The sequence below is a fragment of the Mesoplodon mirus genome (genome assembly GCF_964341445.2).
Source record: "Mesoplodon mirus genome assembly, chromosome: 13".
Lineage (NCBI taxonomy): Eukaryota > Metazoa > Chordata > Mammalia > Artiodactyla > Ziphiidae > Mesoplodon > Mesoplodon mirus.
The window spans coordinates 17,613,396-17,685,325 of NC_138989.1; the positions used below are offsets into that span (position 1 = coordinate 17,613,396).

At 48.7% G+C, this 71,930-nt stretch overlaps 1 protein-coding gene across 2 annotated transcripts; it reads left to right on the forward strand.

Moving 5' to 3' along the window:
• Positions 1 to 11,011: 11,011 nt before the first annotated feature.
• On the forward strand, positions 11,012 to 56,628 carry WSCD2 (WSC domain containing 2; the record flags this gene model as incomplete). 2 transcript variants are annotated; one of them, XM_082641335.1, is made up of 8 exons in its annotated part: positions 11,012 to 11,399; positions 21,642 to 21,756; positions 24,902 to 25,086; positions 38,223 to 38,344; positions 41,337 to 41,511; positions 45,935 to 46,099; positions 47,742 to 47,942; positions 54,371 to 56,628. In XM_082641335.1, the coding sequence occupies 8 exons, from the start codon at positions 11,012 to 11,014 to the stop codon at positions 54,721 to 54,723; spliced, it is 1,704 nt and encodes a 567-aa protein (XP_082497461.1). In that variant the 3' UTR covers positions 54,724 to 56,628. The 2 variants fall into 2 exon arrangements, with proteins under 2 accessions (XP_082497461.1, XP_082497460.1); XM_082641334.1 differs by having other exon boundaries at positions 11,012 to 11,390.
• Positions 56,629 to 71,930: the final 15,302 nt, after the last annotated feature.

The following is a 71,930-nucleotide window of genomic DNA, read 5'->3' on the forward strand; positions in this document are numbered from 1 at the left end:
GCCAGGAGGCTGCCGTGTTGGTCCATTTCTGGCAGTGGTTTCCTGCGTGGGATGGGACATCTTTCTGTTGGATGACAGAACTCCTTGGGCCACAGAAAGACATGGTGAAGATATCCCAGGGGTCTGGGGACCCCTATGCCTTCTACAAGGGGTTCACTTCTCTCATTCCCAGCTGAGGATCCCCAAGAAGGGTGCCAGCTTACCGAGCAGACTCCCTGGAGAAAGGCCCCTGGACGTGAGGGCTTCCGAATCCAACCACTCACCCTGCAGAGGTCAGAGGAGGGCACTGTTGTAGGTAATGATTAACATCCTGGAGTCACACAGGCCTGGGCTTGAGTCTCACTCTGCTGCTCCCCAGCTCTGCCTTCTGGTGAGTTGGCTGACCTTCCCTACCTCGACTGCCTCACCTGTACAGTGAGAATAAAACCAACCTACCGAGCAGAGTCACTGGGGACAGTCAATGACACAGTTTAGATGGAAGAGCCTGGCACATAGTAGGTGTGCAATAAATAGTGGTTCATCCACTTTCCTTCCTCCCCAGGTAAGGTGCCAAGGCTTAAGGTCTGGATCTGGGTAAGTCACTGGATGCCTGTGGGGAGTCCCTCCACCTTACCCTTTAAGCCTCAGTTTCCCGATCTGTCAGTAAAGAAGCTGGCCTGGGGACTGTGAAGGGTCCTCCCTCCGGCTCTCATGGGCTCTGAGCCTACCTGTTAGTCCTCCTCTGAGTCAGCTGCAGGGGGCCGGTGACCCCTCCAAGGGCACTGGGTGCTCCATGCTGGAAGAGAACTTGAACCCGTACAAGTGGGCTGTGGGCAGAGACCCCTCCCCCAACACACATATACACACACATACACACACGTACACACCTACGCACTGCCTTAGACAAAAACTAGGCTTGCTTGATTGGAGGGTGGGGACAGTGGTTCTTGCTGGTGAAACCCCTGGTGGAAAATTCCTCTCTGGGAAGAGTTGCTAATGAGAGCTGTCACTATTCCTAAATTAAAGCTTAAACCTCCATGGCCAGCATGGAGCCTGCAAGCAGCAAGTCACCCGTCCTGGTAGGGTGGGAGGTGATGGGGGCTGTCAGGGCGAGGCATGGGCAGTGGGAAGAAACCTGGAACCAACTCAGCCCTGGCCTGGCTGTGTGACCCTGGGCAACTCTCTCAGCCTCTCTGAGCCACAGAGGCATGGCCATAGCCCACTGGGGCAGGGAGGGTCCTTAGGGGACTCCTCCTCCACCCTCCACATTGTATACCAGAAGAAACAGGTGTGGGCCACACTGCAGTTCAGAAACAGTCCTGAGCAGAATCCATGGCCCCTGCAGGATGGGGTCCTGCTCCCCAGCCCCTACTCTCTCCACTCTGACCCCGCCCCTGATTCAGGTTCCTGGGATGTTTGGGGCCCTTTCCCACCTCGCAGTCTGCATTGCGTCTTCTCGACCTGCAAGAGTCTTGCCCCAGATCTTCCCATGGCTGTCTGTCTCTCATTTTTCAGGTCTCGGCTCAAAAGCCTTCTTCTCAGTAGGTCCTTCTGTGACCACTCTACCCAAAGTAGCTCTTCCCTACTATTCTCTCTCAAATGATTTTTATGGACCTACAGGGAGAAATGCACTTTACATTAGAATCCAGTATACACGCACACAACTAAAGCAAAAGGTTCACAAAATCATACTCCTTACTGCATGTGAGTCAGGAGTGATTCGCTCTGTTCATTCCCTTCCATCCCATTCCTTCCCCTCCCTCCTTCCTTCTTCTCTGTTCTCTGCCGCCCCCTGTAGGTCTGCCCCTGTGGGTAAACATTCTGCCCGGAACCAGCAGAGTCATCCATTATCTCCCCCAGACAATTAGCAGCCTATTAAGGACCTCTATGCAAATGTGCACTAATTGACCCACAAGACAGCATCTCCTGGAGGAGAAGGAGGACTCCGGATGGCTTAATGATAGGGATTTAAGGCCTTTCTTTAGAAGTCCCTGTTGGGGAGGAAAGTGATCTGGGCTCAGAGAAGGGCTGCCAGCTGCCTGACAGGGAAGACCAGTGGATCGGGTGACCCTTTCATCAAACCACTGGACAAGGGGAACTGTCATTTTATCATGACCTGTATCCCCTGCCCCACCCCTGTTCCTTCCTGCAACTCTTTCCCTTTTCCCCAGCTCAGAGTTTAGACGGCTCACTGACATCTACTCCAATGGGTCCATGCCTTTTCAAGTATATAATTGCCTCCCCTTTTTAAAAATTGACTTTACTTTTTAGAGCAGTTTTACGTTCACAGCAAAATTGATCAGCAAGTACAGAAATTTCCCACACATCCTGCTGCCCCCCACCACAGACAGCCTCCCCCGCTATCAGCATCCCCCAGCAGAGGGGACATTTGTACAATTGATGAACCTACACTGACACATCATTATCACACAAAGTTGATAGTTTACATTAGGGTTCATTCTTGGTGTTGTACATTCTATAGATTTTGACAAATATATAATATGTATCTACCATTGTAGTATCATATAGAAGAGTTTCCCGACCCTAAAAATCATCTGTGCTCCACCCATTCATCCCTCCCCTCCTAACTCCCGGCGACCACTGATCTTTTTTCTGTCTCCATAGTTTTGCCTTTTCCAGAATGTCATATATTTGGAATCACACAGCATGTAGCCTCTTCAGATTGGCTTCTTTCACTTAGGAATATGCATTGAAGTTTCCTTCATGTATTTTCATGGCTTGATAGCTCATTTCCTTCTAAAACTGAATAATATTCCATTGTCTGGATATACCACAGTTTATTTATCCATTCACCTACTGAAGGACATCTTGGTTGCTTGCAGGTTTTGTCAATTATGAGTAAAGCTGCTATAAACCGCTGTGTGCAGATTTCTGTGTGGGCATAAGTTTTCGACTCCTTTGGATAAATACCAAGAAGCATGATTGCTGGATCATCTGGTTAGACAATGTCTAGTTTTTGTGTAGTGTACCTTTGAGGACTAACTGTAGCTAACTCTTATTGAGTCCCCTTGGTTAAGAGTGCAGGTTCTGGAGCCAGATTGCCTGGGTTTGAACTCTGCTCCACCATTCCTAGCTGTGTGACCTTGCACAGGTGACTGAACCTCTCTGAACCTCAGTTTTCTCATCTGCAAAATGAGGCTAACCAATGAGACCTTTCGTATAGGATTGTTCTAAGGATTAAAGAAGCTAATATGTAGAACAGTGCCTGTCACATAGTAGGTGCTCAATAAACATTAGCACGTGCTATGTATTTTAAACACATTAGCTCATTTAACCCTTATACATTCCCAATGAGGCAGAGTAGATTGGTCCTGTTTTACAAGCGAGGAAACTGAGTCTCAGAGAGGCCACTTGCTGAAGATCACACAGCCACCATGTGGCTGAGGCAGGTTCAAGCCAGAAACGTCTGACACTAGATCTGACCTCTTTCCATGTTTCTCACTATGGCTCAGCCTGATTCCCTGTAACAAGCGATGATAGCCATAAAGTTTGCCCATGGAGCAAGAGGCACTGGAGTCATTACCCAGGGAAACAAAATTTTAATATTTATTTATAATGGGCACCATATGTTCCCTCTGATTTTTTTATTTAATTACATCATGGCAGATGGCTGGACGTTAAAGGACTTTAAGCTTATGGCACTTTGCCTTCTCATTTATTTTCTCGAGTTTTGGGAAAGGCAGATGAAAATGGACATGGAAGGTGAGCTGTGAGTGCTGGGCGGTGGCAGGTGAGTCTCTGCCCTGGAAACCAAGGGAAGGGAGTGTAGGGGTTCTGGAGACTCTTCCTGGGAGATGGGTGAGGATGCAGGAGACAACACATCCTGTGATCAGGAGCCCAGAGCAAGGTTCCCCCTGTGTGCACACACAAATATGTGGAATCTTGGATGAAAGCAATCCCCTTTTTTTGACCCAGGAAGTAAGTCTATACATACAGAAGTGCCCATTGCAGCTTCGCACAGAGTGGCCAAAAACTGGAGAAAAGAACACAATATGTCCATCCTGGGCACGATGGGCTCATTACACTATAGCGCACCCATGAGTGGGAGGGTGTGTCCTGGAGGGGGTTCACACACCAGGCAGGGGTGCGAAATTCTTCCCCAGGGTTAGTTGGGGTAATTAAATTCTGGATTCCTAAAGACCGTGAGTGAAAGCCACAAGACTGACAATTATAATGGTATTTCTCAGACTATTTCATTACCTCTTTCACTGGCCAAGTGACTGGTCCAGGAGCAGGAAGGATGAGAAGGAACTTTGATTTAAAGGAGTGGGAGGTTCATTTACCTGGAGAAGAAGTGTTTGAGGGATGTCTCCAAGCTCAGGAAGCTTCCTTCCTTTGAGGCTGGGATTCCACTGAGAGATGCAGAGTGTAAGAGAAAGGGCTAGCTCTCCCGGTGGTCTGCTCCATGCGTGCCATTACAGCATGACGTTAAGACTTAGTTCTGCACTTGAATTCATGCCCCACTTCTTGCTCTCTGTATGTGTGGGCAAGTAACTTAATCTCCGTGAGCCTTAGCTTCCTCATCTGTAAGATGGGTATAATCGTGCCTACACTTCACATTCATGAGAGGTCCTATATTGCCTTCCAGGAATCTGGGTAAAGATCTACATTTGGGAGGTTTAGCATAGCACGACTTATTTACAAGGGATGAAAACTGGAAATATTTTACACATCTAATGATAAGGAAAAGATTGGATAACTCAAGATATATTCCAAGTAATGGATTGCATGAGTAAGTAGTTTATTTAGGTGAAGAGCACGCTAACCCCTTTCCTCCCCTGAGTGGGCAAGGAGGACAGGGAAGGGAAAACACCAAATACAGTGTGGTGCAGTCAACTCATTTACCACTGAGGGTGACTGAGGCTGGGGAAACTCAAGGAGCCTGTGCAAACACAGCCTCAGAGTTACTCTGTCAGTGGGGTTAGGGAGCTGGGGCATTTATATACCAACTCCCATCAGTCACTCATTGAGGCTGCTTCCAAATGGCATTTGGAAGTCAACTCTACAGGTAGGGCACATACAGCATCTATTACAGATCCACCAGACTGGCAGAAGTGAAAAAGGGTGACAACATTAAGTGCTGACGGGAACTGTAGCCGTAGGCATGGTCCTACACTACCGGGGGGAGTTGTCACTACAGCCACGATAGAAAACAAATCAGCATTTCTCGGGGTAGTCGTAAGATGCTCTCACAGTAGGACCCAACCATTTCACTCCTAGGTATATACACACCCTACCTTAATTCTTGTACACATGTATCAGGAGACAAGGATGAGAGCGTTTGCAGCAACCAGGGAGGGGATTCCATTCTGCCCAAGCCATGTGAGCTGAGAATTAATGATGAGGAAGCCCTGTGAAGGAAAATGGGATCCTTATACCAGGAGAAAAGGGGCACTGGGAGGCAAGACCACATGTATTCTCTACAAATGATAATAAGAGGTAACACTTAGGTGACACTTGTACATATTAATTCAATTTAATATTTAGTCCTCACACCAACACTATGAGATAAGTACTATTATTTCCCTCATTTTATGGATGGGGAAAGTGAGGTTAATAGCCATCTCAAAGGGTTCTAGTGAGGCTCAAGTGGTGCAATGGAAATAAGATACTCAGCACAGTGCCTGGCACATAGTAAGTGCTTAACAAATACCAGTGATTTCTGATATTGTTACTATTTGGCCTGGGCTCTCAGTTTCTTGGAGAAAAACTGAAGAAACTGAACTGTCACAAACCTGGTTTCTCAGCAGCTATTTCTTGGCAAGTTTGGATGGTCAAGGGGTCAGCTGGTGCCTGGGCTTATGCCCTCAAGTCAAGTTCAGGGAGTTGTGGAGGGAGTGCTGGCCCCTGCCCAGCCTCCTGGGCTTCTAGCCAGACTTACCTGCTCCCCAGAATCTACGGCGCCTCCCAGGGAGGGAGCCACGGGGCAGGCTACACCTCCTGGTCTCCCTTCCCACAGGGCAGCTCTGCCCTGTCCATCATTCTCTTGGCAGCTCAGCACCCGAGGTTCATTCTGGTGCTAAAAATAGGCTGTATTTAGACACTCCAGGGCTCCGGCTGGAAATACGAACTACAGTAACCAAATACTGTCATGCCCGCAAAAGGGGGCCTCTCAGCCTCACCCTCGTGGCAGCTCACACTACCCTGGAGGCAGGGTAGGGGGCATCCACCACTTTCAACAGATGGGGAAACTGAGGCTCAGAGGGCGGTCTCACGTAAAACACAGAGAGATGAAACAATGACAGCCAGCTTTTAGCGAGCGTCAACTCCGCCGCTATGGGTTATCTCCTCAAGTCCTCCCTGGACCCCGGGAGGGAGATTGTATGGGCCACCCACTCTGCAGAGAGAAATCAGCAGCTCAGAGAGGTGAAGACGCCTTCCCGACTCGCACACCCGTAGGTGACGGGAGAGGATGTTAATGTGATTCTGGCTTCCAGCATGTAATGAACAAAGAGAACCTGAGAGGTGAAGGGACTTTCTGGAGGCCAAGCCACGCCCCCTGCCCAGGGTTGGACAGACACGAGCTGTGGAGTGCAGGGAGCCATCACACCTGCCTTGCAGGTTGCCAGGAGGGAGGAGTTTGTGAGAAGATGTTTGTAAAACCTTTAAACACAGTGTTCAGCCTATGGTAGGTTTTCAGCCGATGGCAGTCAGCTTCATTCCCCAGTTCTGTCTGGACAGGCAGAGGCAAAGAGAGGTTGAGAGAGACTTGGAGAGAGAGAGAGGGAGAGACAGGAGAGAAAGGATGATGGATGGGCATGAGAGACAGAGAAGGTTCCCTGGGGGAAGTGGGACTGTGACTCAGCGGGGGCCCCTGCACCCCAGGACCACGCAGAGCTGCCTCCACAGAGCCCTGAATTTATGGCTCCCTCAGGCTGTCACGCGGGGCATTTGGCACATGGCACGGACCCATTGGTGTAGGTTTAAGCCCCAGGGAGAGGTCAGTCCTCTGAGTCTTCTCACTCATTTTCTGCACCAGTGTTTCTTGGGGACCTGCTGTGTCCCAGAGGCTGGGGCTGACACTGTGAGAGCACAGGTCGGGTCCCACTTACATGGGGCTCAGATTCCAGGGTGTTCTCTGTCCAGGTGACCCTCCCCACCTCCCGGCACTGGCAGGATGGTGTGGGTGACTCAAGTCAGGACCCCCCTTCCCCCGCTCGCTCTTCCCACCACTGCTGCCTCGGTCTCTTTCTGTTCCCTGCCAGCTTCTAATGAGCTCATTATCCTCTTAAAACCCATTTGGCACCCACTTAGAGGAAAGATGTGTTGAAATATAAAGAACGAGAAGGGAACAACAAAAAAGAACTACACCCAGAAATATCCTCAGAAAGACAAAAAACCACAGGGAACAGAACAGCTGAAATCTTTGCTGTCTTCATGCCTGCAGCAAATGTGCTGCTGTAGCAAGTGGCTCTGATGGCAGCTCACATGTGCTCACGAGAGGGGCAGGTGGCCGGAGGCTTTTCTTGAGCACCTACTATGTGCCAGGCAGTCTTCCTACAATTTTTAATGCAATCCTGCCAGCAGTATTTGCGGGGCGGGGGGCGGTGTCAAGCTTCTTATTGTCCACTCCCCAGGAAAGGAACCTCAATCAGTGAGAAGAGGTGTCTTGCCCCAATCACATAGGTGGCGGGCGGAAGAGGCAGGGTTTGACCCCAGGTCGGTCTGCCTCCAGAGTCCGTGCTCTTGCTTGCCTGTCTCTGGAAGGTCTGGTGTCCCCTGCCCTTTCCCTTGAGGGCTGCTGGCCTTTTTTCATCCTGTCCCAGCTGCAGAAATCTCTGCCATGTGTGTGATCTACATGAAATACCGTGGGGCACAACCCACTGCCTGGAGGTTTTCTAGCTGATAAGAGACTGGTGAAACTTCAGTTAGAGCACAGTCCAGACTTCTGAGCTTGACATTCAAGGCTCCCCATGGTCTGACCCCACCCAGCGCTTCCCTGCATTCTCACCATGCCCTAAGCTCCTTGGCTGCCTCCACCCCAGTGCCCTGCCGGCGGTGTGTGCTGTTCCTCCTCCCTAAGGTGTCCTTCTGCTGTTCCTTCACACAGAAAGCTGACTCCCCTTGCAAGACCTGCCAGCTTAAAGACCCCTCCTGGAAGAAGCCCTTCAGGGCAGCTACAGTCCCTCACTTCTCTGGGCTCCTGCATTCCAGGGCTTCTTACCCTGGGGTCCAGAAACCCCTTGACATTGTAAGCCAAACTCTAGGAGCTTACGTGCAAGGCCTCTTTTCTGGGCATATGTCTGTAGTTTTCGCCATATTCTCAAAGGGATATAAGTCAGGAATAGGCGTGTGGTTAGGAATACAAGCTGTGAAATCAGATGGGCCTCGGTTCACAATCCAGCTGCAACTTCACAGCTGTGTGGCCCTGGACAAGTTGCTTAATAATTCTGAGCCTCATTCCTCGCCTCTGTAAAATAGATACAGATCTCCCTCATTGAATTGTTATGAGGATTAAATCAGAGTAGGTAAGCATTTAGAGCAGTATCTGGCACATAATAAGTGCTTGATAAACATTAGCTATTAATATTAATTGCTGCTCTATATCATATATACATCTACTATGGGATTTATCATTGTCTATGTAGTGTAGTGATTTAGTATAGTGATTGTTTAAATTGCTGGCTCCCTCAGTAGACTCTGAATTTTCTGAAAGCAGCAACTCTGAATTATTTATTTCTGCATTCCAAGCACATATACAGTAGGCAAGCAACACATGTTGTTAAATGAATGGAAGAATGGGTGGATGAATGGATGGGTGGAGAGTTGGATGGATGAGTGGGCTGCTGCAGTTCAGATGAATGGATAGATGGATGGATGGATGATGGATGGATGGGTGGGTGGATTAATGAATAGATTAATGATGAATGGATGGAGGGGTAGGTGAATTGATGGGTAGATTAAAGAATGGATGATGGATGGGTGAATAGATTGTGACTTGATGGATGGGTAGGTGGACTGCTGGATAGATTAAAGGATGATGGATGGATGGATGGATGGATGGATGGATGGATGAACAGATAGTTTGACCCCGTGAGAGCATGGATTTGGGCTGTTTTGTTCATTTAATTATTCCAAGTGCCTACAACAGTAGCTGGTGCATGTAGGTGCTCAGTACTTAGTTCCTGAATTAATTGGATGGCATATGGAGGGACACTGGACTCTACCTTGAACCACAGTTAAACTCCCCTGCTGCTGTCTGGATTGGTAGGGGCTGTTACCATTCAAATCACCCATTGGCTGACAGCTGAATTCTTTGCACTGGCCAAGATTGTCATGAGGCCCCCTGCTGGTGATAAAGTGAAACAACATAGGCCAAGTCGAGTCTTCTATTTTCTAATTTAGATTCTATTTTCCTCCTGACTGATGATTCTGAATGTTTACTCATAAAGCCGTGGTTCTCAAACCTTTGTGCTCATTACCATCACCTGAGGGCACCTTGTTACACTTGTAGGTGTCCTCTCCAACCAGAGATTCTGGTTGGAGAGGTCAGGAAACTTCATGTTTAACCAGGCTGCCAAGTGATTCTGAATCAGATGCTCCTCAGACCACACTCTGAGGGACCCTCAAAGGATGAGCCACTGCTGGTCATTGGGAGGCAGTGGAGATGGGCTGCTGCTTCGGGGGCTGTCTCTGGATTCCCAAGTGATACCCAGACCATCACTTGGAGAAAGAGCGTCAAAAAGGCCGGGGTTCAGAGCTGCGGTTTTGTGTTTGGACCATCCTGGGTTCAAATCCCACCTCCACCACTCACCAGCTGTGTGTCCTCAGTTTCCTCATCTGTAAAATGGGAAATAGTTACTTCCCATAGGAACATGGGGAAGAATCATTAATACACATAGAAGGCTTGGCACAAAGCAGGGCATACCAGAGGCACTCAGTAAATACTGAGTGAGTGCGTATGTTGCTAAATAATTCTGCTTTCCTTCCGTCTTTTCTTCCTTGGATAGAAGAGAGGGGCTATGGATTTGATCTCTCCCATTACAATGTGAGCACTGTGAGGGATGGGACTGTGTCTCTCTGGTTTACAGCTTTATTTCCAGCACCTAGGACAGTGCCTGCTACACAGTAGGTGCTCGCTAAACATTTGTTGGGGAAAAAAATGAATGAATTTGATCTGGATCAGTACCAGCCAGGTACAGCAGACAGTTCAGCAAGGACCTAGGAAGTACTTTTTGGCCTTGAAGTAACCCACGAATCAGTGTATATTTGACAAATATGCAGACGTGTGGGGCATAAGAACCTGTGCTTGTCCAAGATAAAACTTGCCCTCAAACCAGGACTCAGTAGAATTCGCTTCTACCCAGCACTGCTGGGTGCTTTGAGCCACTGGTTTCCTCCCTTCTCTGACTCTGCATCCCCCCTTGAGAATGTTCAAGAACACTTCAGGTTCTGGCCTCTGTGAGGAGATTTCTTATGCCTGTACCTGTGCTGTTTTGCAGGTGACAGCCCTGAGCCCGAATGCTTAACCGGATGAAAGCCCGCTAGCTTCTCTTTCTGCCAGGTGGACACGCTGAGCTTGGTCCCCAGCTGGGGAAGAGGCCAGACACGGCCCTCAGTGAAATAATACAGCCCCTATAGGCCTGAGCAGCTGAGAAAGGGCAAGAAGCGAACTCCAGCTGCTGGTGAAGCCTCACAAAATCCTCCTCCGATTGCTATTTTCAAAGTTCTTTGGGAACTCTGAGGCAAAGAACAAGATGTAGGAAAATGAGACCAACTCCTGCGTGTCCCGAGCCTCAAAACCCCTTTCATGGCCCAAAGAAGCTCACCTTGGCTCCGGGAGGGCTGGTGAACTCTGTCCTCTATTCTCTTGCCTTCAGCCAGGCATTGGACTTGCCCTCCCGCTCTGATCTTGGCAGTCACCTTCGCAGACGGATTAAGACTGAAGACCCCCAGGGGCTCCATCCCTAAGGGAAGCTTGAGAAGCAGAGCCCTGCCTCCATTCCCTCCCTGGATCACACCCCCCAGCCCCCAGCGGAGCCGAAACGATCCAGTCCGGAATGATCCCGCTATGGCCAAGCTCTGGTTCAAATTCCAGCGGTACCTCCGCAGGAAACCTGTACGTTTCTTTACCTTCCTGGTGCTCTACCTGACAGCTGGGAGCCTCGTCTTCCTTCACTCTGGTTTTGTGGGTCAGCCTGCTGTCTCCCAGAACCAGGCCAACCCCGCTGCGGGGGCCCCAGTGGAGGGCGCTGAGCTGCCCTTTTTGGGTGACTTAAATCTGGGCAGAGCCTTCCGGGATACAGGTGAAACCTCGAGCATCGCCCGCAGGTATGGACCCTGGTTCAAGGGCAAGGACGGGAATGAGAGAGCCAAGCTGGGGGACTACGGGGGAGCCTGGAGCCGGGCCCTCAAAGGGAGGGTCATCCGGGAGAAGGAGGAGGAGCGAGGTAAGAGGGGTGAGCATCTGGGCTTGGAAGGTGGCTGAGGAGAAGGGAAGGGGGATGATGATAATAATAACGTAATAACAGCTGCCAGTGTTCAGTGTTTAATAGGAGCCAGTCATCATACATGCAAGAGATTTCACAGAGGAGAAAATTGAAGCTCAGAGACATTAAGTAGCTTGCCCAAGGTCACACAGCTTGTAAACAGCCAAGCTTAGATTTGAACCCTGAATCTGTCAGAGTCCAAAGTCTGACCCTCCCCTGCAGGCTTTTTTTAGCCCTTGTTACATACACTTGAAAATCAAAACACCTAGCATCTACTGAGCACTTACTAAGGGCCAAGTACTTTTCTATGCACTTGACATGCATTGAATTATCACCACAACTCTATGTGATAGGTGCTATTATTCCCATTTTAAAGGTGAGGAAACTGAGGCACCGAGAGCCCAAGTTTACACAGCTAGCTAGTGGCAGAGCTTCTGCTCCACTGCATTGCCTCTCAGTTCACTTTGCTGGGTCACTCAGTGATGGCACTTGGGGAACCTCATCGCCCTGGGCATATTTCGTTGCATTTTCTTAGCCTGTCACAGTCCAAAAGGGCTTTTCTTCATAAGTGCATTACCTCATTTGATTTTCACTACACTCCACGGACTTAAACAAGGAATATGAACTTATGCCCAGTTAACAGACGTGGAAACAGGCTCGAAGAAGTGAAGACTCTTCTCCAGGGCCACATAACTGGTAAGTGGTAGGTTCAAATCAGACCCATCTGGCCTGGATGCTGGCTCTATGACTACCTCCCAGAGTCAGCCGATGTCTCCCCATCTGACCCGCATTCTGGGGAGGACCCCACAACCCCTGCAGCTCATGAGATTAACACGAATGGATGTTTCCAGAATCTGGGACAGATGGTTTGGGAGGATCTACAACCAATCAGGACAGAAGGAAAACTTCCCTAGCCCTTGTGTTCCCTGCCACGTGTCACGCTTCTGCTGTGATTCAACCTATGAAAAACCCCTTCTCCCACCGCGGAAGGAAGCAGGACTAATGGAGGGGACTCATCCCGGGGAGCACATTTCCCTGCTTCAGTCCCACCCTGCACCTGGCTCAGGAGCATCCAGAAGACCCTACCGTCTCACTCTCAGGAATGTCCTAGAATTCTGCCTCTTCGAAAACTTCACAGGGAGGTGAAGGGGATTGTGGGAGGTGGCAGAATGGATTGGAGAACTTGGATTCATAGTCCAGGTCCACTCCAACCAGCCGTGTGGTCCAGGCAAGTGGCTTTACCTTCTCATACCTCAGTCTTGTCATCTGTAAAATGGGAATAATGACCCCCTCCCTTCCAGGTTTCTCCTGAGAGTTCAATGAGACATGGTTATGGAAACACTTAGCACAATGCCTGCACACAGTAAATTCTTAGGGGTGATCAGGAAATTCTTGTGAATCTACCTGGGTAAGGGACCCCATCTTGTAGGCACAGTTGAGGTGTGAGGTGCTACACTGATGGAGAAATCATGATGTGGCTTCCCTCTCTCCCTTCTCCAATCAGTAAGCTTCATCTCACCCCAACCACTCCAAACTCCTTCTGCTACTTTGCAAACCCCAAAGTTTGCCACAAGCCTGCGCCTTAGGATATGCTCCCATCATACTTAGGATAAATTCCAGAGTCCCCACCATGGCCCACCAATCCAGCCTCATGTTATAACATTTCCTACCCCTCCTCACCACACACTCCTCCCCGTTCTCCTTCTTGCTGGTCATCGAACACACCAAGTCTTATCCTACCCCGGAGTCTTTGTATAGATAGTCCTGTCCATCTGGGATGTTCTTCCCCATATCTTTGCATGGCTCCCTTCCTCCCTTCCTCCTGGACCTCAGTCAAACCTGGCCACCCTGTAGAGGTCTTCCTGGACTGTCCTAAAGTAGCCCCACTTTGTGCCTGGTCAGGACCAGATTCCCCAGCTCTATTTTTGTCACAGTACTTACCACTATCTGAAAGTATCTCATTTTTACTTGCTTTCTTGTTTATAGTCTGTCTCTACTACTAGACCGTCAGCTCCAAGAAAGCAGGGATAGTGCCTGTCCTGGTCACCTCATTCTATCAGCACCTGGGACAGCACCAGGAACAAAGATGGCGCTCAGTACCTACTGGTTGAATGAATGAGTGATTGGATGGACAAATGAATGAATGACCACCCCTCTGCCTGGAGTGTCTCCACAGGCTTAGCTCTACTCTTCCTCCAGATCTCAGCTTAGCTCACCTCCAGGAAATTGTCCCTGACCCCCCCTCCAGGCTTGATCGAATGTTCCTCTTCTGTACTCCCTGTCATGGCCCTTATGTGAATGGTAATTGCCTGTGTTTATCGACGTCCTTTGGTAGAATATGATTCCCTAGTGTCACAGTTCACTTATCCAACGACAGTAACAACATCTCCCCATTTGTTATGAGAATGAAATACGACTGCCACTATTACGAGTAATTATTACCATTTCTTGAGCACCTGCTTCATGCCAGTCACTGTCCCATTTGCTTTTCATATGTTATTTGAATGGAATGTTATATGTAAAATGCTTATTACACCTCCTGGTTTATAATAGTAGGTCACTTAATAGTTGCTGCCATCAGTAGTAGAAGTAATAGCTAAACATCTATCGAATGGTCATTATTGGTTAGACCATGTTATACGTGCTTCATTGCCTTATGTAATTATCACAACAACTCAAAAAGTTAGAGACTAGTATCCTATTTTACAAATGGAAAAATTTAAAACTCAGGGAGAGGTCACTTACCCCAGGTTACACAGGTAGTGAGTGGAAGAACTGAGGTTTGAAATAAGGTCCATTTAACTCCAAAGCTTGTGAGCCTTCTTCTCTACCACGCTATCCCCGCTGCCTCTGGAAATCTTATATATTTTATAAAATATAAAGAGAGAAGGAAGAGAAAATAAGAAAGAAGCCTGGACCCCAGAGCTCTCATCAGGCAGCTTTAGAATCAGGTGGTCTTAGTAAGAAAACACAAATTCAGACTGTCCTTGATTAACTTATTCAGAGTTCAGCAAGGAAAGACAACATATTAGATTAACGCTAAAAAAAATCGAGACGCTTCTCTGACCTGATGCTACACACATTTGGCTTTTCTCTGAAGCTAGCAAGGGCTCAGCTTGATACAGTGATGCAAGACTTAAGCTGTAAAGGATTCGGAGCCCATCACAGCACAGGAGGTGAGGGTGGAGCTGCTCCCAGGCTGGGCTGGGGCTGGGCAGGAAGTCTGACTTCCTGGGTGGAGCTGGCACCTACAATGTGCCAGTCACCTTGCTAGGCTTGCAAAATCTTGTGCTCTGAGCAGCCAAATGAGGGTTCAAATCCCAGTTCTTCAGCTTGCTGGCTGTGCACCTTTGGGCAGGTCACTTCACCTCTCTGAGCCTCAGTTTCCTTTGGGAGATAAAAAGTACTTAACATCAGATGACTGATGTGATGATTATATAAGATAAATCAATAGCATGCTCTCTGAATGCCGGGCACTGTTCTAAACCCTTTGCATCTATTACTTCATGTAATCTTCGTAGCAACTCAATTAAGTAGACACTGTTATTAACTCCCCCATACAGGGAAGAAACTAAGGCACAGAGAGGCTAGGTAACCTGCCCAAGGTTATCCAGCTGGAGGAGGGGGTAAACCAATATTTGAACCCAGGTGGTTTGAATTTTACACCTGAACCTTAACCGCTACATCGTCTCACTTCTCAACACACAAGTACTCAGCACAGAGTGTAGCACACAGTAAGCAGTTAGTATGTGCTGGCTATTATTATTAATATTGTAATTCTACAGGAGAAAACAGAGATGATTTGACTTACCTTAGGTGACCCAGTTGTTGGGACCAGAGCCAGGAGCCAAAGCCAGTTTGATTTCAAAGTCTGTGCTGTTTCTGTTTCCCCCAGATTACAGAGCGGGTGGGCTGGGTCTAAAGAAGGACACGGGGATATTCTGTCAGCATTTTTGGAAAGGACAGCAGGGCACCCACTCCCCATCTCCTCCAGCTGAAGACGCAATCTCTGCAGATTATGGAGGGTCGGCTCTGTGTCGGAGACTGTGTGCTCGTACTCAGCCTCACATCAGGTAGGAAGTATTAAACTCTTCTCATACATTAAGAAACAGAGGCTCAGAGAGAGTAAATGACTCACCCCCCATGTCACACAGCTGCTAAGAGGCAGAGAAGACTCCAACCCGATTCTGTCTGAATCCAAAGCTCTTATTCTTAACCACTGAGCTATAGAATCCCCAATTGCAATCATTCATTCATTCCATATTTACTGCACATCTGTATGCCCCACCCTGTGCTGGGAGGTGGAGACACAAGAATGATTCAAGCAGTTTTTTTTTCCCTCTGAGGAATATTCACACCCTCCTGGGGAAAGGCAGACAAGTAAAAGATAAATTATAATTTCAAAAATAACTTTTTTCTTGATTATTAAAGTAGAAAAATTAGAATACATAGCAAAAAAAGAGGTGGAAATAAAAATAGCCCAGAGTCCCACCATCCAGCAACAGTCCCAGTCAACACTGTTGGTGTATCACCTTTACCTTCCTGTCTTTTTCCTTTATGTGTGTATTTCTAAAGAATAGAATGGTGTATATATAGCATCATATCCTGCTTTCCCCTACTATAGCACTTTTTCATTTTGTTAAAAATTCTTCCCCCATGGGCCTAAATTATTTCTAATTTGAAAAAATAATGGACAATTCTTGGAAAATTGTTTCAGAAAAGTGTTAAGGTGGGGTAAGCCAGGGGACTCTGGGATCCCAAAGGAGGGATCCCGTTCGGTCATGGGGCTGTATCATGGCTGCCTTCCTGGGGGAGGTGATAGTTGAGCTGAGCCTGCAAGATCCATGGGCTTTGACCAAAGTGAAAGATGCATCCCTTCTACCCCAGGGAACCCTAGATATGAGCAGGAAATTCCATTCCCTCTGCAAGGAAACCCAGACAGCACTGGAGTGATCCTCTTGAAGGACAAGTTTCCAAGATGATGGAGTATCCCCAGCAGGAATATACAGTTTCTCTTCTCCATGAAGAGATCAATCTTACAATCAATCTTAAAATTACCCCTGTATTAGAGTCTGAGGGCTGCTATAGCAAAATACCATGAACTGGGTGTCTTGAAACAACAGAAATGTATTACCTTGAAGTTCTGGAGGCCAGAAGTCCAAAATCAAGATGGGCTCTCAAAGGCTCTAAGAGGAAATCTGTTCCAGGCCTTTCTCCCAGCTTCTGGCATCAGCAGGCACCCTTGGCATTCCTTGCAGCTGTATAATGCCAGTCATTACCTCTGTTTTCACATGGCCTTCTCCTTGTGTCTCTGGGTCTTAAGAGAGCCACTTTCTTACAGGGACACCATTCACATTGGATTGGGACCCACCTGCTCCAGTATCACCTCATAGCTAATTACATCACCAATGACCTTATTTCCAAATAAAGTCACATTCTGAGGTACTGAGCTTAGGACTTCAACCTATCTTTTTTTTTTTTTTTTTTTTTTTTTGATGAGGGGCACAATTCAACCCATAACTATTCCCACTTTTCAGGCAGGAGCTTGAGTAATACTACAAGGCTACTGCAGTGTCAGGATTAGAACCCAGATCTGGTGGACTCCAAAACTGTTCTTGTAGGACACTGTAGTGCCTCCTGTCTGTGAATCTACTCACAGACAGTACATAAGAGGAATACAAATTAGCATATGTGTAGCTATCTTTTTAACAAATTACTTTCATTGAAGAGAGCAAAACTTCTTGAAAAGGAAGATTAATTGAAGCAAAAGAAAAAAAAGTAAAGGAAAGGGGAGAAAACACAGTCAGGAAAGCTCCTTTCCAGATGCCTGTGCTCTCCTGGGCTCACCCCTCACTGGTTTCTGTGCTTGAGATAAATAGGCAGTCTGGGACAGGACTTTGCCATTTCAGCAATATTTAGATGGCTGCAGAGATAAACTGATAGATTATGTGAACTCGGCCATTAATTCAACCTCGAGTGACCTGTAATTTTTGTGCCTGTGTTACATACTCGATCTCCCCCTCACCTCTGGGAGATTCTGCCACCACAGCAGAACTTGAGGCGGGGCCTTTGGAAAATGGCGGAAGTGGGTTGGACAGTACCCCTGCTGATGAGCTCATTGCTAGCAGGGTGATAGAACTCCAGGGACAGGGTCACCGGTTGCGCTGGCCACAGCCTGCACTGAAGGGTCAGTGGGGAAAGAGTCACCAGCACTTGCCCAGGACAAGGAGGAAACAGATTCAATATCCATTTCCTGACCCAAAGAGCTCAGCCCATCCATCAGGTCACAGTATGTAACACGCCCATTCTTCTCCAGAGCATCAGTGAAGGTACCATGTAACTCTTTTTTCCTCCTGTTGACAGATGAAGAAATGGAAGGTTCACCCAACAAGTCTTTGAGCACCTGTTATGTAGGACATCTCAGCCTGATGCCTGGCCTGTGGGAGGGTTAGGGGTTAGGGAAGGGGTGGCATAACATTTAAAAGCCCAGGCTTAGGGGCCCCTAACTGCCCCTAAGCCTGGGGCAGTTGGACCTATGGTCAAATCTCAACTCTTCTCCCAAAAGACCCTCCCTCTCCCGTCATCCCTCCAGGAAGGCCTCTCTTGGAAGATGGAGAAGCCCTTCTCCCAAGTCGAGACTGAATGTGGTACATGGGAAAAAGCAGCCTAGACATGGATGTAGTCTAGACTCTCCAAGCTGGGTGGACTCAAGCAACTTAGCTTGACGATCAGCATATTAGTCCGTGCACCTTTGGTGACAAGAGACAAAAACCCATCTTGAATCAGCTTAAGCTAAAGAAGAAAATGTATTGTGTCTTGTCTCCAAACTACCAAAGGGGCTAGATTTTCAAATGAATGATTTGTGCCCTTCTCTTCCTAAGTCTCATCTCTGCTCGCCTCTGACTTAGCTTAGTTCTTCTCCTGTACAGACTGACTTTGATGCCAGGGATTGTGGCTGTCGGTAGCTCTGGGCTTAGAGAATGCCAGTGTCATAACCCAAGGGAAACATTTCTTTCTCCCAGCTTTAATCTATAAAAATCCAAAGAATGGGTCATGTGCCCTTCCCTGTGGCCATCAGTCACTGGCTGGTGGCAGGTGCAATATGATTGGCTCTTTCAAGGTCAGTGTCTTCTCATGGTCAGGGCAGCTAAGATCTGTTAACAGAAAAAGAGGAAGAGGGGGTGCTTTGAAGGTACAAACAGTACCATTACAGTCCACCCGGCAGAGAACGTGTGTGTACATACACTCGCACTCCTATTAATTTGATTATAAAAATCTCATCTAACACAATCCACTATCCCATATATGGCCAAACGCACCTACCCTCACCCTAAGGTGAGACCGCCCATGGTCATAGTACATCCAACTCCAAGCCCGACATTTCTGGGTCACGAGTGTTACCCTCCATCAGAACTCAGTGTGGCGCCTTGTGATCCTGAAGTCTGCGGGCCAAATGGAAGTGAAGCCTCCCCAAATGTAAAATGGCTGGAGGACATATCTGGGCTTAAATTTTAAGTGAGACACTTCCAAGCTGTAGTAACATAGGCAGACTACATAGTTTCGAATTCTACATAAAAACGAGTAACATGGAGTAATGTGAGTGGTTACTAGTCAACATATACCATACGCCAAAACAAAGGTTTGCGTCTAAGACAGAGAGATATAATAGTCATTAGGATCAGCCTCTTCATCTATAAAATGGGTTAATAAGGGTGTGAGGACTGAATTTTTTAAAATAAGGCACGGCACTTAGTAAAGTAGATAGCACATAGTAGATACTCAATACATATTCTCTCCTCTCTCTCTCTCTTTCTCTCTCTCTCTCTCTCTCTCTCTCTCTCTCTCTCTCTCTCACACACACACACACACACACACACACACAGACACACAGAGTTTTTGATCTGATGACAGTGACCTCATGCTGACAAAATAAAACAACCATTTCCCCCCTTCCCCTCTCCCTCCCTCTCCTTCCTCCTTTTTTTTTCTCCTCCTGCCCATCCTTGGACACTCTGTCCTCTAGTGAACTATTGAGCTAAATTTGGTGTGAAGCTCTCACCACCATGGCCCATGGAAGTTCTCACTCCCAGCCCAGATGTAAACAGCATCCATGCCCCAGGGCCGTCGTTCCTTCTGTGACACAGGAGGGACATACATTGTTGAACAAGCACAGTGACAAGATGTAGGCTTTTCCAGAGCTGTCACCATCTGATGTGCCCGCTCCAGGGAGGCAATGTTTCTTTTAAAGATGAACTGTTCTTAGTTGACCAAATCACCTCTGTCTCATGAAAGAAATTCAAGGTGATCAGGGATGAGACGCATCTCCAGCGAGGCTGACAAATTCTGCACTTACCAGGGTGGTGTTGAGGGAAACAATTGCTCCATAATGAGCCTGTATCCTCTGCTAGACCCTGCTCTCCACCATGAGTGAGGGGGACAAGAAGCCCACAGTTTAAATAGACAGCAGCCCACCCATGAACGAGATCAAGTGGCATGTAATATTTCCCTCAATCGTTGTTCCCTATGAGGGCCGTTTAATTCCAAGGGCTGGCTGGTTCCTCGGTCTAACCTTCAGTTATTTCCAAGTGCAAGGGTGGAAAGAGCACTGGTTTGGGGTCCCATAGATCTAGATTTAAATCTTTGTTCTACCGTCAGTTAGTTTCAGGTCTCAGACAGCTCACTTCACCTTTCTGGGCCTCTGTTCAATCATCTAAGAAAAGAGTTTAAGCATGCCAAGGGTCATTGCACCTGGGTCATTGCAAAGATCCTCGGATTCAAAGAGAAACAAGCAGTAGTTCAGAACATGGGCTCTGCAGCCAGATTGCTTGGGTCCAAACCTAACTCCACAGGTATAAGCTGTGTTTCCTTGGGCAGGTGACTTAGCCTCTCTGGGCCTCGGTTTCCTCTTCTACATTGAGTGGGAATATTAATACTTACCTCATAGGGTCATTCTAAGGATTCACTGAGACAATATGTGTAAAACAGTTAGCAAAGTGCATGTCCAAATTAATAATAATGATTGTAAGAACATATGGGAAAAGACTTTATAAACTGTAAAGTACCATCTTTGTGTACTATTTACCAGGAAATACAGGAACACGTGTACTACTTTAAGAAAACTAAGTGAATGGTTTGTAATTGTATAGTTGTTTTACATTATTTAAAAACTTCCTTTTGTGTGGACTGTGTACATTTAATAGGTATGAGAAGAACTGTTCTCATAGTTAGTTGACTCATATAGTAGAGATGACTTTTAATGAGTCAATATGTAAACTGTTTTTTTTAGATACCCAGAAACTTTTTCTGGAAGGAGCTAAGGCAGGTCAGAGTAGGCCTGATGGGAAACTCAGGTAAAGATGCTTTTCTTTTATCTGAACCACTTAATGATTGCTTTACTTTCAGTTTTTAAAATTTGGAACCCCAATAAAGGAAAGCACTGTAACCTTGAAAAAAAAAATTCCTTTTGGATGAAAGCATTCACCTTGGCCCACAAGGTGGGAAAACTGTAAAGTACTTATACAGCACTGTGAATGGCTGGTTTTTTTATGCCACTCACCTTAACTTTGTGCCTGTTATATTCAAGACTCTGTGGTAGAGACGTTTATACAAATAAGTCCATTTTAACTTCATTGGGCTGATATTTTCATCCCCACAATGAAGAAAACTAGGCCTCAGGGAGGTAACTGGCCTAAATGCACTAGGTCAGCACTAGAATGTAACCAAAATGATATGACAACCTAGATCTTGAGGTATCCCAGGCCAGTGTTCCTTCCAAGGGAAAATCACACCTTAAGCCATCTTGCAGAAATGATAACAGGCTGTCAACTTATCAAGCTCTGCAGAGCTGTCCTAATACAGGTCTCATCTGCTTGGTGCTTAGGGAATGATGTTGGCTTGGGTTACTGGGTGCCCAATTGTCACCAGTAGAGCCCAGGGGCATGACCTTAACCCTGGCCTTGGAAAGGTCCCTCCCTCCTCTCTGCTGACCTCCAGGGCCCACAGCCTTACCCATGGGACACCACTGCCCTTATAGATCATGTTCTGCCAATGCACATGAGTTTCAGTCTCTCTTGTTTCTACTTTACTGCTCAGAGGAAGGAATTGGTACCAAAATGTCAACAAGGCCACGTAGCCAGAGGCACACTGGTTACTCCTGAAACCCTTTCAGCTTTGTCCCGCCTGCCAAATCTGACTTTTCTCATCTCCCCAAAGCTAAGTACATCGGCTGCTACCTGGATGACACCCAGAGCCGGGCCCTTCGAGGCGTGTCCTTTTTCGACTACAAAAAGATGACCATCTTCCGTTGCCAGGACAACTGTGCAGAACGGTAGGGCCCCACCAGTGTCCCAGGCATTCAGACCCCTTCCTTCTCAGATTCCTACCTGTGGTGGTCTTTCTTTTTCCATGGGAGGGCATGATGGAGGATGAACATGTGGCTACAAGGAAACGGTGATGCAAGGGTGATGTGTGTGTGTGTGTGCATGTGTGTGTGTGCGTGCACATGCATATATGCATGCAACTGAGCAGGGAGTTGGTCTATGGGAATTTGTGAGACTCTGCCTAGGAGTGAGTTTGCAGTGTACAGTATGCAGGGTCATATGTTTGTAAGCTTAATGCCAATACCTAACTGTCTTTACATAACAGTGGCTGTGAGTGCAGGAGTCTCTGTGGATATGTTTGCAAGGGTCCCGAATTGTGGGGAAAGCACAAGTGGGTGTTTACATGCAGGCAAGTGTGAGTCTGTGAGCATGAGGCTTGTGTGATGCCCGTGGGAAGGCTGAGGTGGGGGCCTGGGATCAGGGCTATTTAATGGTTTACCAGCCAAGAAACTATTTGTTTCTCTACCAGGGAGAAACACTCACCTGTCCAGACAGTGTTTTCCAATCTAAGAATAAAATGATGTTCTTGATTAGAACATGTACTGGGGGGAGGGAGCTGACTTTCCAAGAGTGGATGAGGCCCCAGAGGACTGGCGAGTTGGGACCCTCAGTCCAGGCCTGGGAACCAGCACTGCTGCCCTAGAGGCACTGTGGAGTGAGCTGACCTTCTCTTCCCCTGTGCCCTGGGTCCCCTGACATGTGATGGCTTGTGAGAGGCCTCTAACATGCTCATCTTCAGGCTCTAGCCAGTTGCCTCTGCTGATCACAAGCTCTAAAGCAGCTCTGCTGCATGGCTGGAGTGGAAACGGGCAAGTGGGTGGCCAAGGGACTCTTCCCTCAGTTCCTGACTAGGAAACACTGTCCCCTTTATAATCAGCTTCCAGAACAGTCCACCATTGAAATCCTGAGCCCAGGACCATCTCCAGCTTGGGAAAGACTCCAAGTTCTTGAGGATATTGATTCTTTAATTTATGTATTGAACGGTGGGGAGACAGAAGTGAATTTCAGAGTCCATGCCCTCAGAGAGATCTTGTGGGAGTTGAAGAGTTAATATTTGCAAAGCAAATATTTGAGAACAGTGCCTGGAAGAGAGCAAGTGTAAGCTATTGGCATCCTGTGGCCCAAACCCGTTCTTGCTTCTGCCTCACCAACTAGCTGGGGAGCCCCTTGGGGGCAGGGCTGCAGCTGACTCATCTCTGCATCCATCTGGAAACCCATGTGGGCAGCCACAAGTATGCGCTGAACCAGAGTGAATTACGCGAGTTGATCTGACTCATCTTCTGAAGCTCCACCTTGGCTCTCACCTCCTCTGAGAAGTCTCTCCTGACACCCCAGGCAGGTTGGGGGCCTCTTCTGCATTTCCACAATCTGGGACTTATTCCATCTCAACCCTCATCTCACTATGCTGGCGTTTTTTGGTTAAGCGCTTGTCACTCCATCTAGGCTGTGAGCTCCAGGACATACACGTCAGCATCACCTGGAATCTCTCAAGATTGCCGGGCCCCACCCGCAGCTTTTGATTTGGAGGGTTTGAGGTAGGGCCCAAGAATCTGCATTTTTAACATGTTCCCAGGTGACACTGGATGCTGTTGGTCCTGGAACTATGGTTGGAGCACCACTGCTCTGATTTTCACACCCAGCTGGGAAATTTTAGAAACTTCTGCTGTCCGGTGTTCCTTCTATCAGTGGGTCCAATTATATGAGACGGGCCCCAAGGGCACCTGAGAACCAAGGCTTGAGAGAGACAGTGACAGACAGGTGGAAGAAGGAGGCTGGCCCAGCTCCAAGATGCCCAGATAGTTTAAGCTGCTCTTACTGCGTCTGCCCAGGTGACCGTGTGATCACACGCTACCCGAGTAGTAGGGGTGTTTGGAGACATGAGTCTGGGTGGGTCTGTCTCTCCAGCCTGCCCCCAGAAGTCCCAAGTGATGGCGTGAGCTGACACCTCCCATAGTTCCAGCCTTGCATGACCAGTATTTTGCAGGCTGCTCCCCCAAGGAGCTTTCACGATTCTGGAAAGTGCCTCAGAGGCCACAGTGGGCAAGAGGACTGAGCAGGGGCCGTCCTACTCCCCTCTCCCCCACCACTTCATACCTACCCCGCGAGCCAGAGCAAGCACTTCCCTTTTCATCTGTTTACAGAACAGGTCCTTACTAAAAGTCCTTTTTAGGAAATGATTCCAGAGCTATGAAAAAAATTGACAATCTTGCAGTGCCTGGATTTTTTTTTTTTTTTTTTTTTTTGCTTTAAGGAAAGGAATTTTTTACTTGGCTGGATACGTGACCTTGGTTTTGCCACCTTCCAAAGACATACGAGAGTCCCTGCCCCCTCCCCTGGGTCCAGCTCCTCTCAGGGGACATAGAGGCATCATTCCTAGGGGATGTTTCCTGGAATAAAGAGGCTGGACTCTGCAGATATGATTGGCTTGTGGCTCTAGACAGGGAAGAGCAAGAGAGTGGGTGAGGCAGAGGGACCACAGGACCAGAGGGGTGTGTGTGTCAAGTGTCCTGTGTGTTGAAGGTATATGTAGATGGGTGTGAATATGACGTTGTGTGTCTATGTGGGTAAGTGTATGGGGGTGTGAGACATGAGGCAGGGATGGAAGCAGGTGGTCCCTGGGGTCTTGTCCCCTTCCAGAGTCTCCCTGTCCCCCAGGGAACTCCTTGTATTCCTTCTTGGCTTCCTGCCCATCCCACCTCCAAGACTTTCTAAGCCCTTAGCCTCCCTGACCCTCTCAGGGTCTCCTTATTCTCAGTCCAGATCCCCCGTCCCTTGGAGTATCCCTGTACCTCAGATCTCCTTGGGTCTCCCTGACGCCCAAGGTCTTCCTTGTTTCCCTGCTTCCAGGGAGACAGGGAGACCCCCACCCCAGTCTCCTTATTTCTCTGGGGTCTCCCTGTCTCCTGGAAGCCTCTGTCTCCTGTCCCCTGAGGTCTCCCCTGTCCCCCTTCCATCATCTGTCTCTCCATTTCCCCTGGGACCTCCTGGTCCCCAGAGCCCTCCCATCCCCCAGGCCTCCTCACTAGGTGAGTCACCCTGTCCCTGGGGTCTCCATGGTGGCAGTTACCCTGGCCTGACAGCAGCCTCCCCCAGGGGTTACCTGTATGCTGGGCTGGAGTTCGGCGCCGAGTGCTACTGTGGCCACAAGATCCAGGCGACAAACGTGAGCGAGGCGGAGTGTGACATGGACTGCAAGGGCGAGCGGGGCAGCGTGTGCGGTGGCGCCAACCGCCTCTCCGTCTACCGGCTGCAGCTGGCCCAGGAGTCAGCCCGCAGGTGTACGTGAGTCGGCCCCTCCCCTCTCTGCCCTTGCCCACCTGTACCTTCCACGGCTCCCACCACTCCTAAGCCCTTGGCTGCCCTCCAAGGCTGCCACCATCCTGCCCCAGCCTCACCTCCAGCCACGCCCCTCTTCCTCCTTAACAAACAGCTAGAGCCTGAGCTGGCCTGTCCTTCCTCATTTTCCGAAAGCAGATTGTGTCTAACAATGGTGACAATGACAATGACAACAGCAAACACTTCATCGTTTTCCAAGTGCCTTCTATGGGAGAGCACATCTAATCCTCACGATGACCCTTGAAATTGCACTGTTATTCACCCACTCCCATTTTACAGATGAAGAGACTGAGGCTCAATGTCACACAAGCAGCAGAGGATTTAAACCAACTCCAGAGCTTATGTCTTTAATGCTTCTGTAGAGAGAATTTATCCCTCGCCTGCCAGTGCTTCAGTCTTGTTGGAAAAACTCTCCAGTTTCCAAACTGAGGGAGGGAAGGGGATGAATAGCCAAGGACAAGAGCCACCCCCTCTTCTGTGGATATTGTCCCGTTGTCCCCTCTCTGGGTGTTTAATAGCAGTTAATGTCTATTTATCAAGCATCTGCCGTGTGCCAGGCACCGTGCTGAGCCCACTGCAAGCCCGATTTTGTTTCCCTTCCCTACAAACTTTTCAGGCAGTTACCATGGTTAATCTCCATTTTACAGTGAGGAAACCGAGGCTTGATGAATTTAAGTAAGCCTGCCCAAGGTCACACAGTCTTGTGACCTCAAAGGTGACCTTCACACCTATACGAAGAGCTAATGGCCTTGACGAAGACAGAGGGCTGAGGTTTGTCCTGGTTACTCTTCTGATGCAGTCCTGAGGTAGGAATAGGAATCCAGAACTAAGAATCCCAAATTTGAATGCTCCAATGAACCCTAGGGAGATCTTGTTAAAATGCAGATTCTGATTCAGCGGGTGAGATTCTGCATTTCTAAGGAGTTCCCAGGTGATGCTAGGTTGCTGGTCCATGGACCACACTTTGAACAATAAGGCCTTACACCTCCGTGGCGCTGACAAGGTCTGCTGAGAATGTCAGCCTGCCCACCCAGGTGGATTTGGCAGAACCTTAATGCCTGTCTGCATGCAAAGAAAGGCCTCTTCCGTATGAATGTCATTGTTTATTAAATTCATTGCTGGTGTGCTCGACACTGTGTTCTGTTTTCCAAACCCCATGTTTCTGAAGCCCTGTTCTAGCTTTGCTTTACAGCGGGGTCCTGCGTGCCGCCAGTTTACAAAGTGGCTGATTTCTAGAAACAGAGGCACCGTCTGCCTCCCCATCGTTGCCTCAGTTCATCCAGCTCTGCAGGTCTGGCTGGCAGAGGGCGGGGAGGGTGTGTGAAATCCAGGCTGGATAATGTCCACACAGCAAGTCTCTGGTTTGGCCATTAGTGTAATGAGGTTTTAATTTGATAGCAGATTTATCATCCCCAATACTGATTTCTTTATGCCAATGTTTACATTATTTTGATGGTGACGTTGACCATATGAAGAGATGGCCTTAAAGTTGTGTGTATTTAGAGGGAAAGCTGATGCCACTAGAACATTCTAGTGGATGATGCTGAGCTAGATAACAAGAATTGGGCTGTGTATGTCATCAGCCACTATCAGCTAGACCTCCTTTTGGTTAATGTTCAGATTGGTTGGGTAATATGAACATTCTCCTGTCTTTCTGTCTCTGTCTCTGTCTCTGTCTCTCTCTCTCTCTCTCACACACACACACACACACAAACACACACACTATTGAGATCACCTGGTATAATAACACTCTCATGGACCATCAAAGATTTTTCAGTCAGCTGAAATATATAAACCTCAACACACCGAGACCACTAGATCCCGTTACAATTGGGTGTGTTTTGCCCTGGTAGCAGTGGGCGGGCTGTCTGGGTGGTGGCTGGTGAGAAACCCCTGAGGCTGATGGGAATGCTGCTGTGCCCCTCAGCTTGCCCACCTCTGCAGTGGTGTTTTGTTCCATCTGAGAAAGGAATCTTTGTATTTATGACAAAGGCGGGGAACCCATTCATTTCTACTGAGAGGGGAGTCCTGGATTCTCTAAGTCCACCCCAGTTGTTCTGAATCGTCACTGTACAAGGTTGGAAGCTTGGGCACCTTCAGCTGGAAACTCCAGAAGGAAATCTAAGCCTTACTAATCTCAAGGCTACTGTGGCTGAGATGAGAGTGGAAGTGGCTTGGATGAGGAGACAGATGGTTTGTCAAATGGGGACTCCTGGTGGGCTCCCAGTTGGCAACATGGTATTTGGAGAGAGCATGGGGGCTGTTCATTAAACACTTGATTGCTCCCATGTGTACTAGGCATGGAGAGGACAATGGGGAATAAAGCACAGTCCCTGCCCTCAAGGAGATCACCATCTAGTGGAGAGACAGACCCAAGATGAGTGGGATCTGTTCAAGCACGGGGGTTATATATAGGAGCCACGGGAGCAACATTTGAGCTGAATCTCATTGTGAGATTTCCAGGTGCAAGGGAGGGTCGTGTATTCAGCCATGAACAAAAGGATCATCAAAGGTGATGTTTTGAATGACCTGTTGGAAGCACCTTCCTCACTGATGCTTCCTTTTACAGCTTTAGAAACTGAGGCCCAGACAGCACAATTGGCTAAATTGAACAGCCCTGTGGGAGGCTCCACAGAAGAGGGGTGACTGATTAAGGCCTTGAAAGATGCATAGGATTTTGCCTGGTGTAAAAGAGGAGGATATCCAGACTCAAGAAATTGCCAAAGGGTGGGGGAGAAATCTAGGCAGAGGGAATAGAGTGTGCAAAAGCTGAGAGGTAATTTCTAGAGATGATGGACAGGCATGATTTTTCCAAGGCCACAGCGCTCCTTAGGGACTGAGCATAGGCTGGAACCCAGGTCTCTGATTCCTAGTTTGAGTGCTAACTCTATATAGTGCTGTAGGCACCTTGACCTCTTGTATTGGATTTTGGACCCCATTGCCTCTCTTTTGGGAGTGTTCCTTGGATTTAACTTACCTCCTTTCTTCCTTGACCCCTGACCTCTCCTTCTGCCCTGCGTCCTGACTCTACACAATACAGAATATCCAGTGCCTTTGTTCTGACTCAGTGGCTTCCCATTCCTGAGATCTGATTTATACACAAATAAGTCAGAAAGGGAGGCCTTCCACTGGCACACAACACTAGCATGTATTACATTAGGGAGGGCAATGAGCAAACACTCCAGGAAACAGGTATGGTGGAAACCAGATTCCATTTGTAGAGTCATCAGTTTGTATTAACACCGTGTCCTAATTGTGTTTCCCTGAGCAGTGGCACAGAACTCTTAATGATTGTGAAGATCCAAAGGAGGCTTATTATCGCCCAAGCACCGCTCTGGTGGGGTGTCCACCTTGCGTGGGGAGCCAGCCTACATGTTTCCGAGGTGATGGAATGCTCCTACAGTAGTGAGAGCATTAAAAGGTTGGCAGAGCAAATGTCTGCAGGCACCCCGCTGTTCTTTCTTGCCACAGACACTTGGGCACATGGACTTTTTGCCCTTGTTACAAAAGAACTGAGAAATGGACTTCCTTCTTGCTTGGATTACATTTTTTCGCAGCAGTTTGCTAAATGTGTCAGCAAGTGTAGCTTCTCCTCCCAGGGCCAGAGACCTGCTGGTGACTTGAGAGTATTATGGCTTTATAGGGTGTTGCAAGAGATTTCATTTGCCTGAAAGATTCTTGCAAGATTTGCATTGCAAGGTTCGTTAGAATTGCACAAAATATACAATATATATGTGGGTCCCGTGGGTGGCTGTCCGTGGTGCTGACCATCCTTTAGTGCTGCCTAAAACCCCCATGACTGCAGACCAGCCTCTCCCAGGACTCAGCACTTTTCCTTCTTGTTTTTTTCTTTTCTATCTTGGTGAAAGTATTATGAAGCTCATGTTATCACTGAAAAAATAGATCTTGACTTATGGATCACAATTTACACAGTGACTCTTGTGTACTGTTGTTAGTTCTGGCAACGTTTTGTCTTTGAAGGTTAGAAGGGAAATGTTGTGCAATGCTTGTACTTTTTGTTCACTGATACTCCATTTTAACCAGTTCTGCTGAGGGGAGCCTCAGATGACCATGGAAAGTCATATTGGATGCATGGGCTATGCCTAGCTCCTTCTTTGCCAGGCCTGGAGGCCTCTCCTTTCCCTTGATATATGCCTGGGACCCCTGAATTTTATAAGTCATATGGATCTTCATGTGTTCTGCTGTGTAGGGCCAAGGAGATGTTAGCTAGAAAATTTTTTCTCCCTCTGATTGATGATGGGGGAGAATTAGTTGCTCTTCTCCATGAGCCATAATCCAGGAAGGCTACGGGAGCCATGATTGTAGATTTTGAAATCAGGCAGACATTGTTTCTATCCCAGCTCCTTCACTTACTTGCTGTGTTGATTTTGGTCAAGCCACTCATTCTGTCTGAGCCTCAAGTGCCTCATCTGTAAAATGGGGACAGTTCCAACCTTGAAAGATTGCTCTGACCACCAAGTGAGATAAAATTGAGAAAGCACATAGCACAGTGCCTGTTATGGAGGAGTGGTGATGCATCCTCCTTCCCGAAATGAAAATTCCTCAGTTCACTCTGAGTAGCACCCAACTCAAGCTATTTGAATTTCCAACAGCTCACGGGAGACTTTGGTGATGCCTAAAAATAGCTGGTTTGAATTCTCCTCGGACAGTTAGGCTCTTTGTGTAATTCAATCCCTCTCTGATTATAGGTAGCCATTAACAGCTCCCAGCTCACTGCCTTTCCTCCTCACCAGCATCTTTAATGCAGTAGAGCTCAGCCTAATTACCCGGGGGGGGTGATGGCCTCTTTCAAACCAAGGAGAACTCTTCCACGCCTGCCTTTAAGCTGATGCCTGGTGGGATTTACCTCATCTTTGTGAAGCCCCAGAACAAAGAGATTATGGACTTCAGAGATACTTGCAGCTGGTTCCAGGATGTTCTTCATCTGCCCCCAGTAAAGGGAGTTGATGAACAGTTGCTCTGCTCGCCTCTTGCTAGTAAAAACTCCAAGCTTCCGAGGTCGTGCACCATCCCAGCTGGCCTGGCAATGAAGAGCTGACATTATCAGAATGTGGGGCACGGGCTTTTGTGATCCTTGGACCCCTACTGTGGAGCCTCAGAGGGTTTCTGGGAAATTCAGGTGGCTGGCATGGGGTCTCTGGAGCCCAACCATGTTGGAATTCGGCAGGCCTCCTGCAGAAGAGCAGAGAGGTGGGAACCTAGGATGTGATGTCAAGTAAGATTGGGGTCAAATCCCTACTCCGCTCCCCAACTAGCTGTATGAGCTGGAAAAGTGACCAAATCTTGTTACGTCTCGGGGTCTCCACCTGCAAAACAGGATAATAGCATCCTCTACCTCTTAAGTTGTTGTGAGGATTAATTGAGGTGTGATATGTGTAACATACTCAGCACTAACGACATACAGTAAACGGCTGTTATTATTACCTTTGTTGCTCTTCTTCAGCAAGGGTTGGTCGTTAGGAAGACACTACTCAGGGCTGCTGCTGTTGTCCACGGACTGTGTACCTCACAACTCCAGGGAGCGCCATTCTCACAGGCTACAGGCTGTGAAGAGCAGTGGCTCTGAACTCTTTGCAGGATTGCCCTTGTGAATTAAGAATGCTCAGAGATCCAAGATATGTTAAGTTGGGTTCTCCCAGAGACAAGGATGTGAGCTCTGGTTTACTTGAATCATGACCCCAGGATGCACCCCCAGGGGAGTGGAGACGTGAGAAAGGGAAGGGAAGGAGCCAATACTTGCCCTTTACAAAGCAGGTCACTACTGAGGACAGCTGAGGCTTAATCCCACTGGGGAGCTGTGGGAGGTGCTGGAGAGCGTGCTTCAGAGATGTCCCATTGGAGGAGCAGGAAGCTGCAGTATTTATCCTCCAGCGTTCACCCATCATTGGCTGAGGGTGGCTCCCAGGGAGATTAACTCCCTGGCAAGTGCAGTCTGTCCCTCACATACCCTAGGTGTTTACAGTAGGTCACTGTCAGCCTGTACTGGGATGGTGAGTGCCAGGAGTGTATTAATGGGGCACTGATAGTGTCTCCTACCTGCGATCTAGCCACCCTTCACCTATCATGAACGAGCAATGAAGAAGGAGCGGGAAGACACATTGACTGAATCCTGGTAGGTCTCAGGCACTGTAAATGTCACTGCATCGCCTTCTGTCCCACCTGTGCAGGGTAGAGATAATCATCCCCATATACAGATGAGGAAACCGAGGCTCAGTCCCAAGGACACACAGCTAAGTAAGTTGCTGACCCAGGTCTGTCTGAATTCAAAACCAAGGCCCTTTCTGCTGGGCACGAGAGCTTTTTTGCAAACAGGAAGGCATCTACCTACTGCTGTGGAAGTCCAAAATTCTTTGTATCACAGAAAGAGTGTTAGGAAGGTCAAGGGACCCAGGCTGGCCACTTGTCTCTTGTTTTCAGACGTAAGAGAAAAGAAAACCTCTCACCACTGGTGTGGAGAACTGGTGACCCAACCCATTTTACAGATGGAGGAAATGAGGGTAGCAGGAGGATTCGACGTGTTGGCCACCGTGCATGTTCTCAGTGTTCCAATCACCAAGCCATCATGGAGAGCAACCTGAGAGAGAGGTGGCCTCCAAAGTGTTCCCCAGATCCCTGGGAGTCCAACCTTCCCGTTAGACATCACAGAATTCTCTGTGAATCCATGCGGTTTCCCTCCAAAAACATAATGGGCAAGACTATAGGACTATAGGAAGACCCCACATCTAGCAGGTTTACTGCTCCTAGAACTAACTTCCCAAACCTGTTCCCCTCCCCACCCCCCACCCCAGTGCACACCTTGACCAAAGAGAGACTCACAGCAGCAGCTTCTGATCCCTCTCTGGCCCTTTAAGGCCTCTGAAAACGTCACCTTACTTGGTATTCAGGACATTCAGCTCAGCTCTGCTTTCTAAGCTCGGAGGGTCAGGGACTCATTAGCAGATGCTTAAATGTCAAAGGGAGACCTGTCTCAGCAGAGCTGGGCTTACAGAGTCTTCCTTCCTCTTCCCACACTTGCAGTCTGGCCTCCTGGCATCCAGGAAGGCAGGAGAAAATCATCTGGGGAGATGCCAGGGTAGGAATTCTACTTCCTCTAAGGAGACAGATTCACAGCCCTTTGCCTGTCCCTTCCACTGTACTGACAAATCTCATTCATGTCCATCTCTGAATGATCCACCCAGTATTTATGCCTCCATTTTAGAGATGAGAATACTGAGCCTCCAAAAGGAGAGGAAACATGCCAAGGTCAGTGAAGAAGGGTGGACCTGCCTGTGTGCACTGTGTGGAGGAGAGCTGCCCGTTTGACAGGTGAAGACGCCACCTTTCAGGGAGGAGGATCAAAGTCAGGATTAGAACTCGTGTCTCTGAGCTACTGGTCTTCTGCTCCTTGGCCAGGGCAGCTTGTCCAGAGAAGTGCCATGGTCCTGGGAAGTACCATGGCCTTCTGGTGTGGTGCCAGGCCGGATGGCCTCTTCTGGAGCCCCTGGGTCAGAGTTGGGCCCTCGAGGCCATCTGGAGATGCGTGCTGATGTGGCCCAAGAAACAGGCATCCAGCTGGGGGTGATAGGAGGGCAGAGCATTTGGCCAGAGGCCTAGATGAAGAGCCTGCGGGCTCACAGGGCCCTGAGTGATACCCCAGTGCCCTCAGTTACTCAAGGTCACATCTGCAAGAGGATCCAAGGGTGAGCCCCTAATCGCAGGTGACTCCAAAGACTACCATGGGTGGACTCCTGGTCTCACGTGCCTACGGTCAGACACACACACTCCTGTACAGAGACCCATATGCAAGGTGTTCTGTGATATGCAGGACCTGGACCGATACCAACAGTGCACCTGTCTGTGGGCTCCAGGTGGAAGGGTCTCTGTGGTCTTGACATCCTGGGGAGAGGCTCAGTCTGGGCTGGACTTCAGCAGAGGGGCCTACCCCTCCTGTTCTGCTCTCTCATGTGGCTCAAGCATGAAGTGGCCTTGCACTTAGGAGACAAAAGTTTTTGTTCGAATCTGGGTGCTGGCTGTTCAAGGGTTGTTGGGAAATGCCCAACCCTGGTGGCATTGGGCCAGTCCAGTGGGAGGCTGGCTGAGGCTCAGCCAGGCCTTCTGGTAGAAGAGGAGGAACTCTTCTCTCTGATGCAACCCAGAGAGAGCATCCAAGATTATGTCTCCTCCCCTTGATAAGACTCATCCCGTAGAGGTCCAGTGCACAACCATACAGTCACAGCCCGAAGCACACAGCCACAGCCCAGTGCCCACTGTCAAGAAACCAGGCAGGCAGGTGGACATACACCTGCTCACACAGGGTCCTAGACTCCCACACGGACAGACCCAAGTGTACTCGGATGAACCAGGTCCACGGGGGCACATTTGTAGTCTCAGAGCTCAGTATCCATGCACCCAAATAGGTAGATCTCTACTCACACCATCACAAACCCAGTCACACACACGCGCGTGCACACACACAAGATGCACACACTGCCTCCCTGTCACACACACTGTGCACAAGTGTCCCACCTCCCAGACACACCCTCACTACAACCAGGCCCAAGCTACCCTCATGGTCTGCATCTCCTGCCCCATTGGTTCCCTCACACCCACACGTACCCCCAAACCCCCAACGTCTTCTGATACAACTCTGTCTTCCTCTGCACAGTCCTGGCTTAGGGAGGGTCTCAGACCCCCCAGGGTGGTTGGAGAGGGCTCCAGGAAGGATCCACCCTATAGGATAAAAGGTGGTGGGCTTTGCACCCCTACAGTCTACCCAGGACCACACCAGTCCTGAAGGGGCCTCCCTTGGCCTCAACCCCAAAACCATTGCCCCAGCTGGGACCCAGGAGGATTATAAGATGGTCCCTTGAATAGGGTCCTGGTGGGGAAGGGGCAGGTTAACAACTTGAATATGGTTCTGGAGACTCAGTGTCAAGTTCTAGGCATTTTTAGGTGCTTAAAGAGAATCCGACTCCAGAGTCGAGAGACCCCAGAGTGACAGCCTTTGTGAATGATTAGTGGTCAAAGGGGAGTGAATATATATCACAGTGTTTTGAAAATGCTCAAACAGTGCCTGGGGGTGGTTCCTTAAAGAGGGACAGCCCAGAGTGTGAGGACTCGGAGCTCAGATGTTCCCAGGTTAGAATCCAGATGCTGCTAGTTGTCAGCTATGTGACCTTAGGCAAGTCACTTACCCCTCTGAGCCTCTGTTTCCCCTTCTGTATAATGGGGAGAGTGAGACTTTCTTTACAGGAATTGGGAGGATAAAGTATATCAAGTGCTTACACAGTGCCTGGTACGGCGAGAGCGTTCGATAAGGTCGTCAAGAATGGAAGCATCTCAGACTTAGATGCCAGTCTCAGCTCTGCCTCTTATAAGCTGGGTGACTTGTGTCAAGCGGTTTCAGCCCTCTGAGGCTTGAGTTTCTCCATCTGTAAAAGTGGGGATCCTTATACCACCAGAATGATGCAAGGGTTCAACGGGGCCGCACGTGTCAACAGTTGAACCTAGTTCCTGGCTGATAGCACATGACCCATATATGGTGGCTGTGATGATAACAATGATGTTATGATATGACTATAAGCATCTCATGATCATAGTAGCATTATTATTATTGGAAGAAGCATAGACTTGGGAGACGGAGCAGCTTGGCTTTGACCTCACTCTGTCCTTAGACAGCTTTGTGACCCTGGAAGCCAGAGTGCCTCCTTGAGCCAGCCGTGGCAGCTACTGCTCATGGCTGCTGCGAAGATTCAGTGGATCCAAAGCACCCAGCTTGGAGCCTGGCATCCGTGCGGGCTCAATAAACACTGGTGGCGTCTAAAGAGAAAAGGCGAGTCCCCTTATTTCTGAGAGTAAGGCCAGCGTCTCTGCCCTGGGACCTGATTGGCATCCAGCTAATTGAGTTTTCTGGTTACGTGAGGTTTCGTCCACACTGCATCCGGCTTCTCATCTCATTGCTGTCAACCTTTAGCTTAAACGCCTGACTCCCCTCCCCATCCTCACCTCGTACGGCACATTCTCTGAGCATCATTAAGTCTTCCTCAGGGTGATCGATGAAATGGCGCATCCCTCGGTACATCCTGGGCCACGGGATGGGAGGCTGTCCCGTGTTCCCCCACGGGACACTAGTGCCATTTGGGGTCTGGCCATTCCTCATTTGGGGGATGGAGGGCTGTCCTGTACAGAAGAGACTGCATAGTCTAACCCCCTCCCTATCATTTACATGTGGGGAAACTGAGGCCTGGACCACAGCGCCCACCACCATCACTTCTCACCAGCCTCTCGCAGCAGCCTGGAGTGAGAGGTGGGGAATGGAGGAGATGGTGCTGGGTGGCGGGAGCCTGCAGCATGCTCTGGAAATCAGTCATTTAACCCAATTCCAGATGTCTTCTCAGCTTGCTAGATCTGCCTCCACGATGAGCACTTTCAGGCTACAGGGTGCCAGGTAGTAGAGGTAATCACTAGGGTGCCTTTGACAGCTGAGATTTAAAATTTTCATTCCTAGACTCCCTCCCCCCTCCTCCACCATCCTTCTGCCCGGGGAGTAATTTCATATCCTTTTCTCTGCACTTGAATATAGATATATATGTATATGCTAAAAAAAAGAGGGCTCCTTCCTGGAGCCCTCTCCCACCACCCTGGGGGATCTGAGACCTTCCCCAACCCAGGACTGTGCAGGGGAAGAAAGAGTTGTATCAGAGTTGTTGATTTTTGTAGCTTGCTTCACTTTTCCCCAAGGATTGGCATTGTCTTTCTGAGATAATCCTTAGCACGTTTTCGCTAACAGTGGGTCCCTAGTATTGTCACATAAACTCCCCTCTCTAAGCCCTGTGTCTCTCATCCGTAAAATGAGAGTTTACTATGGACCCTGCAGAGTTCCCAGGAAGGTAAAATGAGATGGCATTCGCAAAGTTCTCAGAAGAGTGGATCACACATAGTAGGTGCTCCGTAAATGGCACCTACTTTTGCGCTCCTGATTTGATTCACTGCATCAACAGTGTCCTTTATTTTATGTGAAAGCTGTGCTTCTAGAAAAGTGTATACAGCTCAGATTTGAGAACAGTGGAGCCCAATTTAAAATGGGCACCATGAGTCTTTAGATAAATTTGACAGGGGCCACTTATAATTTTTTAAAATTTGTTTTTATTACATTAAAAAATAACTATGCACTCTCGAAAAAATTAGAAAAGAGTTTTACAAAAAGGTGGAGGGCCTCCCTGGTGGCGCAGTGGTTGAGAGTCCGCCTGCCGATGCAGGGGATACGGGTTCGTGCCCCGGTCTGGGAGGATCCCATATGCCGCGGGGCGGCTGGGCCCGTGAGCCATGGCCGCGGAGCCTGCTCGTCCGGAGCCTGTGCTCCGCAACGGGGGAGGCCACAACAGTGAGAGGCCCGCATACCACAAAAAAAAAAAAAAAGGTGGAAATAAAAATTGCCTATATCCTATCAGAGTTCTCCAGAGAAACAGAACCAGTAAGATATATGCAAATATATAAATTAAGAGATTGATTTCAGGAATTGGCTCATGCAGTTGTAGAGGCTGGCAAGCCTGACATCCAGAGGCTGAATTCCTTCTTCTCTGGGAAACCTCATTTTTTCCCCTCATCCTTTCAGCTGATTGGATGTGGCCCACCTACGTTTTAGAGGGAAATCTCTTTTAAGTCTCCTTAAAGTCAACTAACTGTAGATATTTATCCTATCTTCAAAAAAACCTTGACAGCAACACCTAGACCAATGTCTGACCAAACAACTGGGCACCATAGCCTCACCAGGTTGACACAAAACTTAACCATCACACCTGCTATTAAGAGATAACCATGGTTGTTAACGTATTAGTCTATGTCCCTCCAGAGATTTACACTGAGAGATAATTTGCAGACACAATTGATATTTTATAACATGTGGAGTTTCATGGTCTCAGTTTTTATTTAACATTCTATCTTGAACACATCTTCATCTCTTTAAAGTAACCTTTAACATCATTATTTTTGATGGGGCATAGAACCCCACTGTGTTGTCATTCCCTATTTTATTTGTCCAGTACTTCATTGTTGGACAGCAGGGTTGCTTCCAGTCTTTCACCTGTTAATTTAAATAAATGCTGCAGTGAGCATCCTTACTGATAAGTCTTTGTGTACACCTGTGATGGATGCAAAGGGTACCCACCCAAATCCTCTTTACCACCAATGGCTCACATCTGCCCCCTTGTCTGAAAAATGACCCTTGCCCCAGCAGCCTTCCAAATGACAGACGTTGGGGAGGGCGGCACATAGGGCCAAAGTCGGCCCCTTTCCTTAAAGTGGGACCAACTCTGTGGTAGTTTACCCTCCAGGCTGGAGGTGGGACCCAGCCAAGATCACATGCTTACTTAGCTCCTCCCCTGTCCTGTCCTGCTTCTCCTGAGAAGCCATAAAACATTGTCTCAGGTTCGGCTTCAAGTAAACCCAGCTGAAGACAACATCTCTGAGTATTGTTTTGAGGATGACTTATATTAAAGAGATAGCAACGTCTTCTGAATTTTCTGTTGCATAGCTGGGATGTTTCCAGGTTAGGTTATCTTAAAGGGAATCTCTCCAACAAATCAGTCCCTTAGAGCACTGAGTGGGGCAGACTCCCGAGGCCCCGGTTTTTCCCCTAAAGCCCAGGACAATGGGAGGGAGAGGGGGCACCCCAGTGCTGGAAGGAGGGGCAGGAGAGCTCTGGACCCTTTGCTTTCCTCCATCCTCAAATGCCCAACCCTCTCCTGATGAGATCACGAAAATCCTCCATGGCATCTATCATTTCCCTAAATGAAAAGTTGCTACCACCAAGAATGGGAAAGCAAGGCATAGGAATGGTGACAAAGAAAAGGGGATTATATGGCCCAGCAAGAACATCTCAGTGACCTGTGTTGTTGACAGAGATGCCAGGGTTGAGGACATTCTTTGAATTTTCTAGCTCATGGGTCTCCTCTGTGGCTCACTGCCTGACCTTGGGCGAGACTCTTGCCTTCCCTGGACTTCAATTTATAAGTGCTTCCTTCTGAAGGTGGTTCTCCCAGCCTACATCTGACTAGTTCTTTTCCCTCTGTCTCTCCAGATGGAAGTGCAGTCTTCCGAGGCTGCTTCCGCAGGCCCGACAACCTCTCCCTGGCCTTGCCCGTGACGGCTGCCATGCCCAACATGTCCGTGGACAAGTGTGTGGACCTTTGCACAGAGAAGGTGAGCTCAGTTCTGTGCACGGAACTCTGGGGAGGGTGGTGTGGAACAGCTGGAGGAATGGGATGCTTGGCTGGAGGAGCAGCAGCCCAGCTGGGATGAGAGAGGTCATTACTGTGATCTGTGACATGGGGGGGATGTGACTGTTTCATGTGGATCCAAAGGGTAGGAGTTACAGAGGGCCCGTTTCTTTCCCTCCAAAGAAGTGTGTTTGTTCTAATAGTGAGGACTGCTCAGGAATGACGGCCACATGTGAACTGGGCCGAGAAGCATGAGTAGAAGATTGCCAGGTAAAGGCAAGGACAATCCCACCTTGGGACAGAGTGAGTTCCCCGTCACTGGAGGTATGCAAGCAGAGGCAGGGCTGGTGTGGCATACGGAACTTTGGACATTGGATAGCAGTTGGACTGGATGATCCAACTGGCTGATCCTTTCTCAGCCTGAGATCCTTGATGGGTGACTGTTTATCCTTCCTCCCAAGCCAGACAGGGAACACCACAAGAGTAGAGACTGTGGCCTAAAACATTTTGTGACCACTCCCAATACCCAGCACAGAGCTAGGCTCATCGCTGGCATTCAGTGATGCCTGAGGAGCTCCCTCCTTCACTCAAGGTGAGCTAATTACACGAGGGTCCAAAGGAGAACCACCCCTCCCCAACCACAAGAAGGGGGTTGCCCATTTCATTCATTCACTCAGCTAATATTTGATGAGAACCTGCTTTGTGCCAGGCCCCTGTGCTCAGTGCTGGGGGTGCAAAGTCAACAAGATATGGTCTTTATCTATCCTCCATGATGCTGGCATTTGCTGGGGGCCAACTTTGTGGCTCTTCCTGGGTGCTCAGCGTGCACCCCAACTGCTGAATGCCCCCACCTGCTCTGACTCATCCTGCTTGGCTTTTCTTTTATCAAGGCTCCTAATTCACAAAGCATGTCTCAGGAAGACTGAAAGGATCATCATAGAAACTGCCACTTACTGAGCACCTCCTCCATGCAGCCCTCTGCCCCACGGGTCACACAGTTTACCTCTCACAACAAAGCTAGGTGTTGGGAATTTTCATCCCCATTTCACAGATGACAAAACCAAGGCTCAGACAGATGAAGTCACTTGCCCAAGCTCACAGCGCAAGCACACAGCGCAAGCAAGTGTCAGAACTGGGACTGATGCCAAATCTATTCTCTTGACTTCTGAGCTACCCTAGAGACCCCACAGAGAGGCTTCCAGGAACCATTCAAGGGCAGCCAGGCCACTTCAAGTCACCAAGCATTTCCTGAGTGCTTGCTCTGCTCCCAAGAGGCATCCTGGAAGGTCAGGGGCGATGTTCATAAGAACAAAGAAGGTTTGACCATCTTTTTGTCCAGCTTTCTGTCTTGGGCAGGAATCCCCCTCCCATGGCATCCCTTCCAGGTGGACATTCCTCTGTCCTGAGGGCTCTGGAGGAACCTACAGATCAGCCGGAGGTGGAGGACAAACACAAGACAGTGAGGTCACAGGGCAAACCAGTATGGAAGAGGGTCCAGCTGCACATAGGACTGGAGGGAAGCAAAGGTGTGGGCAGGTTGCGTGGGCGGGGGGGTGGGGACAGGAAGGCCCCGCTGCAAACCTCCCTCTTCTGGTTTCTTCTAATCTCCTTAGGGGACCACAGGAGGAAAATTGAGGGGATTAAGTGGACAGGGGTCCAGAGCTGCCTGTGTCAAGTGGTGGAGGGTCTCAAAGACTTAGGGTGTCAGAGGAGGCTTCAACATGGGTCACCAGCTAGAAAATACCATCAGTCACAGCCCAGGTTCACCCACCTGCGTATCAGCATCTCTCTGATCTTTGGCTATGTGCTGTAGCTCACATTTAACACCTGTGAGAAATAAACCAAACCTACCTACCATGGCAAAGCTCACCAGAACCAGCCACGGTGGTATGACCTTGGTTTGTTACCAGATTATTCCTGGACCAACTGCCAGGGAGAATTCAGCTTCATGGGTCTGAGCAGAAGCAAATTGGACAAAGGACAGTCCATTGCCCTCCATGTCTCAGGTCCAGCCTGCCCCCACTTAGCTCTTTCATAGAACAAATAAAACAATTAGGAGCAGCTCTCCCAGCAAAGACTGTGGCTACACGTAGGTATCAACATCCTCTTCGGCTTAAAAGAAAGGATTCAGACAGCTTTTCCCAAAGCATGGGCTTCATATCACTGTCAGACACAGAGGATTTACTCTGGTAAAATGCATGGCCATAAGAAAAACTTTTCTTTTTCAGATTTCTTTCAAGACCTCCAGGAGAAAGCTGCTTTTCAGTGCTAAAGTATCTTTAACACCTCTCTCCCCTCAACTAATCTCCCTTTTGCAGGAAAAACAGAGTTGACCCCAGGCTCAAGTTCTTGGCAGGCAGAGTGCCTAGTTAGAATTTAATCACATGGTTTTGTTTCTCTAGTATTGGGGTTTACAGTATGGAAATGTATGGAAATAATACTTCTCTACCAGTACTGCTTTTGGGAGTAATACATAGTTTCCTTTGAATAGAGGAAGCCCGTGCACAGCAACGAAGACCCAACACAGCCAAAAATTATATATATATATATATATATATATATATATATATAAATTAATTTTAAAAAGTGACTTGACACATAAAGGAAACAAGTAAATGAATAATAGTACAGGAAAGCAAAAAAGAAAATGGTAATTATGTGAGGTGATGGGTGTGTTGACTACCTTGATTGTGGTGATTATTTCACAATGTATACATACATTGAAACATCAAGTCGCACATCTTAAATAGATGCAATTATTTACTTAATTATACCTCAAAAAAGCTGGAAAATATAATAGTACAGGAGGTACGCAGATAGGGCAAAATCTTGCTGATGAAGCTTGGGGACCCTTGAGTTGGAGAGAGTGATTGAGAAGGGGACGATTGGAACGCAAATCCTGTTCTGCATCCAGAGTCTGGGCTGTCCAGGGATTTGGTGACTCTCTTCTCTTTCCTCTCCTGCTTCATCCCCAGGAGTACCCACTGGCAGCCCTTGCAGGCACCGCCTGCCACTGTGGCTTCCCCACTACGCGATTTCCCCTCCACGAGAGAGAGGACGAACAGCTCTGTGCCCAGAAGTGCAGCGCGGAGGAGTTTGAGAGCTGCGGGACACCCAGTTACTTCATTGTGTATCAGACGCAGGTCCAAGGTAAGCCAGGTCCCCCCCGACCCAGCAGGCCCCCAGAAGCTCTCCCAGCGGCCTCCCTCCCAGAGATGCTCCAGCCAGTCCATTCCAGCCAGCCTGTCAGCAAGAGAACTGTGCAGGCCAGAGAGCAGAGGGCAGAGGGCAGAGGGCAGAGGCAGGGCTGGTGAGCGTAGCCAGGCTTAGAGATCCTGCATGGGCAATGGAGGGAGGACCCCTGGCAAGGGGGATGGTTCTGAAAACCTTCATCTCTATCCCTTATACTGAAGACCCCCTTGGTGGCTCTTCCTGTAATGGGGGCTGTGAGATTGAAAGGGAAAACATCTGATCTGGGAGTCGGAGAATTGGGTCTTCAACACAGACCCACTGCATGATCCTGGGCGAGTCATGTCCCCTTTCTGGGCCTCAGTTCCTCCATCTGTAAAATGAAGCTGTAGATTGTTAGCCTTCCAATTCTAGGATTCTGCAAATCTACCTGTAACTTTTTCTTCTCTTTCTCTGTCTCACTCATCCTTTCCACTTTTATCCTTCTTCCTTTGCTGGTGGAACCCACACTCAATGTTTATCTCCTCTTCCATCTATTGGGGTACCAGACTGTGATGAAGATGGTGGTGGTGGTGGTGATGGTGGCACTTAGGGACTTTCTTTGTGCCAGACTCAGTGTTGAGTCCTTCGTATGCATTTTCTCACTGATTCCCCTCAGCTTTCCTGTGAGGCAGGAATAGTCATTATGCCTACTTTACAGGTAGGGAAACTGAGACTCAGCACAGGTAAAGGACTTGCCTGAGGTCATGGTGTTTATAATATTTCTAGATGAAAATCTTTTCTCCTGATGGAGGCATCATGAAGGGTGGTGGCACTTGGAAAGGTGCCTTGCTGGGATGCTCAGCCCAAAGGTGAAGGATTACCCCAATATCTGAAAAAACTGTCCACCTATGATGTGCAGTCCTACGCCAAGCTTCATCTCATTTAATGATGGGAAGCCCACAGTAAGCCTATGATCAGGATGATACCATCCCCATTTTACAGATGGGAGAACCAAGACTCAGAGAGATTGAGAACTGGCCATAATCACACATCTACAAGAGTGATTTGCTTTCAGGTCTCTGACTCCAAAGCCCCTACTAGAAACCTCTGCCCACAGTGCCAAGGACACTCCCTGCACCCTCTGAAGCCTGGAGGGCTAACAAAACACCACTGGGCTAGACCTCCTCTTCATCTCCCAGGAACTAGGCTGCCATATATGGTTGGGCAGGTTGAGCACTGCACAGGCATAACCTAGATGAAAAGTAATGCCTGAAAGCCAGCCTGTGCTCTGCCTGTCATGCCGTGCACTCTGGATGGCAGCACATCTGCCCAGAGGAAGGGGAGGGAACCTTGATCTGATTTTTACAAAGGTGTTGTAAGAGCTAGTGGCAGCTTCACCAACAGCCTGTCCCCTGTTTGGCCTGATGGGGGTACCGGTGGTGGCCAACTGCGGCTGCTTCCATGGCAGCTGAATATTGCTAAGAGCCCAGTGAGCAGAAATGTCTTTAGCCAGTGTGGCCCTTGGCGTTATTTACACTCTGGTGAGGAAGGATGAGTGTTTGTTAGTTTCCAGGAAGTGTTGGTTACTCTGTGCAGAACGTGTTACCCCAGCTTGGGGGAAGGGTCATACACAGCTTAATTGTCCCGTGACCATGAACAGCTTTGATGTGGACAGAACCGACCCTGGAGCCTTTTCAATAGCCCCTGATTGATGGGTTTGCTCATTCCCAGTGCCTGGCCCTAGGCCTTTACTGGTGTTCAATTTCCCATGTCACACTTGCAGGCCCTACACACTGGGGTGGCTTGAGAGTCATGTGGTTCATGAGGCTGCCAAGAGTCTGGTCCACGATGGCTGCCATTTATTGAGTACCTACTGTGTGCCGGGTACTGTCTAAGCTCTTCAGACTGAAGTAACTCATCTAATCCTCATATCTAATCCTCATCATATCCTCATCTAATCCTCTAATCCTATGTCCAATAGGTGCTGTTATTATTACCATTTTACAAATATGGCAACTCGGCACAGAGAGGTTGAGTAGCTTGGCCAGAGTCACACAGATAGGACAGAACAGAGTTGGGATTCAGACCAAGGCAACCTGGGTCCTGAGCCTGCACTCTTTTTTTTTTTTTCCTTTTTTTGTGGTACGCGGGCCTCTCACTGTTGTGGCCTCTCCCGTTGCAGAGCACAGGCTCCAGACGCACAGGCTCCAGATGCACAGGCTTAGCGGCCATGGCTCACGGGCCCAGCCGCTCTGCGGCATGTGGGATCTTCCCGGACCGGGGCACGAACCCGTGTCCCCTGCATCAGCAGGCAGACTCTCAACCACTGCGCCACCAGGGAAGCCCCTGAGCCTGCACTCTTAATCTCAGCTTCTCAACATATACTGCAAATACTTCACAGGCATTATCCATCTAATCCTGTAAGGTTTATTAGCCCCACTTTACAGGTGAGGAAACTGAGACTCAGAGAGGTGAAGAGCCTTGTTCAGTGTCACACAACTAGGCCATGATCATCCTAGATCGAAACACAGGTCTATCTGATTCCAAAACTATATACAACACTGCCTCCAGCATCTATTTCGATTTGTGGAGCTTAAGAACCAAATAAACTTCCTTTTTAGTGCTGAAAATAACCACCTTTATCCTCGCCGCCCAGGCAGTATTTGAATGGAGAATTCTGTTTTCAGGGGAAATTGAGGGGCCAGGTTCTTTCTCTCTCCCAACATTTTATTATGAAAAAATGTCAAACCTCCAGAAAAAAATGGAAAGAATTACACAGTGAACCTGCGAGACTTATCCTACAGATTTTACATCTGTCAACATTTTGTTCTGTTTACTTTATCATACATCTCTCCATTTCTCCATCCCTCAATTTTTATTTTTGGATGCATTTCGGAGTAAGTTGCAAACATCATTACACTTCAGTCTGCATATCACTAATTATAATTCAATATTTGCTTATGATTTTTTGAAGTAGCATTTACATAGAGCGAAATGCACAAATTTTAAGTGTACTGTTTGATGCCAACTGGATGGGTCCTATGAAATCCACACCCCTGTCAAAATATAAAACATAACCACTCTCCAGAATGTTTTGCATCTAGGCTCCTTTTTGCAATGTGTTCCCATGAAAACCATTCCCAGACACCTACCTGGCTTGATAAAGATGCTTTTTGGTTTGTTTTTTTTCCAAAATCTGCTCTCCTCTGAACAAACAGATTAAACATGCATGGCGGGGAAGAGACCCGGTCTCTGGCTAGCAGCATCAATACTAAGAGCTCACAGCATGTGAGCCCTGTGTTAACACTCAACACCCATTCTCTCTTCTAACCCTCCTAACCAACCCCCAGGATGTCATCATTATTGGCATTCCCATTTTACAGGTGAGGAAACCGAGGTTTATTCAGATCCATCATTTTTCCAAGGTTACCCAGTGAGGAGGTGGCAGAATTGGAATTTAAATTTAGGACTTCAAACTTTTCCCTTGAAGGGCTATTGTGAGAAAGCAAGTAAGGATAATAAATGTTTCTTGGATGAATGGATGGATGGATGGATGGGTAGACGGATGGTTAGATGGATGCCAGATAGTATGGAAAGTGCCAGGGAATCAGCAAAGGACAATATGGGCAGGGTTTCTGACTAAACAAATAATTGTTTGAATTACAGTAGCAGAAGTTAATATGAGAGAGATGGACATGGTACACTAATGATAGCCCAGGGAGTCAGAGAAGGAAGGGAGGGAGGGAAGGAAGGAAGGGAGGGAGGAAAGAAGGGAGGAAGGAAGGAAGGAAGGAAGGGAGGGAGGGAGGGAGGGAGGGAGGGTCCAGTTCAGCAGAGAGCAGGATAATAAGCAGTCAAAGGCAGGTAGGAGGCAGTGAAGGCTGAGGGACCAGTGCACGTGAAGCTGCCAAGTCAGGAAGGAACAGAGCACGGATGTGACAGTGAAAGAACCAAGTGGCTGGCAGGTGGGGGAGTTTGAGGGGACAGCATGTGGGTGGCGTGAGCCTGGGAGGATGCAAGGGCCAGGCCACACGGGGCTTGAAGGTCAAGATAAAAACCTTGGACTCAGTCCCATGCAGATGGACGGCATTTGTGAGTTTTAATCTGGAGGCAGGTGTGGGGGTGATAAGAGACTCACTGGGACAGGGGAGAAACTGAGGCTGGAGAGAAGGCTCATCCTCCTGGCTGACTTTTATTGAATCCCTACCATGTGCTTATCCTTTTTCATATATTATCTCATATAACCATTTTCCCATTTCTAAATGAGGAAACAGGCCCAGAAAGCACCGGGTTGCACAGCTGGGAAGTGGGAGGGATGGGACTCACACCCTGGTTCCTTCTGAACAGGCTCCTTCTGATGTGCCCCTGCCACTGACCCCTGTCTGTGCCCTGCCCTTTGCAGACAACCGCTGCATGGACAGAAGGTTCCTTCCAGCCAAGTCCAAGCAGCTCATCGCTCTGGCCAGCTTCCCAGGTGCCGGCAACACGTGGGCTCGCCACCTCATCGAGCTGGCCACCGGCTTCTACACCGGCAGCTACTACTTCGACGGTTCTCTCTACAACAAAGGTGAGGAGGCGGAGGGGAACAGGGGACGGGGGCAGGAGCTCAGGAAGGACGCCCTAGGAGGGCATGGGAATACCCCTCCCTGAGCACCTACTATGTGCTGCTCAGCTCACCTGGGCATGTTTATCGAGACCTACTATGTGCTTAGGACCTTCCCTTCACTTACATCCCACAAACATTTCCTGAGTATCATGTCCTGGGTACCTCACCTGCTTCCGTCAACATTAGACACTTATCAAGCACCTACTATGTGCCTGGGACCTTCCCTCCATTTCAGTCATTCCTTCAGCACTTACTGTATGCTGGGCACCTCATACAGGAAACTGAAGCCCAAAGAGGTGACACGATGTCCCAGATCACTCATTTGAGTTGGAAACACATCCAGTATCTTGAAGGTCTAGTACTGATACATTAGCATTCTAACTGGCTTTGAAGAGCCCATCCAAATGCCTTAACTCTCATGGGCATGGGAGGCCAAGATGGAGAAGAGCACAGTCTTGGGCGGCAGGATGGCTTAGCTTTGAACCTTAGCTCTGCCTCTCGCCAGCTCTGTAACTTGGGCAAGTTATTTGCTCTCCCTGGGACTCAGTTTCATCATCTATCAAATAAAACCCACAAAGGATTATTGAAAAGATCAGTTGTCTACTACATGAAAAGGGCTCAGAGCAGTGTCCAGCATGGAGTCGGTGCTATAGACGCATCCTCCAGCTACCCAGAACGTCTTTCAGTTCCTCAGCTTTTGAAATGAGAACCTGATCAGGTCCCTCCTTCCTTTTGCTTAGTTCCTTTTAAGGGCTGTGTAGTCTTTCTGGTCCAGTACTAAAACTCTTCATCACAACCCCCTCTTGCCCTCTGCTCTCCTGTACCAGTCGCTCGTGTGCGACACATTTCTTCCCACCCACCACAGGACCTTTGCACCTGCTGTTCCCACCACCTTTCCCTCCTCACTTGGGATGGTAAATTCTTCCTCGTCCTTCAGTTCTCAGCCTAAGCACCTCTTCTCCCAGGAAGTCTTTCTGGATGTTGCCTGACTAGGTCAGTGATCTTGGCCAGGCTGGCTGGGCTGCTCAGCTGCAGAATGCAGGTTGGACCCATGTCTGTTCCATGGGTCTCTCACCATCTGGGACCAACAGGCTTCCAGGGCATGTCCTTCTCACAGTGACAGCAGAAACACACAAGAGTGACAGAAACATGATGCATCCTGAGACTTTGGTAGAGACCCATTTCCGCCCTCAATCCGCTGGCCAAAGCAAGTCATATGGCGTGCCCAGCATCAGTGGGGTGGAGATGTAGACTCCACCCAAAGAGGAATCCTCCAGCACATCACTGTCAGGCCCCTCTCGTGGCACATAGGCATGATTACTCCTCTTCTGTAGCTCTAACCACGGCAGTGACTTTACATTCATTTATGTCACTATTCAAATTATCTGGCTCTCAAAACTAAGACCCATGGATGTTTTTGTAAATCATTTTCTCCCTGCACAGTGCCTGGCATGTAGTAGGTGCTCTATAAGTATGTGAGTAAATGAATGAGTGGACAAATGAACGTCTGAGGATTCCTGAAGGGGTCCAGGAGGGGGGTGGGGTGGACCTCTTGTCTCCCTCAGCTCAGTGCCACGTTCCCTAACCCCCTGGTTGTGGGAAGGGTTTAAAGGTGAGCGGGACCACTGGCGCAGCGGGAGGACCATCTGCATCAAGACGCACGAGAGTGGCCAGAAGGAGATCGAGGCCTTCGACGCAGCCATCCTGCTCATCCGCAACCCCTACAAGGCCCTCATGGCAGAGTTCAACCGCAAGTATGGCGGACACATCGGCTTTGCTGCCCATGCCCATTGGAAGGGCAAAGGTACTGCTTTGGAGTGGGGGGGTGGAGCCCTAGGGTGCAGAGGGCAGTGCGAGGGGCTAGTGCTGTCTCCTGCCAGGAATCCAGGAGGGCATCCTTGGGGGCATGTGTGTAAGTGTCCAAGTCCTGCTTACAGATGAGAAGGTATGCTTTGCACATCCCACCATACCCACCAGCATCACCCTCTGTGAGCCAGGTTGTTATCACGGCACAGTGGTTAAGGGCATGGGCTCTGGACCAAGACTCCCTGAGTTCAGATCCCAACTCCACCACTTCCTAGAAAAGCTCCTTCACCTCCATGAACTTAGATTGTCCTGTTTATAAAGTGGAGGTAGTAAAATCTAGGAATTTAACCCTTTAAAAACACTCAGTGGACTCTCGTCTTCAAGAGCCCTTTCCTGGGATCTGAATCCAGCCCAAGGTCAGTGGCTGAGTGGCCATGAGGTCACCTATGAGCTCCTAAGATCATCATTCTGCGAACCCTATCAACTACTCTGGATTGGAAAACTCAGAGAGGTTAAGTGACTTGCCCCAGCTATAGCTGGGAAGTGACAGTGTCAGTCTCCGAGCGCTAAACTTCATTAAGATGATCTGAGTTTGATGTTCACGTCTGGTGCTTAGTAGATTCCAGAATGGAAGAATGTCTCAGTACAGAGCAGCGGCCCACAGTAGTGGGGAGGACTCCGAAGTCAGACCCAACCTCCTCAAAATCCCATGTCAGTTATCACCCATATCTCCATTACCATAATGGAAGTCACCTCCATGCGTGACCAGAATGTCAGCAACACCCCAAGATGAGAGACAGCCTGGTAGCTAATGCCTGCGTTAGGTTCACACAGTTAACCCTGGGTTATGCATGGGGCAAGCTACTTTCAGGGAGGTGAAGGCACCTTTCCAGGAAGTAGTGGGGCAGGGGTTTGAACCCAGGGAGTCTTGCTCCTGAGCCCACGCCCTTAACCACTGAGCTATGATAATGAGTTAGACTGAACGTCAGTGGCTACAAACCCGCTGCTCAGAGCTCCTGGTGCCGAGTAAGTACTCTGTGAACGTGAGCCCAGCCGACCTCATCCAGCTTCAAGGAGCCAGGCTGCTGCAGCCTCTAGGCCCAGGGGTGCTTCCCACTCCTCCAAACCCTCCCCCCGGCCCCCAGCTGCTCCACGCTCCAGCCCCTCCCCAGAGAGAACCGGAGCAGGCAGAACAGCGTTAACTCAGCCAATCACATTCTCAGCACTGATGTCATTGATGAAAACCCTTGGGCCTGCCTGACCAACTGTGCCCTGGGTTCCGTTTGCTCAAGGGGCCTGTCTGTCCCTTCCCCTGCTTCACGCCCTCTCTCGGTGAGGGGGTGGAAGCTGGGACAGGTGATGACGTTTGTTCCCAGGGGTAAAGAGACCTCTGAATTATTTATTTATAGAACAATCAAAAATGGCCACTGTTTAGAGCCAGGCTGAGAAGTCTGCAGGTGCCAACGGCAGGATCCTGTCCCGGGAGCAGATGTTCTGCTTGTCAAGCTGGAAAGGACCTGGGAGATCGCTGAACCCATGCGTCCTCAGCCCCAGCAGCACATCAGAATCCCAGGATGTGGGGAAGTCCCAGTGCCCAGGCTGCACCCCAGACGATTACTGGAGTGGAGCCTGGGCACTGGTTTTTTTTTTTTTTTTTTTTTTTTTTTGCGGTACGCAGGCCTCTCACTGTTGTGGCCTCTCCCATTGCGGAGCACAGGCTCCGGACGCGCAGGCTCAGCGGCCATGGCTCACGGGCCCAGCCGCTCCGCGGCACGTGGGATCTTCCCGGAACGGGGCATGAACCCGCGCCCCCTGCATCGGCAGGCAGACTCTCAACCACTGAGCCACCAGGGAAGCCCCGGGCACTGGTATTTTTTAAAGCAGTGTGCAGGCAGGCCTGAGAACCACGGATTCATTCTCTATTAATGGGGAAATTGAGGCCCAAGAGAGGCAGGGCCTGCCAGAGTCACTCGGGCACATAATGGCAGGACTAGAGTCCAGCTCTCCACCTCCCAGGCATCCTACTGCCCCAAGTAAAAAGGGAGGGAATTCACTTGGGAAGCTCACATGGGACCAGGCACTTAGCAGTAATTATCTCATTTAAATCTTCTAATTACCCGAGGAGGTAAGAAGGGTTGCCACAATCACCGGTAGCAGAAAACCAGCCCAGGAAGGGAGCAAGTCATGTGGCGGAGGCCCCAGGAGCTAAGCGAGCTGAGATCCAAACCCAGGCATTAGCTACCAGGCTGTCTGTCACCTTGGGGTGTTGCTGACATTCTGGTACATTCAGAGGTTCCCCCCTCCTGGCATAACCCCTCGTCTCAGGTTTAGGCAATTTCCTAATTCCCAGGAGCCACCTTGCCTCTTCCTTATTCAAGACAGTTGGGAGCTTTAAAACCAAAGATAAAGGAGGTGTCAGGACAGGCTGAGCCCAGAGGCCGCAGGGGATGGGAAAGAGGAGATTTCAGGACACACACCTCCTATTGGGGACCTGGGGCCCCCTCATTAGTCTGGGTTGGGAGGGACCTTTTCCCAATGCTTCCTCCCAGGTCTGACCCAGGTCTTCAAGTGCTCTGCCTGAGAGCCTTCCCCAAAGAACCCCGTCCCCATGGACCCCACCCACCCATTCCTCTCATTTGCATTAACATCTGACCCTGTAGGCACTTGAGTTTGAGACCCTTGCCTGCTCCAGCAGCGTCAGTATCACTTGGGAATTAGTTTGAAATGCAGATTCTCAGGTCTCACCTCACGCTTACTGGATCAGAATTCTCATTTTAACAAGATTCCTTCCAGAAGCTTCTTGTGAGCTTTCAAATTTGAGAATCACTGCTTTAGGACACCCTCGGCCGGGAATGTGAGGGTTACTCCCACATAAGAGCAAAGGTCACTCATCTGCTGAGAGGTCACCTGTGTCCCCCTCCCAGTTATAGCTGGGTCGAGGCTCGTGTCACCACCACCCGCCCCCCGGCTTCTGTTTCTATAACATTGATTTTATGATATCCCTGGAGTGGGCCCAAAGCAAAGTTTTATGTGATATGATTACACAAGGTGAATTGTCCTGGATCTGTTTAATGAAACAGAGACCGTGTTTAATGATTCCATGGAGAATTAAATACAGTTAAGCTATTAATCAGACCCCAGTTCCTCCCTTTGACAAGAAGATGAAGCAAAGAGTGGCCAGCCCGTGTCCCACCGGGCCCTTGTGGGAGACAGTTCTGGCAGAACCAGCACTCATTACCAGTGGTCCATGGCATAGTGTGCCTTTATTACCCAATTCGAAGGCAGCCATCAATTACCGGGAATCCTGAGCTAAATGAGGGCTTTTGTTTTTCATTTTCATTTTTGTTCTTCTTCATTCCAGCGAAGTCATTCAGGAGCTTCAAGTGAGGGATCTTTGCTCTAGGAAGGGGTGGGGAGGGGGCAAGTATCTGCTTCCCCAAAATGATGGGCCACTTGGGGCATCTCAGAGATGCTGGGGACCAACATCAAGAATAATTGTAGCCAACATTTATCCAGCGCCTCCTATGTCCCAGGCCTGGTGCCAGGGTCTGCAAATCTTATTCCATTCCATCTGTATGGTGTGTCTAGGATGGAGTTCTTAGCACAGTTGCCATTGTGCAGATGGGTAAACTGAGGCTCAAGGAGACCTCCTGACATTCCCAAGTTCACACAGCCAATATGGAGATGAGCTGGGTTTTGAACCCTGGCAGTCTGACTCCAAAGTCTTCTGTGAACAGACCCGTGTCTTAGATGACACCTGAAGGTGAGGTAAGCGGATGTAGACTAGGATCTGGGGCGAGAAGAGTGCTGGAGATGGTCAGATCAGGTGCTCTTAAAGGGTTTGCCAGGAGGGCAGGAGCCAGGCTCAGTCTGAGATAGATGTGGGTTCAAATCCTGCCCTGGACACCCACTGTGTGGCTTTGGGCAGGTGGCTTCACATCTCTGAGCCACCTTTGTTCCCATGTGTAAAATGGAGCTAGAGTAATTCCTACTCTCCGGGCTTCTTGTAAGGGGCACTGCATGAGGTAGTGCGTGCAAAGTGCCCAGCACAGTCCTGGCACACAGTAGGTACTCAGGCATCATACATTCCCACCCCAGGGAGGTTTGCAGTCACAGGGATGCCATGTCATCTCCCCCCAACCTGTGTCCAAGGCCAGGGGCACCATCTGGAGGATCCAGGCCATCATGCAGACAGGCCCTTCCTTTTTCTTGAGGACCACCCTCCAGGAACCTCTTGAGATGGTCACAAGTGGCTAAGCCTGGAAGTCCATCCAGATCTGTGTGTTACTGGGTGACCGAGTGCCTTCTTCATCCATCTGGGTTTCTGCCATAGGAGTGGCAGTTGTCCTGAATCACCAGGGATGCTGTGAGATGACTCAGGAATGGGGAAATTCTTTCTCAAAAAGTAAAGCAGAGTATACACATACTAGATTTTTTCCTAATCACACAGATACATCTGGTCTTGTAACAGTACGGGCCCGATTAGCTAGATACATTGTAAACAATCTATTTGAAGGATCAAAAATATCTTTGTCGGGGGCTTCCCTGGTGGCGCAGTGGTTGGGAGTCCGCCTGCCGATGCAGGGGACACGGGTTCGTGCCCCTGTCCGGGAAGATCCCACATGCCGTGGAGCAGCTGGGCCCGTGGGCCATGGCCACTGAGCCTGTGCGTCCGGAGCCTGTGCTCCACAACGGGAGAGGCCACAACAGTGAGAGGCCTGCGTACCGCAAAAAAAAAGAAAAAGAAAAAATATCTTTGTCATCAGCATAAATATTTCCCAAGCGGCTGTGGTGTTGCAGGGGGTCACTGGGGGAGCAGGAGCCTCACCACAGATTCTGATGTGCTCTGCAAAGAAAGAGGAGCCCTTTATTATCACATCACAGCTTGGCGGCTGGGAATTTCAATTTAATTCAACAACAATTTATTAAGCCCCTGCTGGGTGTGAGTCAGTGGGAGGGAGTGGGGGTGAGGCTGCTGGTGCCTAGGAAAGATGGGGCCCTGGAATCAGGCAGTCTGGTCTGGATGATGCTTCCCGGCTGTGTGACCTTGGGCAAATTACTTCACGTCTCTGAGCCTCAGTTTCCTCACTGCTGACAAATGAACAGTAGTCTTTTCCTTTCAGGGTAGTTACTATGATTAAATGAGATAAGGGGTATCCATCATCCAGCAAAGGATGAGGATTTAGTTATTAAGAACCAGCTGGGCTCCCCAACCCAGCTTGGGAGACTCACTGAGCCTCGTTCAGTAAACATATCCCTCGGAGGGTGCAGGGTGGTGCTGCCCCTGTGAGAAGCAGGGGGTATGGCTTCAGGGTTCCGGAGTACAGGCCCTGTGATTCTCCAGCTGGGGCTCAGAATTGAGGCTGCAAATCCCTCTCTCTGCTCCCAACATCCTCCAAGACCCCCCTCCTGGTTTCCCCTTTATCAGGGTTTCAACAGCTCCTGGGGCTGGCTGGCAGGCTGGCTGGCTGGCTGTCTGAGATCTTCTCCAGGGCTCTCTGGTGAATTTCCCACATTCTGTTGCAGCCTGCCTCTTGAGTCAGGGGATCCCAAACACACACCCCCAATCTGGGTGACGATCCATCCTGTCCTCTTCCCATGGCAAGGGAACAAACAGCACAAAGGAACAGTGCGTGATACTTGACTAAAAGGCAAAGAAAGAAAGGGAGGATAGAAAGATGTCAAAGTGACGATGTAAATAATCCGATTTAAACTGCCCTCAGCCCAGAGGAGGTACCTGCCTGAGCCTGGGGAGTCAGGGAAGGTGACATCTCACCTGAGGACAGAATAATCACAGTAATAATAATAGCCAGCGTTTACTGAGCACCTACTGGGTACAGGGCACCATGCTGAAAATTTTATATGCTTTTTCCACTTCTCTGTACAAAGGCCCTATTACTATCCTGTGAGAAGATACTGTTACTACACAGGATAACTTGGTAGTTAAAAGCCCAGACTTTGATGCCAGACTGTTTGGTTTCAAATCCTGGCTCTGCCAGTTCTTAGCTGTGTGACCTTGGGCAAATTCCTTAACCTCTCTGTGCCTGAGTTCCCCCTTCTGTAAATGAAGAAAACGATGATGCCTACCTCACAGTGTTCTTGTGAGGAATAAGTGAGTTGATAGCTCTATTAGTATGTTTATTGCACTCTATATTAAGATCAATATATATTAAAATATAAAAATAGAGTAACAAGGATTTATATATACGTCTGTGCCTGGCATGGAGTAAGCAGCAGACAAATGTCGTTCTCCCCAGAGAGGAGGAAGGGCTAAGGTGATTCCAGGCAGAAGCAGCAGCCCTGAGGTGGGAGGAGGGAGGCGAGTCTGGTGACCTAAGGGCTAACAGCGGCGGCACTGCTGTGAATCGCCAGCGCCATCTGACCTGTGTCCCCCCGCTGACTCGGGCCTCCTTGCTGCGTCCACAGAGTGGCCAGCGTTCGTAAGGAACTACGCCCCGTGGTGGGCCACGCACACACTGGACTGGCTCAAGTTCGGCAAGAAGGTGCTGCTGGTGCACTTTGAGGACCTGAAGCAGGACCTCTTCGTCCAGCTGGGCCGGATGGTCGGCCTGCTGGGCGTGGCCGTCAGGGAGGACCGGCTGCTGTGTGTGGAGAGCCAGAAGGACGGCAACTTCAAGCGCTCGGGGCTCCGGAAGCTGGAGTACGACCCCTACACGGCGGACATGCAGAAGACCATCTCTGCCTACATCAAGACGGTGGATGCGGCCCTTAAAAGGAGGAACCTCACGGGCGTTCCCGATGACTACTACCGCAGATGACGGGTCGGAGCAGGGCGGGGAGCTGGCGGTCCAGACCAAGCAGGCGCTGGGGACTCCAGACCCCTGGGGGCCCACACCCATCAGTCCCCTCTTCGATGTGGGGACAATCCCCTTGGCTGCTATTGCCCTTCGATGAGTTTCCTGCATGACAAAGGAGGCTCAAGCGAAGAGATTGTGCAGGCACTCCCCACCTACTCACACCGCGCCCCCAGAGATGGAGGGGGCAACTGGCTTAGGGAGCTCTAGCCACATGGACCCTTCTCTGTCTCCCGTGTCCCTGTGCCCACCACTCTGGGCTCCACTTGTGGGAAGGAGGGCTCATGGGTGTCCCAGAGACAAGGGTGCCCCACCGCAGGTGTTGAGGACCCTGGTGCAAGAGCTAAAGAGAATGACAAGGAAAAATGTGGCCCCAGACCCTCCTCCGTGCTGAGCTGAGCACTCATAGCTTCCCCGTCTCTGCCCCACCCAGGAAGCACTGGCGCCAGGGTTTATCCTGGCCACTTCTGTTTGAAGAAAGATTGCTGGGGAGTTTCTCTGCGGCCTTAGGTTTCTGACATTCTGGGTGGGTCAGGGAAGCAATGGTGCTCAGAGCAGGTTAACTGGGGCCACCGCCTGGGGTCACTGACATCCCAATCCACCCCCCTTCCAGGTCACAGTGCTCCTGAGAAATGACCCGGTTCCTGTCCACCTCGAGGGCTGGAATTCTTCCCTTTCCTCCCCAGCTGTATCCAGGTGGTGACCCACTTCCAGGGTCCTCAGGCACCAACCATTATCTCACCAGGACGGCCACAAGCCACGTGCAGAATCTGAGTGAGAATGAGAGCCCTGGTAACACACCTCTCCACCGTGGGGTCCAACACGTTGATCTGACACTGCCCTTCTGACCCCTACCAGTAGGTCCCTTGCTATCCAGGAGAGAGAACAAGAGTGCTCCAAATCAGGTGAAACCAACCATGAGCAAAAGTGACCCCCACTACCTTCCCAGACCACAGACCTCCCTTTAGTCATAGGCCAGCTTCTCTTAGGGATTTAAGGAACGGGGTGAATGGGATGGTTGTTCATGTACATACAAACGCTGCTCTTTTGATGCTGAGACATCAAACCAAAGGATTCCCGAGGACCTGAATCACTGATCATCTATCTCATCATTGAGATCCAGGATCCCATCTCTCCCCGGACCTTGGGTACCAGTGATTTCGCATCCAGCCCACATTTGTGCACCTACACCATCCCCCTACCATGTAGGTGCAAAAGCCATAGGTCACAGCTCTTTGCTATTCTGTCTGGAGCAGCCCCCCAAGCAGCCACCTCTGAAGCCTTGGGGTGCAGATAAATGCTCATTCCCAAATAGCCAAGAGACTATGGAGAAGGCGAGTGTAAAGAGATATATTTTTTTAAGAGGAATATGACTAATACATTCCACCCCTTGGAACGTGGCCATGCAAAGAGAAGGGCCAGGGGATTGGACCTGTGGTTCTCTTCCCTGAGCCCCTCATCTGTAGGATTCGGGCCACACCAGGGCCCAGCCAGGGGACTCTGAATGTATTTTGTACCGTGTTTCTTTCCCCCAGGCAAATTTCTAGTCTTCTTTCACGAAGCAGTTAGAAGGCTTGGCCTCCCCTCCCTCTTAGAGGTCAGCTCTCTCTGGGAGACTCTGGGTCCAAGACCTGGGCCAGTTCTTTGCTGGTGGTCACCTCAGGCCACCAGCCTCTGTCTGAAGATTCCTCAGGTCAACACCATCATTAAAAACAAGTTTTGTTGATAATCCTACCACGTGATAGACTGTCGTGTAAGGCGAGGTCACAAATGGAATGTTTTTCTGGTGTGTGTGTGTGTGTGTGTGTAAGAGAGACAGAGAATGTTCTGGGAGCATCATTGCTTTGGCGTCTGTGCAACTCTAACTGCCTGTGAAGAACTGTGTATCTTGGTGTGTAACATTGTCTCTGCCTCTGTGTTCAACTGCCCTCCTGTGTGGTGATGCTGCATCCCCCAAGCTGGTGTAATGACCGCCCAGTGTCTGATGTGTCTGTGTGCCCTCTCCAAAAAGTGCCACCCAAACCCTGGCACTTGAGGAAGAAGGAAAGCTTTGCATTCCAGTGGTCCCCAGGGCAGGGGACATGCCTGGCCTGCAAGCCGGGACACGTAGGCTCTCATCCTGCTGTCACCTCCGGTACATTGTGACTCCAGAACTCAAGGAGAACAAACAGGGCCCAGCATCTGCTGACGGCTGAGATTTCCTCCTGATTTCTCCAGGAACCCTGGAGGCCGCTGCAAACATATTCCTGGTAGACAATGTGGGTGGGAGAAAAGGATGGGGAGGCAAAGGGGATGGTGGGGGGCAAGGTCCTACAGGGACCCAGCTCCTCCTAGAGGCTCTCTTCCCTTCGCCCCATCTCTCTTGCATTGGTTTGTTTTCTAGCCATCCCCACCCCCGTCACTGTTTTTCTTTACACTGCCTCCTGCTCTCAATTTCTCTCTTTGTGGTCTGTTTTATTCCTTCCAGCTGCTCATTAAACCTCTTTTCTTTCTTGTCTTTCTCCTCTCTCTCTCCCTCCCCCATCCCTGAATCTCTCTCTCTCTTTCATCGTAATCTCTTTCTTGATTTCTGCTTCTCTTTGTGCAGGCATCTCTCTCCGTGTCTCTCTCTTAATCTCTGTCTCTCGGCCTGTCTCTTGCTCCCTCTCTCCCTTCCTCCCCACCCCTGTTGTCCTCTCCCACCTCCTCCTCCTCATCTTCCTGGAGAGTGGGGGCGACTCAGTGGGATCCAGACCCAGTGAGACAAATGCTACCCAGGCCGGTAACCAAGGAAGTGGTTTCCTTAGCAACAGAATCTGCAGGCACACGCTCCACTGCCCCATCCCTTAGCTATTACAGTAAGTACTGAGAGGGCGGGGGGCAAGCCTGGAGATGGGGCAGTCGGTATAGACGCTGCTGTATTGGTCCTCTTGAGAGGGGACAGCGGTCAGAGACCAGCTCAGTGCCTGGCACTTTGGGGACATTCAAAAAAAATAGAGGGGCTGTGGGGTCAGAGAGAGGCAGAGAGAGTGGAGACAGCTGGGGAAGGAGTCCACAGGACCTGGTGACAGGCTGGATTCGGTGAAGGGGAGGTGGCCAGGAAGGTAAAGGGGCACCAAGCTTCTGTCTGTGCATCTCCAGAAGGAGGTCCTTGGACTGAGATGGAGAACAGGGGGCAGAGGAGGAGGTGGGGGTGGGGGGGTGGTAAACTGACATAGCTCCCTCTCCCCAAGATTCACCATCTAGTTGGGGTGACGTTGTGGGAGGGAAGGTGGCAACAGACTCAGAAATATCTCACTCAATTCTCCCTACAAATTGGCAACAAGGAGCCCGGGAGAAAAAAAGCACAGCCCCGAGGGTGGTGAGAGACTCAGGGACGGTAAGTAATTTGATCGTGTGGCCCAAAAGTTGGTGGTGACACTTGGATTCGAAGGATCCAGAACCTGTTCCGAAGATGGAAGACAGAAGAGGGTGGAATATAGAGACAGGCAGAGAAGGAGACAGGAAGAGAGAGAGAGATTTAAATCATCGATCTGGCACTTTTTCCTACTGGGAAAACAAATATGTTCAGTTTTAGAGAAATGACAAAGGGGGAGGGAGGAAACAAAAGCACCCTACAGGATGATAGCTTTTGCAGCTATAACTATCCCCAAAGAAAACACCTGTCAAGATGCATTCACTCCCAGGGAGATGGATTGTGTCCCTGGTCTAGGTTGATATTTAAATGACTCAGAGTGGGTTACGGGGGGCAAAGGGCAGAAAGTTGATCAATGTAACATGAAAACCTCGCTCTGCTTTTCCCCAAATGCAATAAAGCATGCAGGCGAGGAGAGCTGTAAATCTGGATGATAATAATATCCGTCCCCGCAAAACCAACATGTTTATTTATCACGTTTGCACATTTACTATTTCCCCTCAAATTTACAGTCTGCAATCTGCCAGCGTGCAGGGGGAGGAGCATGGAAATGAGAACAAACTGGCAGAACATCAAGAAGGGAAGAAATGATGAAATATTTATCCCCTCTGTCCACTCGCCCCCCCAGCCCCCACCCCAGCTGTCTTAAATCCACTTTCAAACCAAGGTGGTGATTTAGCTGAGCAGTACCACGCATCTCTATTTCAGGCCTCTGACAGCTAATTGAAATGAAGTCATTATAGAATGGAATGTGTTGCAACAAAATGATTTTTGTGTATTCTGGAGTCATTTGCTAAACAATTACGGGGAATGAACAGTCCTCCAGAAGTGAGAGAGAGGGTCGATCTTGGGGACAAGACTTGTGTGTGTCCTAATGTCGGGGTTGAGAGGGAACAGGAAGCAACTTGGAGGCCAGATTCTCTTCCAAGACCTGAGTTAGGCACCCAACCCATAGAGTTCCCTGGGCTTCCAAAACGTGGAATGCCCATGCCTTATCCTAGACCTTCTGGATCAGATTTCCCAAAAGATGGAGTCCAGGTGTGGATGCGAAGGATCTGGTGGGCTTGCTGGGAGGCAAAGCCGTATTTACAATTGCCTTGTTGATAATTACTGGCTCTGATCTAGGTGCCTCTATGGTAGAAGCATTCAAAGGATTGTTGTTATCATCCCTACGTCCATGGCTTTTCACACGCCGTGATCTACGTATCCCTAGAACTAGCATAGTGCTTGGCACACGGCAGGTGTGACCGAAATGCTTGTTGATTTTCTGAATGAGTGTATCAAGGACTATTAAAGGATATTCAGAGAAAAACCACAAGTCATCAGCCAAGGCAAGCCCTTAGCTGCCCTGAATTTTCTCTCCAGTAATACTGAATTGTTTTTCTATTCTCTCACCCCCAGCCTGAGCCCCTAGAGCCGATGGTGTGGTGCAGCCCACTTATACTAGCTCTCAAAAGCCCATTGTGCACATCTCTTCTCAAATTCACATTCAGTGACATCACATCGGTAGCTTGAAATTGGCCATGGTGAGAATATTTACACCATGGAAATTGGCAACTGCTACAAATCAGGTGAGTGGTTTTTTTGTTTGGAGAGCCAGTTGTTAAGTATCTGCCAGCACACCACTGCCCAAAGCACACAGGCACATATGTCCTATTTCTAGTCTTTTCCATGCCTTTATTCATGCCGCCCCCTCTACCTGGAAAGCCTCCTTAAGACTCAGCTCAGGATCTTCCTCCTCCAGGCAGCTTCCCCTGATCACAAAGACCAAATTCAACTCCTCCTCTAACAGCTCTGGACGTGGCCCTTGTGATCTCCTCAGTAATCTGGTGCATGTGTGTGTCTCTCAGAGCTCAGGGCATGAGCTCTGTTAGGGCAGGAACCTTGTCTTCGCCTCTGGATTTCCATGTGCTTCCTGGCCCACATGAGCAAACGTTGACCCAATGAAAGAATGAATACATCAATTACATTTAACACCATCCACCAGCCTCTCAGCTATCACAGACTTTGTGGTGAGTGGATAGAAGGATCCACCTGCCCAGACAATGGCCAGGAAGGCAGGAGAATGAAAAACTATTCAGAGTGATGATAGTAGCTAATATTTATTTAGTACTAATTGTATGCTGGGTACTGTGCTAGGAGCTTCATAGGTATGAATCATCGCCAGAACTCTGGGAGACAGGGACATTTAGTCTCCCCACTTTACAGTGAGGGAAATCCAGGTTCAGAGAGGTTGAGTACTTTGCCCAGTGTCACACAGCTGGGAAATGATAGATCTGGGCTTTGAATTTAGGCAGTCTAGCTTCAGAGTCCATATGTTTAGCCACAATGCTTCCTCGCAGCGGGAGAAATGAGCGCAGAACCGAGAAGGAAGGGGTGGTTCTCAAGTCAACACGGAGAAGATTGCTGCAATGGGAGATGAGGGAAGAAAAAAAATCGTGCAGAGGATTGGCCTTTCTGGGGTTGAGGAACCACCGGGTGAAGAGGAGGTAGAGACAAGGCTGGAAGCTGGTGCTCCAGACAAGTCTGGGTTCTCAGCAGCAAGGTTGGTTTATAGGTTCCCATGGCAACTGCCAAGCAATAATCTCTTACTCCACAGCTCAGTGATTCTCTGGAAAGTCCTTCCTACTCTCTGTCACTACCACTCCTCCCAGCTGACAGAGGCAGGGTGACGGCGTCTTCCCCAGGACAGACTGTGCTGGAGAAGAAGAAATGGCCTGAGACCCTTTCATGATGATGATGGAGGAGAAATTTGAGTGGGGGGACCAAAGAAAGAACAAAGAGGGGCTTAAAACCTCACAGGTCTAATCAGACTGGGAAGGGGGTGTCAACTCAGCTTATAAATCTCATGAAAACCATGAACTGTCTCCCCAGAAAAATGTGAGCATACACATATACCCATGCATGCAGAGTTTTGCATAGAGTTTCAAGGAGCATTTAGGCTCTTTGGGACCTAAAGTAGGAAATTAAAAATCATGTAATCCAGCGGTTTCCACATTAGGGCAGTGGAACCCTATCTTCAATCAAAACCAAATGTGAAATCCTAATCTCTAATACAGTGGTTCTCAATCAAGGGAGATTTAAACCTGGGGATACCTAGCAATATCTGGAGATATTTTTGGTTTGGGTGGAGGCCAAGGATGTAGCTCAAAATCCTACAAAGCACAGAACAGCCACCACAACCAAGAATGATCTGTCCCAAATATCCATAATGCCAATGCTGGCAAAGCCTGGTGTAATATAATAAAAGGGGAGCTGCTCATTCATTCATTCACTCATTCAGTGAAATGGGCAGGGAGTGGGGTATGGAGCTCCTCCAGCATCAGACTAAACTGACTTACATTTGGACTCAGCTGTGTGACTTGGGACCAGCTGCCAAAGATCTCTTAGCTTTAGTTTCCTCATCTCTAAAATGGAGATTATCATGGAATATAACTACTGGATTTCTTGTACTGGGCACAGTACTCTATACACAGAGGGAATAAAAGTGCTAACGTATTCTCTTTATTATCATTACTATGATTATTCATGATGTTGTGGAAGATTTTTGCAAATGAGGAATTCAGTTTGTAATAACCCGGAAAATTGTCTGCCATTGGCTAACTTGAGGGATCAAGAACAGCTATAAACTATCTGTTTGTGTCCTCCTGAAATTCGTATTTTGAAGCCCCAGTCTCCAGTGTGATGGTACCAGGAGGTGAGGCCTTTGAGAGGTGATTAGGATTAGGTTAGGTCATGAGGGTAGGGCCCTCGTGATGGGATTAGTGCCCTTATAAAAAGAAGAAGAGGCACTAGATCTCTTTCTCTGTGCCATGAGAGGACACAGCAAGACGGCAGCCATCTGCAGACCAGGAATTGGGTTCTCAACAGACACCAAATCTGCTGATACCTTGCTCTTGGACTTCCCAGTTTCCTGCCCCTCTGTAAAACCAGGGCACTGAACTGGGCGATCCCCTAACAATCCAATCATCCCTGGGATGGGACAACTAGGGGCATATGTACAACTTAGAATCACACAAACCAACCCACTGGGAACAAGGCCTGGAGGGGGAAAGAGGTTTGCTCAAACTGTATTTCACACCTATGTTCCCTTTTGTCAAAACTCTTGTTCAGAGAACAGTCACCCACCATGTGCCCTTTCTCTGTGTGTTGATGGGCTAAGTGGACTAAGGCCACTGGGTCCTGATGGGAGGCTGGCAGGAGCCTGACCTGGGGAAAATCACACCCTCTTCCTCCTCTTGGTTGCTGCCCTGGAAAGCCAGCCATCCACCCTTCTCTTGCCTCCCAGGGCTGTGGAAAGTGTTTAAATAATAAACACACCTTCAAAGCAAGCTAATGTTAAAAAGCAATGTTTCAGTGCTAATTATTGTTATCAGAGGCTGCTTTCCACCTCATTAGCGGCATGGATTTGGTAATTGTTAGCTAATCCCCAAGGAGAAACCAGCGCCCCCTCAGGTGTTAGGATTGCATCTTTCCCCAGCAAATGACCTGATTCCCAAGCCACAGGATGGCCAGCTCTTTGGTCTTGGAGCCTGGATGAGGTGACTTCACCTTCCCAGGTTCAAGTCCCAGCTCTGCCACTTCCCAGGTGTGTGGCCTTAGAAATGTTGTTTCATGTTCTTGAGCATCAGTTTTCTGGTCTAGAAAGTGAGACGTGTATGTGGACAGCCTGACCCACTGAAGGGATTTAATTATTATTGTTGTCAATATCTATGTCTTCCACCGTGGGCTCAATGTTTTCTTTTGTTTTTTGATCAGCTTTATTGAAGTATATTTTGCATATAACAAAATTTGCCAATTTCAGCCAAACAATTTGATGAATTTTAACCATCACCATATACAGTCATGTCACCACCATCACCATCGTGCTATGGAACATTACCATTTCCCCCAAAAAAATTATTTGATGCCCTTTGCAGTCGATTCCCTCCCTCCGCCCCCCACCCCATAGCCTCTAGCAACCACTAGTCTGCTTTCTATCATAATTTTCCAGAATTTCATGTAAATGGAGTCATACAAGTCTTGCTTCTTTTAGCTAACATAAGGCTTTTGAGATTTATACTCAATGTTGCATATGTAAATAGTTCATTCCTTTTCACTCCTGAGTAGTACTCCGAGTACTCTTTTTTTTAACCCATTCACCAATTTATAGCAATTTGACTTCTTTCCAGTTTTTGGTTATTATCAATAAAGCTACTACAAATGTTCACATGTGGGTCTTTGTGTGAACATAATGTTTTCAATCTCTTGAGTAGATACCTAGGAATGGAATTGCTGCCAGATCACAAGGTAAATAGATGTTTAACTTTAATAAAAGAAACTGCCAAACTTTTCCAAAGAGGCTGCACCATTTTGTATTCCCTCCAGGAGTGTGTGAGAATTTAGTTGTTTACATAGTTAAATTTTGTGCAGGGATTCACATGACAAAACAATCCCCTGCCCCATCAGTTGGGGATGTTTTGGACAATAAGTATTAGAATATCTGACTCACAGATATGTGAGCCCCCATGAGAACAGGGACTTTGATCCCTCCCCCTGCTATTAGCGGCTGCCATTTTGCTGGATCTATTCAGAAGCAGGCAACTTCCCAGCATGTAATTCTCACACTAACCTTACAGTTCAGAGAACACCACTAACCCCTTTCACAGCAAACTGAGGCTTAGAGGATTAAATGAATTGCTCAAGAGAAGCATGGAATAGTCAGGACCAGGACTTGAACTTTGGTGGGTCTGAGACCAAAGGCAGAGAGTTGAACCACTTGTCACATGGCACAAAGCAGCAGGTGGGGAAGGATGGTGGGGGAAAGATGCTGCCATCTAATGTAGGAAGTAAGACATGGACACAAATACACCAGAACGCAGTTTATTAGAAAGAAACCAGAGCCTTGTGCAGAGTGCTTTGGAGGTCAAAGGAAGCAGAAAGTCTGAAATCCAAGAGCCCTTTTTTCTCCAGCTCCTTTGTGGTTTGCAGTCCCCAAGCCAAGCTTTCCCTTAATCCAATTAAAACGCACTTGTTTATGCTTATCAGCCCTTTATTTGGTTTGTTAAAAATGTGCAAATTACCCAGAGGCCTCTTCGTCCTCTGAACCAAAAGGCATCAATAAAACTATTAAGTTAAATCCAATTAAGCGCAACTGCTGGAACATGAGTGTGGTAGAGCAGAACAGAAGGGAGGGAGGGAGGGAAAGGATTTTGCTGGGGAGAGGAGAGATTCTTCCTACTCCTTTCAAACATTCTGTGAGTGTGGGCAGGAAAAGGGCAAAAAGATCCACGTCTACCACATGCTGGATGGTGGATTTATATGTAGTATATCGTTTAATTATGTCAGTAACTCCAACAGGTGGACACGATGGACCCATTTTGCAGATGAAGGAACTGAGACTCAGAGAGGTGAAGCTAATAGTCCCACGACTGGGAAGTGGCAAAGGCAGGATTTGAGTCCTGATCTGTCTAAACCCTCTGCCTAGAATCTTGGAATGTCAGAGCTTAAAGGGTCCTTAGAGGTCGTCTGGCCAAGAGCAAGCCTCTGGAAACACACAAACGTGAGTTTCCACATCCATAAAACATGTATAGCCATGCTAGCCTCCCCGGGTTTGGGGAGGATTCGATAAAGTAATGTGTGTCTTAAGTACCTGGTACATAGTAGGTACCTGTTATATGCTAACTTCTGATAACTGCATTCCTGTCAAAACCCATCTCCTTCCCCTTCCCTATTTTTTCAGAAAGAAAGGCTGAGATCCAGAAAGGGAACATGACCACCTCAAAGTTACAGAGACCCCGTGACAGAGGTAGGACTCAAACACAAGTCTCTTGCCTTCTGACTTAGCACCTCATTTCAGAACCTGCACTGCTTCTCCATTTTGCAGATGAAAAAAAAAAAAAAAAAAGAAATTGAGGCACAAAGTGTAGAAGGCACTTGGTGGCCAGGTCATCAAGTTCAATACTGAGCCTAAGAACTTGGCAGCTGCCATGTCCTAAACTCTAGTCTTGGCACCGCTATTCCTTAGCTGTGTTGCTTGGGCACATGTCTTGACCTCTCTGAGCACCTGGTTCCTCCTTATTAAAATTGGGGCTTATCCCCCTTGTCCCAGTGAACATTTAGGGTGCAGTGAGGTCAGGCAGGTGAAAGCCTCTTGTAAGCCAGAATGGCTGCAAACAGCACTGCACATGGAACATTTGGGGAATGGCTTGAGCATCTGTTCTTGTAGTCTCCAAAGATCCAGGATGGGTCTCTAATTCCTGGTAACCCTCTGACCCAGGGGACGCAGAGAGCTCAGGAAGGGAGAGAGGATGGCCAGGATTCCAGGCAACATTAATCCTATTACAGATGCATTAGGAGACTAAGGGGATCTCATAAAGCACCATCCTCTACATGGAGCTTTTCCAACCGTGTCACTGGCTGAGTCCCAGGTCTCAGAAATCTGGGAAGCAGCTCACCTAAGTGGGCAGAAAATCACATGTGGCTGTTCACAGGAGCCTGATTACAGCAACACCAAAACCTCCTGGGCTGCAATGATGCACTCTTCCTACTGCAAGGATAAACAGCTTGAAGTCAGACAAAGGTGGGTTCAACTCCCGTCGCCATACTATCTCCCCATCCCAGTCACCTTGGGCAAGAGGCTTCACCTCTCCAAGCCTCCATTCCTCCTCCAAATGTGAAATGTAGAATAATTGTCAATAATTGTTGCAAGTTGTTAACAATGATCTTAATAGTGATCATTATGACTTTTTCATTCCACTTTTTAAGACGCAAACCCTGTTGGGAGCAGCAGAAAGTCAAGAAGTAATGGTAACAGGTGGCTCTTCTGGAAATGATAATAAAATGAAGCTTTTATTATTAGTGTTCCAAATGCAAGATCTTTGTCCAATTGGCCCCAAGAGGCTGTGTGCGTGGGAGGAGAGTTGGACCTGTTGTATAAGAGGAAGAATGATGGGATATTCTGCTCTGACACACGCAATGGGATTTGCAGGAAAGCTATGGACTAAAGGCGGGCTGTTGTCTTGAGGAAGGATTTTCCAACTTCCTTTATTCTCTTCTTTTAACGCACAAAAGAGAGCCTAGCTCCTGGATTCTGCCAGGGTGCAGAGCAGACCCCCTTCCTGCTACAACTCAGAGGCTTACCGCCAGATGATAGGGGAATACAACATAGGGAGAGAAAAAGAAAAGCTGCTGCTTTTTCCAGAACGAGGAGTCATAGAAGGAGAAGGGGAGAAGGATTCAGGAGAGAGGACTGCCTAGGTATTTGCTTGGCCTTTCTTCTTGCAGCTTTGCCCCAGGTACAGTGAGGACAGCGGGGCTCTCTAGATCACAGCCTCATCTCACTGGCTTTCTCAGCACCCTCAGTTCTCACGTGGTATGGATGTGGGGCAGGACCAGGTGACCTTCACACAAGCTGGGATGCCTCACCTCAGTCCAAACTGGGAGGAGGGCAGAGGAGGGGTGCTGGGGTTTATATTCAGGGGAGCCACGGGGAAGCTAACCAGCCAAGCCCAGGGCAAGATCCTCTTTCCATGGTCATACTCACACATGCAGGACCAGGGAGAATGGAGACATTTCTCCACACGCACTGGGTCAGGGAGCCCTCAGGAGCTCTGGACTCCTCCACACTCCCCTGGGACCATCAGACCAAGCCCCGCCCTCCACATGCCCAAAACCACCCCAGGAGAAAAGCAGGAGGACACAACCTCAGGAACCTGTATAACTATCATCTAGACTAAAATGTCAAAACGGGGTTAGACTCATTTGCTAGAGCTGCTGTAACAAATTACCACAGATCGGGCGGTTTAAACATCAGAAACACATTGTCTCACAACTGGAGGCTGGAAGTCCAGGATCAAAGTGTCAGCAGGGTTGGTTCCTGCTGAGCGCCTGGAAGGGAAGATCTTCTCCACATCTCTCTCCTTGGCTTGTACATGGCTGTTTCCCCCTCTGTCTCTTTATGTCGTCTTTTCTCTGTATGTGTCTGTGTTCAAATTTCCCCTTTTCATAAGGACACCAGTCATATTGGATTAGGACCCACCCTAATGACCGATTTCAACTTTATTACCTCTGTGAAGACTCTATCTCCAAAGCAGGTCACATTTTGAGGTACTGGGGGTTAGGAGTTCAACACATGAACCTGGGGGGTACACTTCAACCCACAACATGGGTAAAGCTTAACTGTTTGTTTTTTGTTTTGTTTTCTGCCAATGCAGGGGGGTGGGAGAAGTTGGGACAGATGTCATAAGGAAGACCAGATCAGCTGCAGACAAAGAAATTACATTTTCTTCACACACCAACATTGCAGCAAGCATTCGAGGTGCAACCCCAATACGTAATTTAAGCAGGTTTGCGCAGCCTCCTGAAACAATGGTCTGGATTAGGCAAGGCCCCCAGAGATAACAAAGCAAGTGCAGTCTTGTAGCTCCAGTAAAAGGGAAAAAATGGAATAAAACATTACAACAGCGAGAGCTAGCAACTTTGGGGTGCATGTAATATTTTCCAGATGCTGTGATAAGCTCTTGACATGGATTATTTTATTGACTCCTCATGCAACCCTGCAAGACATTTTCCCCACACTCTGAGTCGTATGGATGGGGAAACTGAGGCTCAGAGAGGAAAAGTTATTTGCCCAATCAACCTGGCCTCATTCCAGAGACTATGCGTGTGATCACTGCCTACTGCACCCGCCTCTCTTTCCTGAGCTGGCTGACCTCCTCTTAAGGCCTCCAAAGAGCGTGTCCCTCTCCTCCAAGGGAGAGAGTGGGGTCCAGACCTGAGGTGGGGCTGGTGTGTGGAAAGCTCAGATTAGTCAGATCTGCAGATTTCCCGGGGCTTGAGGGTCAGGCTTCAGAAGCTCAGCTATATCTAGCTTCTCCGGGGAGAATCCATCAGGGAGTTACAAAAACAACAACGGCCAACAATGACACTTCTAAAAAGGAAACAATCTACATGTCCCTCAATAGGGGGTTGCCTAAATAAGTTGTGGTTCTTTTACTAGGTTTGCTAGGAAATCAACTGAGCAATTAATGCTCTATAAAGGAATATGTGGTTGACACAGATTGATGTTTCTGAACCAAAATGTGAGAAAAAGATGGAGCTGTTGAAGGGGATGGACAACCACACTGAAGAGCAGAGAACAGTGGAGCTGGCTGTGGGGACATCTGGGTTCTCACCCTGGCTCACCTCCAATGAACTGTGGAGTCCCATCAGGGATCCAGTGGAGGGGCTCCACTAGACTGACCATAAGGGTCTTGTCAGCTTTGACATGTTCAGCTTGAGCAAGCCGTTTCCACAGAACTATCTGCATCCTTGAAGATGCTGTGGGCAGGAGACCTGGATGAGGTTTATAAGCAGGTGACACACCTGGGAAATCCAGGAACAAGAAAGGGGTGACATTTGAGATTCCAACAAGCTGAAAACCCATTGTCCCTATGGTGAGCTTGCTAGGGGAGCAGGGAAGTCCCCACTCTATTCCCAACTTCTTGTTCCTTCAACCTTCTCGGTTCCTGCAATTCCACCTTTAGCATGCCATTCGTTTGGGCTAAGCAATGCCAGCTCCCTGATGCTCTTTCAAAGGAGGGAAGGAATATTGGATCAAATCACTCTCCTATTTTGAGTAGTGAGAGATGGGGGAGTGGTTGCTGACAGATGCATCCTGGCCCCCAGAATCAATCCCAGTTCAGCAACTCGCAGCCAAGATGTGAGTCTTCTCTCTCTAACTCCTGGGAGGTTCAAGACTTTATAACAGAAAGCCTTTCTCTCCCCCTTCTGTACTAATTTCTTCGTACCTCATTTATTGAACACAAGAAGCAGCATATCTAGTGAAAGAGTATGAGCCACCAAGCAATACAGGCGTGGGTTCAAATCTCAACTCTTCTCCATACTAATATGTTGTAAGATTCAGGAAAGTGAGGATAGTGATTGCTGTCATATCCCCAGAGCCCAGCACAGTGTAGGTGCTCAATAAAAATCAATGAAACTTCTCAAGTTTCATCAATATAGAAAAAAAGGTGAAAACAATTTGGAAATGGTGAATTGTAATAGCCATTGTCATAAACTCGATGATGATGATGATGATAAAAATAACATCAGCTTGTGCTTATTTCTTCATTCATTGCACAAAAATACTGTGAGCACTTTTTGTGTACTAAGCACAGCTCTGGGTGCTGGGGATACAGAGGTGGGCAAGATATACACCAATCCCTGCCTTCATGGAGCTCACCGCCCAGTAGGGGAACAGCCTTAAGGCAGTTAAACACAGAAATAAATGAAATTATTCCAGATGGTAATAAGTACCCTAATGGATATCTGTGTGGTTCTAGGAAACTTGAGCTCTTGAGTTTCAACTTCTTCATCTCCAAAGTTAAGACGTTTTTATGCTTCAGGCTTCTAATGAGGATGAAATGGGATGATGGATGTGGACTTGCCTAAAATCCCATCATGAGTCAAACCTTCCCAGTAAAGCACTGGACCCTGAGCATCGTAAACTGCCTGCCATGAACCAGGGGCTCATAGGCTGTTACCAGCCACAAGCCAAGGCTGAGAGCCCCCTTTCCCACCTCCCTGTGTGTGTCCCTGCTCTGTGGCACCAGCATCTGGGAGCCAACCAGAAACTCATTCTATTATCCAGATGTTTACACTATAGGTGTCAAACATCTGTATGATGGAAGCCAGGGAGAAGATAATCCAGATCCACCTCTCCCAAAGCTAGGCATCTGGGCTCCAGGGACACTGGGCATCAGGGAATAATTATCTGGCTGTGCTTCTTGCTGTAGTATCACCCAGTGCCCAACACAGACCTGGGGCCCAGTTGATTGCTCTATCCATGATTTCTAAGTGGAAGTTTGTGGTCATGGTTGTACCAGCCAAATCCTTAACAGAGTCCTGGTCCGGAAAAGAACTACAAAACAGTAGGAGGAGGGGAAAGAGGAGGAGGGAGGTATCTGGTTCCTTTAGTTTCAGGCTGCAATTAATCAGACAAAAGGGAAGGGAAAAAACCAAGGGAGGTAGAAGCACTTAATGGAAGCCTCCTTCATTTGTGACCACTCCTAATGGTACAAGGGAAAGAACCGTGGCTTCTCCACTTCCAAACTAGGTGACCTGGGGCCTCAGTTTCCATGTCTGTGAAATGGGGGATAGTCCTATCCTTTCCAAGTTCCATCAATATGGGAAAAAATGTGAAAATACTTTGGAAATGATGTATTGTAATAATGATTGTCATGAAGTTAGATGATGATGATGATGATAAAAATAACATCAGCTTACGTTATTTTTTCATCCGTTCAACCAAATACTGTGAGCGCTTTTTCTGTGCTAAGCATCACTCTGGGCACTGGGGATACACAGGTGGGCAAGATGGGCACGGTCCTTGCCCTGATGGAGCTCGCTGCCCAGTAGGGGGACAGTCTTAAGGCAGCTAAACAAATAAATCAAATCATTCTGGATGGCAGGAGGTACCATGATGAAAATGAAACAAGAGATCTGATAGACAGTGAATGGGGATGGAGGCTACTTTAAGTGGGGGAAGGGGTCAGGAAGGACCTCTCTCAGGAGGTGACACTAGAGCTGAGATCTGGAGGAGGTGGAGGAACCAGTCATGCAAACAGAGGTCCCAGGATAGCAGACACGAAGGCCAGAAGTGGGGACAGCCTTGGATATGTTAGCGTTGTCGCCGCTGTTAACCTGCCTCTTTTGTTTTGGGAACGCAGAGAGGAATGCCTGACTGGGGAGCATCACGAGATGAAGATGGAGGAGGTGATGTCAGTCCTCTAGGGCCTTGTAAGCCACAGTAAAAGTTTGGATTATTGTACTCTGTGACGGATGGATGCTAACTCTGGCTGCTTTGTGGTGAGTGGTTGTCGGGGGGCAAGGCTGAAAGTGGGGAGACCAGTGATGGGGTGGATGCATGTCTAGATGAAAGAGGGCAGTGAGTGTGAGCCCAACACCTGCTAAATGCTTACATGCCACATCTCCTTTAATCCCTATAGCAACCCCGTGAGCTGCAAGTTCCTATTATACCCATTGTACAGATGAGAAAACTGAGGCTTCGGAGATGTTGAGTAGCTTGCCCAAGGTCATAGAGCCTTAACCTTAGCCCTAACCCTAACTGATGTAAATGGTGGAGCTGAGATTCCAACCCAGTCTGACTCCTGAGCCCATGTGATCCTGGACCTTAACCATCAGAAGCCCTTTGAGTCAGGGGACAGAGCTGGGCAGGGTGTGCTCAGTCTTTCCTAAGGTCCTGCCTCTTTGGATAGACCCTGCAGGGATTACCCCCCTCTGAGTTGCTCCCTTGAATCAGAGGGAAGCCCCCAAACCGGGGTCTTTCTATGCTGCCAATGCAAGTGGGAAGTCATTCCTGCAGACACCATGAATTGTTTTATTTTATTTTTAAAAATACTTTTAATTGAGGCATAACTTAATTACTGTGAAGTGCATTAGTCTTATATGTACAGATGAATGGGTTTTTACATTTGAAGACAGCCATGGAACCACCATCTACATCAAGATAGAGATCATCTCTCGTCCATACCCAGGACAATTTTGAAGGGTAAAGTTTATGCCCCAAACACAGTATGTCTCTGCCCTGTACCAGGTTTTTCCAAGATCTCCTGTTTCCCCTGGAAAGAAGACTCTGCTGGAAACTCCCAGTGACTCCCAGATCTTAGGCAGTGGTCCTTCAGGGCAGACTAGCACCAAAGCCCTTGTCAACAAACTAAGAAGTGAAGAGGGTAGCTTGGTGAATGTCCAGGTTTGTAGAATAATGGTATTTAAAAATGATCCACATGAGCATTTC